This window comes from Oncorhynchus kisutch, unplaced genomic scaffold, assembly GCF_002021735.2.
Source record: "Oncorhynchus kisutch isolate 150728-3 unplaced genomic scaffold, Okis_V2 Okis01b-Okis20b_hom, whole genome shotgun sequence".
Classification (NCBI taxonomy): Eukaryota; Metazoa; Chordata; class Actinopteri; order Salmoniformes; family Salmonidae; genus Oncorhynchus; species Oncorhynchus kisutch.
Window position 1 is genome coordinate 14,575,398 of NW_022261978.1, and position 71,542 is coordinate 14,646,939.

At 47.3% G+C, this 71,542-nt stretch overlaps 3 protein-coding genes across 7 annotated transcripts; all 3 read right to left on the reverse strand.

Moving 5' to 3' along the window:
- Positions 1–434: 434 nt before the first annotated feature.
- On the reverse strand, positions 435–19,896 carry LOC116358882 (guanine nucleotide exchange protein smcr8a). Its single transcript, XM_031811158.1, has 8 exons — positions 18,937–19,896; positions 18,227–18,409; positions 16,700–16,950; positions 9,767–10,569; positions 7,416–7,910; positions 5,933–6,509; positions 3,395–3,543; positions 435–1,202 (listed from the first exon to the last, which is right to left on the reverse strand). The coding sequence occupies exons 1-8, from the start codon at positions 19,111–19,113 to the stop codon at positions 823–825; spliced, it is 3,015 nt and encodes a 1,004-aa protein (XP_031667018.1). The 5' UTR covers positions 19,114–19,896; the 3' UTR covers positions 435–822.
- Positions 19,897–20,100: 204 nt separating this feature from the next.
- On the reverse strand, positions 20,101–45,447 carry mief2 (mitochondrial elongation factor 2). 4 transcript variants are annotated; one of them, XM_031811160.1, is made up of 9 exons: positions 45,037–45,197; positions 42,350–42,622; positions 40,218–40,378; positions 38,653–38,818; positions 36,967–37,073; positions 33,070–33,246; positions 28,644–28,807; positions 25,244–25,396; positions 20,101–21,846 (listed from the first exon to the last, which is right to left on the reverse strand). In XM_031811160.1, exons 3-9 carry the CDS (start codon positions 40,353–40,355, stop codon positions 21,360–21,362), a joined length of 1,392 nt encoding a protein of 463 aa, XP_031667020.1. In that variant the 5' UTR covers positions 40,356–40,378; positions 42,350–42,622; positions 45,037–45,197; the 3' UTR covers positions 20,101–21,359. The 4 variants fall into 4 exon arrangements, with proteins under 4 accessions (XP_031667020.1, XP_031667022.1, XP_031667019.1 ...); XM_031811162.1 differs by lacking the exon at positions 42,350–42,622 and having other exon boundaries at positions 45,196–45,447; XM_031811159.1 differs by lacking the exon at positions 42,350–42,622 and having other exon boundaries at positions 45,037–45,216.
- A 4,479-nt stretch (positions 45,448–49,926) lies between these two features.
- alkbh5 (alkB homolog 5, RNA demethylase) lies at positions 49,927–56,275 on the reverse strand. 2 transcript variants are annotated; one of them, XR_004206521.1, is made up of 8 exons: positions 55,478–56,275; positions 55,023–55,193; positions 54,507–54,648; positions 54,000–54,216; positions 53,844–53,924; positions 53,624–53,746; positions 51,215–53,298; positions 49,927–51,167 (listed from the first exon to the last, which is right to left on the reverse strand). XR_004206521.1 is itself a non-coding variant. In XM_031811259.1 (7 exons), the coding sequence occupies exons 1-7, from the start codon at positions 55,691–55,693 to the stop codon at positions 53,151–53,153; spliced, it is 1,098 nt and encodes a 365-aa protein (XP_031667119.1). In that variant the 5' UTR covers positions 55,694–56,275; the 3' UTR covers positions 49,927–53,150. The 2 variants fall into 2 exon arrangements, 1 of the variants encoding a protein (XP_031667119.1); XM_031811259.1 differs by having other exon boundaries at positions 49,927–53,298.
- Positions 56,276–71,542: the final 15,267 nt, after the last annotated feature.

Here is a 71,542-nt window from a genome sequence, read left to right on the forward strand (position 1 = left end):
TGATCATTACATAACAGTCTGCATTAACACACACACACACCAATGAACATTACATAACAGTCTGCATTAACACACACACACACCAATGAAAACATTACATAACAGTCTGCATTAACACACACACACCAATGATCATTACATAACAGTTTGTGAAGGTGATCGGGGGGGGTGTTTAGGTGGTGTTGGAGGGGGGGTGTTTAGGTGGTGTTGGAGGGGGGGGTGTTTAGGGGGTGTTGGGGAGGGGGGGGTGTATAGGTGGTGTTGGAGGGGGGGGGGTGTTTAGGTGGTGTTGGAGGGGGGGGTTTAGGTGGTGTTGGGGAGGGGGGGTTTAGGTGGTGTTGGAGAGGGGGGGGGGTGTTTAGGTGGTGTTGGAGAGGGGGGGGGTGTTTAGGTGGTGTTGGAGAGGGGGGGGGTGTTTAGGTGGTGTTGGAGAGGGGGGGGGTGTTTAGGTGGTGTTGGAGAGGGGGGGTGTTTAGGTGGTGTTGGAGAGGGGGGGTGTTTAGGTGGTGTTGGAGGTATAGCTGTGTCACGTTATTGTTTACATTGATTACATTCAGCAACAGAACCATTCACATACACAGGGGCTCCTTCCCAAACAGCTCACTATTCCCTACATAGTACACTACTAGTAAGTAGTGCACTATATAGGGAACAGGGTAGTGCACTATATAGGGAACAGGGTAGCATTAGAGATGCACTCTGGATCCTTCCTTTCACAGTGTAGACAGGATACAGTATGGAAGAAATGCTTTAGTTATGCAAAGGGACAGGGCTGTATATCTATGTTGTGGTATTTCTATGTAAAGGGACAGGGCTGTATATCTATGTTGTGATATTTCTATGTAAAGGGACGGCACTGTAGGAGAAGCGGAGGGCCGGAGGACCACTTCCTGCGTGGTGCTGTTTGATGAGGTCAGACAGGAAGTGCATCACCCGGAGGTCATCCTCCCCGCTGAAACCCCGCCCACATAGGAAGTCCCTGCGACGCTGAGTCAGCGTGAAGTCATCGTCCTCCCTGGGGAGGCTGGGAAGCTGGAGGTCAGAGTGGCTGTGGCAGATGGGGGGTGCCTGACCCCCAGGTGAACTCTGAGCTCTACCCGATGTTAGAGTTGAAAGGTCAGGAGAACAGGAGAACAGGAAAGCCTTAGCGGTCAGCTCAGCGAGGCAGCTCTCCACGTGGAGAAGGTAGGTGCTGCCACGACCTGGACATAAGAAACACAAACAAACATTCAACACATTTTACACTATGATAGACATTCAAATAGTTCAGTTGAAGATGCAGGTCAAGACATAAGACAGGAATGCTGTGTTCATAACCAAGTGGAAGTAGGAATTTAAGACCCCATTGGACTGGGAGAGACGTCCACTGGAACGCCACTCCAACTGGCCAATAGTAGTGGGAATTTAAGATCCCTGGGAGAGACATCCACTGGAACGCCACTCCAACTGGCCAATAGTAGTGGGAATTAAGACCCCATTGGACTGGGAGAGACGTCCACTGGAACGCCCCTCCAACTGGCCAATAGTAGTGGGAATTAAGACCCCATTGGACTAGGAGAGACGTCCACTGGAACGCCCCTCCAACTGGCAAATAGTAGTGGGAATTAAGACCCCTGGGAGAAACGTCCACTGGAACGCCCCTCCAACTGGCCAATAGTAGTGGGAATTTAAGATCCCTGGGAGAGACATCCACTGGAACGCCCCTCCAACTGGTCAATAGTAGTGGGAATTTAAGATCCCTGGGAGAGACATCCACTGGAACGCCCCTCCAACTGGCCAATAGTAGTGGGAATTTAAGATCCCTGGGAGAGACATCCACTGGAACGCCCCTCCAACTGGTCAATAGTAGTGGGAATTTAAGATCCCTGGGAGAGACATCCACTGGAACGCCCCTCCAACTGGTCAATAGTAGTGGGAATTAAGACCCCATTGGACTGGGAGAGACGTCCACTGGAACGCCCCTCCAACTGGTCAATAGTAGTGGGAATTTAAGATCCCTGGGAGAGACAGCTCCCACATGTTGACCTCTGACATCACCTACTAAGGAAATGACCTCCAGAACAGCATTTTCAGCAGTTAAATGCAACAAAGCATTATTTATCTATTATAATATGTGTTTGAACACTATAATCTGTTTAGGAGCAGCTGTTGTTTTGGTTTATGGTTGACACGGCTTGTTGGCCATTAGCCATAGAGACCCCCCCCCCCCCTCCTGTCACAGAAGCCGCCATTGAGGTGAACTGTTGTAACTATGTACATGACAGCTGTTGTTTTGGTTTATGGTTGACACGGCTTGTTGGCCATTAGCCATAGAGACCCCCCCCCCTCCCATCACCACGACTCTACCCCCCCCCCCTCCTGTCACCACGACTCTACCCCCCCTCCTGTCACCACGACTCTACCCCCCCCCCTCCTGTCACAGAAGCCGCCATTGAGGTGAACTGTTGTAACTATGTACATGACAGCTGTTGTTTTGGATTATGGTTGACACGGCTTGTTGGCCATTAGCCATAGAGACCACCCCCCCTCCCATCACCACGACTCTACCCCCCCTCCTGTCACCACGACTCTACCCCCCCCCTCCTGTCACAGAAGCCGCCATTGAGGTGAACTGTTGTAACTATGTACATGACAGCTGTTGTTTTGGATTATGGTTGACACGGCTTGTTGGCCATTAGCCAATTTCACCCAACTGAGTTACAACTTGACAACTCGTAACTACCCATAGAGACCCCCCCCCCCTCCCATCACCACGACTCTACCCCCCCCCTCCTGTCACAGAAGCCGCCATTGAGGTGAACTGTTGTAACTATGTACATGACAGCTGTTGTTTTGGATTATGGTTGACACGGCTTGTTGGCCATTAGCCAATTTCACCCAACTGAGTTACAACTTGACAACTCGTAACTACCCATAGAGACCCCCCCCCCCCTCCCATCACCACGACTCTACCCCCCCTCCTGTCACAGAAGCCGCCATTGAGGTGAACTGTTGTAACTATGTACATGACAGCTGTTGTTTTGGATTATGGTTGACACGGCTTGTTGGCCATTAGCCAATTTCACCCAACTGAGTTACAACTTGACAACTCGTAACTACCCATAGAGACCACCCCCCTCCCATCACCACGACTCTACCCCCCCCCCCTCCTGTCACAGAAGCCGCCATTGAGGTGAACTGTTGTAACTATGTACATGACAGCTGTTGTTTTGGTTTATGGTTGACACGGCTTGTTGGCCATTAGCCAATTTCACCCAACTGAGTTACAACTTGACAACTCGTAACTACCCATAGAGACCCCCCCCTCGTGTCACAGAAGCCGCCATTGAGGTGAACTGTTGTAACTATGTACAAGACAAATCAACAACAAAAAAAGACTAATCATTTCACTAGCCTATCAGAGTGTGGGGGTTGGCCAGCCGGCCAATGAGGTGTCCGTGGTAGGCGGGGCTTCTCAGTGTACGCTGGTCCAGGTCCAGCACGGCCAGGTACCGTCCGTAACGAGCCAGAGAGTGAAGCATGCTGGGAGCTGTAGGAGACGTCCTGGGGAGAAAGATTGAAGTTATTTAGTGATGTACAGTGCCTTGCGAAAGTATTCGGCCCCCTTGAACTTTGCAATCTTTTGCCACATTTCAGGCTTCAAACATAAAGATATAAAACTGTATTTTTTGTGAAGAATCAACAACAAGTGGGACACAATCATGAAGTGGAACGACATTTATTGGATATTTCAAACTTTTTTAACAAATCAAAAACTGAAAAATTGGGCGTGCAAAATTATTCAGCCCCTTTACTTTCAGTGAAGCAAACTCTCTCCAGAAGTTCAGTGAGGATCTCTGAATGATCCAATGTTGACCTAAGTGACTAATGATGATAAATACAATCCACCTGTGTGTAATCAAGGCTCCGTATAAATGCACCTGCACTGTGATAGTCTCAGAGGTCCGTTAAAAGCGCAGAGAGCATCATGAAGAACAAGGAACACACCAGGCAGGTCCGAGATACTGTTGTGAAGAAGTTTCAAGCCGGATTTGGATACAAAAAGATTTCCCAAGCTTTAAACATCCCAAGGAGCACTGTGAAAGCGATAATTTTGAAATGGAAGGAGTATCAGACCACTGCAAATCTACCAAGACCTGGCCGTCCCTCTAAACTTTCAGCTCATACAAGGAGAAGACTGATCAGAGATGCACTGTATATGGTGTTCTAGAACTTCGACTTGTGTTCTAGAACAGCGGTTCCCAAACTTTTTATAGTTCAGTACCCCTTCAAACATTCAACCTCCAGCTGTACCCCCTAGTTCAGTACCGCTTCAAACATTCAACCTCCAGCTGTACCCCCTAGTGCCGTACCCCTTCAAACATTCAACCTAAACATTCAACAGCTGTACCCCCTAGTTCAGTACCGCTTCAAACATTCAACCTCCAGCTGTACCCCCTAGTTCAGTACCACTTCAAACATTCAACCTCCAGCTGTACCCCCTAGTGCCGTACCCCTTCAAACATTCAACCTCCAGCTGTACCCCCTAGTTCAGTACCCCTTCAAACATTCAACCTCCAGCTGTACCCACTAGTCCAGTACCCCTTCAAACATTCAACCTCCATCTGTACCCCCTAGTCCTGTACCCCTTCAAACATTCAACCTCCAGCTCTACCCCCTAGTACCGTACCCCTTCAAATCATTCAACCTCCAGCTGTACCCCCTCTAGCACCAGGGTCAGCGCACTCTCAAATGTAATTATTTGCCATCATAGTAAGCCTGCCACACACTGCTAGATAAGTGTACTGTTAAAGGCGCGTGACCAGAAAGTATGCTTCAGTTTGTTGTCCTCCTGTATCGAACACAGATCATCCAGTCTTCAATTTTATCGATTATTTACGTTAAAAAATACCTAAAGTTGTATTACAAAAGTAGTTTGAAATGTTTTGGCAAAGTTTACAGGTAACTTTTGAGATATTTTGTAGTCACATTGTGCAAGTTGGAACTGGTGTTTTTCTGGATCAAACGCGCCAAATAAATTGACATTTTGGATATATATGGATGGAATTAATCAAACAAAAGGACCATTTGTGATGTTTATGGGACATATTGGAATGCCTACAAAAGAAGCTCGTCAAAGGCATGAATCATATTTTTATTTCTGTGTTTTGTGTTGCGCCTGCAGGGTTGAAATATGCTTTTCTCTCTTTGTTTACGGAGGTGTTATCCTCAGATAATAGCATTTTTTTAAAGTAATTTAGTTGAATTTGACGCTCTGCATTTTCTCTGGCTTTTGGCCGTCCCATATATCCCAGAGAGGTTAACAAAGCCATTTTCACTGAGGTGTCCAAAACGTATTTCAAGCTGTCAGGCATTTCCTTGGCAACGAGAGCCTCTCGGTGGATGCTGCAGTGGCGTCGGGAGCACCAGCGTTACCACTCCACTATGTCTCCCTGGCTTTTTGCACCATCAGTACAGATACCAACATGAGCAGCAGCTACGTTTGGCTCCATCCAGACCGTTAGTGGAATTCCCATGAGAGAGTAACGGTTACTGTGATTGGATGTTCATTATTTGACTAGGATACCTGTATTTGACATTGTGTTGTTATTTCACTGAACACCAAATGGTTTAATTTTGGCGGTGAAACAAGGCTACTCAGGTAAGAAAAAAATAAAAAAAATAAACCAAATGTATAGCCCCGTTGGAAAATAGAAACGGATTGTTTTTAAAAATGTCAATCACATTTTTATTTGGCGTACTCCCGACGGCATTGCGCATACCCCAGTTTGGAAATACCTGATCTAGAACTTGGATAGGAGGCAGAGTAATGGGGACGTTCAACATTACAACAGACTATAAAGGCCTGATAAATCACTATTCAATATCATTTGTAGCGCAGTCAGTCACAATTTACCCATGATACATCAGGGTGTTGATGCTCTGTTTTTACCTGTGGATTCCAATGAGTCTCCAGGTGAGCAGGTCTGTCAGCTGAAGAGGCGTGGCCAAGTAAGGCTGCACAGCATCTCCATAGCGACCAGGTGAAGGCAGATAGAGCGAGAGGGCAGCGACCGTCCTCCTCACGGAAGCCTCCTCTCCACCAATCACCACCAGCGGCCGTCCACTTAGCAGGCAGAACACAGCATTCTGGGAGAAGGAATTCTGCCGCAGGAACCTGAGGGCTCCAGGACCCGCCTTCCTCCTCTGGCGCTGATGTCGTCGCGGATTACTAGCGCTGTGGTTGCCATGGAGATGTGTGGGGGGCAGAGAGGAAGATGGAGAGGTGCTGATGTTGCTCATACAGTCCGATGCCTCGTCTACACTCAGCCTGTAAGCGGTGTCGCCTAGCAACCGCCGCCCCCCTGACCCCCGACCTCTAACATCTAACCTCAAGGGGATAGAAAAGTTCACCTGGAGGTCAGGCACCACCACCCGCCTGCTGTCACGCCCAGCCTGACCTCTGACCTCGCCGTTGGCATGGTGACCCTCGTACTGCTGGGAGGAGCCCTCTACTGACACCTGGTGGACTGGAGACAGAAACTATATCAGTTACTAAGAGAGAAAACAGATAATACGTTGCAAGACACCTTGGGAAAAAAGCATCTGGGATAGTGATAAGGGGATTATATGCTTAAAAGGTAATGATTAAAGTATCCCACCCTGAAACTATTAGGGATATTGATAAGGGAATGATATGCTTAAAAAGGTAATGATTAAAGTATCCCACCCTGAAACTATTAGGGATATTGATAATGGAATTATATGCTTAAAAAGGTAATGATTAAAGTATCCCACCCTGAAACTATTAGGGATATTGATAATGGAATTATATGCTTAAAAAGGTAATGATTAAAGTATTCCACCCTGAAACTATTAGTGATTATTGGTTTATGTAGTACAATGAATGATTAATAAACGTCCAATAAGGTTCAGTAGAGACATGGGAGGGAGAGAAATGTGTGTGTGTCGAAGAAAATACAGAGAGATTCAACTGTGTTTGACCCGACCTGGCTAGAACTCTGAGAAACTTATGATAGGACAGGGAGTCCTTCTCAAGGTTCCTGTAATCTCGGGGGAATGGAACTGACAGCGCTGGGTAGTGATACCCAGTGGTGAGAACTCTGGGGAAGGATACAATTCACCGACTGTTCGTGTGTATGTATGTGTGTAGGACATCTACTGTTTGTGTGGAGGTATGTGCATTATAAAATGGATGTCTTTGTATTATGGACTTCAGAGCGCTCTCGTGAATAAACTGTACGAACCTTTAGCATAAACTGAGTCTTTGCCTAATTATTATTAAACCCAGGGTCTTACAAACCTTGGGATTGGTCAAAGCTTATTGTTAGTTATTATCATTGGGATTGAAAATTCTCTTGACAGATATGTCATTATTATTATTATTATTGAAGAGGACAAACAGACAGTCTTACCCAGAGTTCTCTGGGGCTCAGACAAGGGGGCCGGAGTGTCCCATCTCTCTGGCTTCTCCTCCTCCAATTCCCGGACTTCAATACCCAGGGTGCGGTGCAGCCGAGTGGGAGTGTCCTCTAGCTCCTCCTTTCCCTCCGTCTGGACTATATTACCCAGGATTCTTTGGTGCCGAGTTTGCTCCTCCTCCTCGTGAACTACAATACCCAGGGTGCTGTGCTGCTGAATGGGCGTGTCCTCACCTGCTGCCTCCTCCTCCTCCTCTTCCTGGATTACACTACCCATGATTCCATGCTCCTCAGGCTCCTCCTCTGTGATGGCGTTGAAGATGAGGTCGTCGGGGAAGATGGAGTCTGAGGTGCTGATGATCTCAATACTGTCCTCACTGTTCGCCCTCCGTGCCAGGGACCGCACGTCACGTCTCATCCACACCTCCGCAGGGGCACAACTCCGCACCACATCACAGCCTTCACCCTGACCCAACCCACCAGACAACTCTATAGGAGGAGAGGAGAGAGTCTAATACACAGCCCTGACTCCTGACCCACCACACAACTCTATAGGAGGAGAGGAGAGAGTCTAATACACAACCCTGACCCCTGACCCACCAGACAACTCTATAGGTGGATAGGAGTCTAATACACAGCCCTGACCCACCAGACAACTCTATAGGAGGATAGGAGTCTAATACACAGCCCTGACGCACCAGACAACTCTATAGGAGGAGAGGAGTCTAATACACACAACACCCCATAATGACGTCACAACACCCCATAACACCCCATAACGACGTCACAACACCCCATAATGACATCACAACACCCCATAATGACAAAACGAAAACAGGTTTAGACATTTTTGCTAATGTATAAAAAAAAAAACAGAAATACATTATTTACATAAATTTTCAGAACCTTTGCTATGAGACTCGAAATTGAGCTCAGATGCATCCTGTTTCCATTGATCTGCCATCGATTAAGATGTTTCTACAACTTGATTAGAGTCCACCTGTGGTAAATTCAATTGATTGGACATGATTTAGAAAGGCACACACCTGTCTGTATAAGGTCTCACAATTGACAGTCCATGTCAGAGAAAAAAACCAAGCTATGAAGTCGAAGGAATTGTCCGTAGAGCTCAGAGACAGGAATGTGTCGAGGCACAGATCTGGGGAAGGGTACCAAAACATTTCTGCAGTATTGAAGGTCCCCAAGAACGCAGTGGCCTCCATCATTCTTGAATGGAAGAAGTTTGGAACCACCAAGACTCTTCCTAGAGCTGGCCGCCCGGCCAAACTGAGCAAACAGGAGAAGGAGCTTGGTCAGGGAGGTGACCAAGAACCCGATGGTCACTCTGACAGAGCTCCAGAGTTCCTCTGTGGAGATGGGAGAACCTTCCAGAAGGACAACCATCTCTGCAGCACTCGACCAATCAGGCCTTTATGGTAGAGTGGCCAGACGGAAGCCACTCCTCAGTAAAAGGCACCTGAGAGCCCACTTAGAGTTAGCCAAAAACCACCTAAATGACTCTCAGACCATGAGAAACAAGATTCTCTGTTCTGATGAAACCAAGATTGAACTATTCGGCCTGAATGCCAAGCGTTACATTTGGAGGAAACCTGGCACCATCCCTAGAGTGAAGCATGGTGTTGGTGGCAGCATTATGCTTTGGGGATGTTTTTCAGCGGCAGGGACTGGGAGACTAGTCAGGATCGAGTCAAAGATGAGCGGAGCAAAGTACAGAGACATCCTTGATGAAAACCTGCTCAGGACCTCAGGGTCACCTTCCAACAGGACAACGACCCTAAGCACATAGCCAAGACAACGCAGGAGTGGCTTCAGGACAAGTCTCTGAATGTCCTTGAGTGGCCCAGCCAGAGCCCGGACTTGAACCCGATCGAACATCTCTGGAGAGACCTGAAAATAGCTGTGCAGTGATGCTCCCCATCCAACCTGACAGAGCTTGAGAGGATCTGCAGAGAAGAATGGGAGAAACTCTCCAAATACAGGTGTGTCAAGCTTGTAGCGTCATACCCAAGAAGACTTGAGGCTTTAATCACTGCCAAAGGTGCTTCAACAAAGTACTAAGTAAAGGGTCTGAATACTTAAGTAAATGTGATCAGTTTTTTTATAAAAAAATAAAAAAATTGTGCATTTGCAAACATTTCTAAAAACCTGTTTTTGCTCTGTCATTATGGGGTATTGTGATGTCATTATGGGGTATTGTGATGTCATTATGGGGTATTGTGTGTAGATTGAGGGGGGAAAAAACGATTGACTCCATTTCAGAATAAGGCTGTAACACAACGTGTTAAAAGTCAAAGGGGTCTGAACAGATTCTGAATTCACTGTACCTCTGAGTTCCATGTGGGTTAGTCCCTGTGTTCTATAGGAGCGCTCCGTCCCCAGAACCTCAATGCTGTCTCCACTGCTCACACTGCCTGGTCTCGTCTCCGCGGTTACTCCTTCTCCCTCAGGATCAAGTGTCGGCTCCGCCCCTCCACTTCCTGTCTCCAGTTTGATTGACACCTCCTCCACACAGGAGAAGAACGACTCCAGGCTCTGTGGTCCCGCCCCCACCACAGGATGTGACATCACACCGCTTCCTCCCTCTAGCCCCGCCCCCTCCTCCTCCAGGTCCTCCTCCTCCTCCTGGTCCCAGAGCTGGAACAGGAACTGTGTGTGTGAAAGCGTCCTGGAGAGCCTGTGTGTGATGCGACGGTTGTGTAGAACACTCTGGTCTCCACGGAGACGGCGTTCTGCGTTGCCCAGCTGTTCTAGCGTCAGAGACAGGAAGTAGCAGTCGCTCAGCTCCTCCAACGGCTTCAGACGGCGGTCGAACCGCCTCGCTGACCAGCCCCCGCCCCCTAGCGATGCCCCGGAAACCAGCTGGGGGGTGTATGAGGGGGAGGGGGGATCAGGAGTCAAGGGGAGGGTCTCTGGGATCAGGGAGGGGTCGTAGGGCAGAAAGCCTGGGTCTTTTAACTTCCTGTTGGGATAGGAAGTGACCTGGTGGAGGAGCGATCTGTGGTCCAGGATGGAACGATCCACGCTAGCAAGCTCGTTGGCCGTCTTCTGCAGCTCCGCCTCCTCCCTGATCTCCGCACTCTCATTGGATATCCTTTGAAGCGCTGCTTGAAGGATGGATCGTGTGTACCTGTCAACAGAGAGAAGGATTTAAAAACGCTCACACAAACAAACTCTGTGGATCGTGTGTCCCTGTTGTCATGACGTTGGCCTGGGGGATAGGTTTCTGACAGTCATAAATACCTCTTCCCCCATTTTTCCTCTCTCTACCCTACTGATGTTACATTTCAAAACCCCTTGGTTAACATTGAGATTCTGGGAACACCAGAAGGTGGGGGTAAATGAACTATATTCTGGTAATCCGACCAATTGAACATATGCGGTGGTACTTAATGAAGATGATGTCAGTTCGGTTGTCATCTGAGACATTCACATCAATGATAAGATGACACAAACTCTACAGTGGAAAGTCTACACATCAGAGTTATCAGATTCACATGGAATTGTTGTTCAATTTAAATGTTTGAATATTAAATTATTCATGATGGGATGAAATGTGATTTTAGCTTCTAAAATGTGACATTTGGGTTTTCATAAGGTAGGGCTCTGCTCAATCAGTGGCCTGCCCCTGTGAAGGGACATGGGCTATAAAACCTTTCAAACACGCCCTCCTCTCCCTTCCTATATAAGCCCTTGACGACAATATAACCTCCTGTTCCGAGGATGTAGGACGACGGTCCGATGTCAGAATGGTTCAGATAATAACTACAGAACAAAGCCAACATCAGCATGAGCTTTGGTTGCGAATGGTATGAACTTTGAACTCTTATTCACGACAGAAGTGATACCTCCTAGCCGTTGAGTTAGCGACCGCAGCTGCAAACGAGGGTTAGGAAGGAACAGACAGACTATCCCATCTACCACACAACGACGTTACTACAACATATCCAATTGACCACCAGAGACATTCTTCAAAGAACAAAGGACTCGGTTTGGCAACACGGTCTTCCATCTACCACCAACCTACTGAAGCGCAGCTCAGAGTAAATATTTATTGCATTTTCCTTTTCCAAATGGGCGGTAATTTAGAATGCATAAGATACTGTATTTATGATAGCGCAGCTTCACCCTTTGTTCCTCAGTCTTCCCGCTCTTTCACTCAAACCCGCCCCTTTTCCGTTGTGTAACAAAGGGGACATTTTTCTTTATGACGTAATTTGTAATCAAGTTAAGATTGTATTATGTGTATGTGTGATTAGTTAGGTACTTAGTAAATAAATAATTAAAACCAATTTTGTATTGCTGATTCGACTTGTTAGCCAGGGTTCATGCAGATAAAATAATTTACAACTTTCAGATGAAACTGAATTAAGATGACGATTGATATTGACTGCTATGGATGTAAAATGAGTGAGTGGCGGCAGTGTAGCGCGTTGGACTAGGAACCGGAAGGTTGCAAGTTCAAACCCCCGAGCTGACAAGGTACAAATCTGTCGTTCTGCCCCTGAACAGGCAGTTAACCCACTGTTCCTAGGCCGTCATTGAAAATAAGAATTTGTTCTTAACTGACTTGCCTAGTTAAATAAAGGTAAAATAAATAAATATTACTCGGTCTTTAAGAGTTTATTCAGAAGATAACAGCTCTATAAATATTACTCGGTCTTTAAGAGTTTATTCGGAAGATAACAGCTCTATAAATATTACTCGGTCTTTAAGAGTTTATTCAGAAGATAACAGCTCTATAAATATTACTCGGTCTTTAAGAGTTTATTCAGAAGATAACAGCTCTATAAATATTACTCGGTCTTTAAGAGTTTATTCAGAAGATAACAGCTCTATAAATATTACTCGGTCTTTAAGAGTTTATTCAGAAGATAACAGCTCTATAAATATTACTCGGTCTTTAAGAGTTTATTCAGAAGATAACAGCTCTATAAATATTACTCGGTCTTTAAGAGTTTATTCAGAAGATAACAGCTCTATAAATATTACTCGGTCTTTAAGAGTTTATTCAGAAGATAACAGCTCTATAAATATTACTCGGTCTTTAAGAGTTTATTCAGAAGATAACAGCTCTATAAATATTACTCGGTCTTTAAGAGTTTATTCAGAAGATAACAGCTCTATAAATATTACTCGGTCTTTAAGAGTTTATTCGGAAGATAACAGCTCTATAAATATTACTCGGTCTTTAAGAGTTTATTCGGAAGATAACAGCTCTATAAATATTACTCGGTCTTTAAGAGTTTATTCAGAAGATAACAGCTCTATAAATATTACTCGGTCTTTAAGAGTTTATTCAGAAGATAACAGCTCTATAAATATTACTCGGTCTTTAAGAGTTTATTCAGAAGATAACAGCTCTATAAATATTACTCGGTCTTTAAGAGTTTATTCAGAAGATAACAGCTCTATAAATATTACTCGGTCTTTAAGAGTTTATTCAGAAGATAACAGCTCTATAAATATTACTCGGTCTTTAAGAGTTTATTCAGAAGATAACAGCTCTATAAATATTACTCGGTCTTTAAGAGTTTATTCAGAAGATAACAGCTCTATAAATATTACTCGGTCTTTAAGAGTTTATTCAGAAGATAACAGCTCTATAAATATTACTCGGTCTTTAAGAGTTTATTCAGAAGATAACAGCTCTATAAATATTACTCGGTCTTTAAGAGTTTATTTGGAAGATAACAGCTCTATAAATATTACTCGGTCTTTAAGAGTTTATTTGGAAGATAACAGCTCTATAAATATTACTCGGTCTTTAAGAGTTTATTTGGAAGATAACAGCTCTATAAATATTACTCGGTCTTTAAGAGTTTATTCGGAAGATAACAGCTCTATAAATATTACTCGGTCTTTAAGAGTTTATTCGGAAGATAACAGCTCTATAAATATTACTCGGTCTTTAAGAGTTTATTCAGAAGATAACAGCTCTATAAATATTACTCGGTCTTTAAGAGTTTATTCAGAAGATAACAGCTCTATAAATATTACTCGGTCTTTAAGAGTTTATTCAGAAGATAACAGCTCTATAAATATTACTCGGTCTTTAAGAGTTTATTCAGAAGATAACAGCTCTATAAATATTACTCGGTCTTTAAGAGTTTATTCAGAAGATAACAGCTCTATAAATATTACTCGGTCTTTAAGAGTTTATTCAGAAGATAACAGCTCTATAAATATTACTCGGTCTTTAAGAGTTTATTCAGAAGATAACAGCTCTATAAATATTACTCGGTCTTTAAGAGTTTATTCAGAAGATAACAGCTCTATAAATATTACTCGGTCTTTAAGAGTTTATTCAGAAGATAACAGCTCTATAAATATTACTCGGTCTTTAAGAGTTTATTCAGAAGATAACAGCTCTATAAATATTACTCGGTCTTTAAGAGTTTATTCAGAAGATAACAGCTCTATAAATATTACTCGGTCTTTAAGAGTTTATTCAGAAGATAACAGCTCTATAAATATTATTTAGTGGTGCCCGACTCTAGTTAATTACATTTACATGATTAGCTCAATCAGGTAATATTAATTACAGAGAAATGATTTTATAGAATAGCCATGTCACTTAATCTGGCATAGCCAAAGACACGACACTGTCAACAAAGAGAAGGATTTAAAAAAGCTCACAAACAAATTCTGTGTCAGTGCTTGAAGGTGTGTGTGTGTGTGTGTGCCAGTGCTTGAAGGTGTGTGTGTGTGTGTGTGTGTCAGTGCTTGAAGGTGTGTGTGTGTGTGTGTCAGTGCTTGAAGGTGTGTGTGTGTGTGTGTCAGTGCTTGAAGGTGTGTGTGTGTGTGTGTCAGTGCTTGAAGGTGTGTGTGTGTGTGTGTCAGTGCTTGAAGGTGTGTGTGTGTGTGTGTCAGTGCTTGAAGGTGTGCGTGTGTGTGTCAGTGCTTGAAGATGTGTGTGTGTGTGCGTGTGTCAGTGCTTGAAGGTGTGTGTGTGTGTGTGTGTCAGTGCTTGAATGTGTGTGTGTGTGTCAGTGCTTGAAGGTGTGTGTGTGTGTGTGTGTGTGTGTCAGTGCTTGAAGGTGTGTGTGTGTGTGTGTCAGTGCTTGAAGGTGTGTGTGTGTGTGTGTCAGTGCTTGAAGGTGTGTGTGTGTGTGTGTCAGTGCTTGAAGGTGTGTGTGTGTGTCAGTGCTTGAAGGTGTGTGTGTGTGTGTGTCAGTGCTTGAAGGTGTGTGTGTGTGTGTGTCAGTGCTTGAAGGTGTGTGTGTGTGTGTGTCAGTGCTTGAAGGTGTGTGTGTGTGTGTGTGTCAGTGCTTGAAGGTGTGCGTGTGTGTGTCAGTGCTTGAAGATGTGTGTGTGTGTGTGTGCGTGTGTCAGTGCTTGAAGGTGTGTGTGTGTGTGTGTCAGTGCTTGAAGGGGTGTGTGTGTCAGTGCTTGAAGGTGTGTGTGTGTGTGTGTGTGTCAGTGCTTGAAGGTGAGTGTGTGTGTGTGTGTGTGTGTGTGTGTGTGTGTGTGTGTGTGTGTGTGCCAGTGCTTGAAGGTGTGTGTGTGTGTGTGTGTGTGCCAGTGCTTGAAGATGTGTGTGTGTGTGTGTGTGTCAGTGCTTGAAGGTGTGTGTGTGTGTGTGTGTGTGTCAGTGCTTGAAGGTGTGTGTGTGTCAGTGCTTGAAGGTGTGTGTGTGTGTGTGTGTCAGTGCTTGAAGGTGTGTGTGTGTGTGTGTGTCAGTGCTTGAAGGTGTGTGTGTGTGTGTGTGTCAGTGCTTGAAGGTGTGTGTGTGTGTGTGTGTGTGTCAGTGCTTGAAGGTGTGCGTGTGTGTGTCAGTGCTTGAAGATGTGTGTGTGTGTGCGTGTGTCAGTGCTTGAAGGTGTGTGTGTGTGTGTGTCAGTGCTTGAATGTGTGTGTGTGTGTCAGTGCTTGAAGGTGTGTGTGTGTGTGTGTGTGTCAGTGCTTGAAGGTGTGTGTGTGTGTGTGTCAGTGCTTGAAGGTGTGTGTGTGTGTGTGTCAGTGCTTGAAGGTGTGTGTGTGTGTGTGTCAGTGCTTGAAGGTGTGTGTGTGTGTGTGTGTCAGTGCTTGAAGGTGTGTGTGTGTGTGTGTCAGTGCTTGAAGGTGTGTGTGTGTGTGTGTCAGTGCTTGAAGGTGTGTGTGTGTGTGTGTGTCAGTGCTTGAAGGTGTGTTTGTGTGTGTCAGTGCTTGAAGATGTGTGTGTGTGTGTGTGCGTGTGTCAGTGCTTGAAGGTGTGTGTGTGTGTGTGTCAGTGCTTGAAGGGGTGTGTGTGTCAGTGCTTGAAGGTGTGTGTGTGTGTGTGTGTGTCAGTGCTTGAAGGTGAGTGTGTGTGTGTGTGTGTGTGTGTGTGTGTGTGTGCCAGTGCTTGAAGGTGTGTGTGTGTGTGTGTGTCAGTGCTTGAAGATGTGTGTGTGTGTGTGTGTGTGTGTGTCAGTGCTTGAAGGTGTGTGTGTGTGTGTGTGTGTGTGTCAGTGCTTGAAGGTGTGTGTGTGTCAGTGCTTGAAGGTGTGTGTGTGTGTGTGTGTCAGTGCTTGAAGGTGTGTGTGTGTGTGTGTGTCAGTGCTTGAAGGTGTGTGTGTGTGTGTGTGTGTCAGTGCTTGAAGGTGTGTGTGTGTGTGTGTCAGTGCTTGAAGGTGTGTGTGTGTGTGTGTCAGTGCTTGAAGGGTGTGTGTGTGTGTGTGTGTGTCAGTGCTTGAAGGTGTGTGTGTGTGTGTCAGTGCTTGAAGGTGTGTGTGTGTGTGTGTCAGTGCTTGAAGGTGTGTGTGTGTGTGTGTGTCAGTGCTTGAAGGTGTGTGTGTGTGTGTGTCAGTGCTTGAAGGTGTGTGTGTGTGTGTGTGTGTGTGTCAGTGCTTGAAGGTGTGTGTGTGTGTGTGTGTGTGTGTCAGTGCTTGAAGGTGTGTGTGTGTGTGTGTGTTGTCAGTGCTTGAAGGTGTGTGTGTGTGTGTGTCAGTGCTTGAAGGTGTGTGTGTGTGTGTCAGTGCTTGAAGGTGTGTGTGTGTGTGTCAGTGCTTGAAGGTGTGTGTGTGTGTGTCAGTGCTTGAAGGTGTGTGTGTGTGTGTCAGTGCTTGAAGGTGTGTGTGTGTGTGTCAGTGCTTGAAGGTGTGTGTGTGTGTGTCAGTGCTTGAAGGTGTGTGTGTGTGTGTCAGTGCTTGAAGGTGTGTGTGTGTGTGTCAGTGCTTGAAGGTGTGTGTGTGTGTGTGTGTGTGTGTGTGTGTGTGTGTGTGTGTGTCAGTGCTTGAAGGTGTGTGTGTGTGTGTCAGTGCTTGAAGGTGTGTGTGTGTGTGTCTCTGTCCTCTTACTCCAGGTCATGAAGCTTCCTCTGCAGCTCGCAGGCAAAGGCCCGTCGGTTTCCGGTCTTCAGGCACTCGGAGGCGCGGGAGAAGCGGAGCGACAGCTCCTGGAACTGCAGCATGATCTTCCTCTCGTCGGCAGAGACGTAGGCCATGCAGAACGGGCGGACGAAGCCTCGGGCCTCCAGGTCATAGAGCGTCAGGTGGTGAACGTAGGCAAACGCCCCCTCCTTAGAGTCACCCAGAACCACCCTGGAGTCCTGGAGGAAGGACACAACCACCCCCTCCTTAGAGTTACCCAGAACCACCCTGGAGGAAGGACACAACCACCCCCTCCTTAGAGTCACCCAGAACCACCCGCGAGTCCTGGAGGGAGAACAACCATCTCCTCAGAGAACAGTCTAACACAACCCCCTGAAACACACTGACTGACAGAGGACTGAGACTAGTCTAACACAACCCCCTGAAACACACTGACTGACAGAGGACTGAGACTAGTCTAACACAACCCCCTGACACACACTGACTGACAGAGGACTGAGACTAGTCTAACACAACCCCCTGAAACACACTGACTGACAGAGGACTGAGACTAGTCTAACACAACCCCCTGACACACACTGACTGACAGAGGACTGAGACTAGTCTAACACAACCCCCTGAAACACACTGACTGACAGAGGACTGAGACTAGTCTAACACAACCCCCTGACACACACTGACTGACAGAGGACTGAGACTAGTCTAACACAACCCCCTGAAACACACTGACTGACAGAGGACTGAGACTAGTCTAACACAACCCCCTGACACACACTGACTGACAGAGGACTGAGACTAGTCTAACACAACCCCCTGACACACACTGACTGACAGAGGACTGAGACTAGTCTAACACAACCCCCTGAAACACACTGACAGACAGAGGACTGAGACTAGTCTAACACAACCCCCTGACACACACTGACTGACAGAGGACTGAGACTAGTCTAACACAACCCCCTGACACACACTGACTGACAGAGGACTGAGACTAGTCTAACACAACCCCCTGAAACACACTGACTGACAGAGGACTGAGACTAGTCTAACACAACCCCCTGACACACACTGACTGACAGAGGACTGAGACTAGTCTAACACAACCCCCTGACACACACTGACTGACAGAGGACTGAGACTAGTCTAACACAACCCCCTGACACACACTGACTGACAGAGGACTGAGACTAGTCTAACACAACCCCCTGAAACACACTGACTGACAGAGGACTGAGACTAGTCTAACACAACCCCCTGAAACACACTGACTGACAGAGGACTGAGACTGGGATTCGAACCGGCAAACAGTCTGGTTGTTAGGGGGTTGGGTGCCTTGCTCAAGGGCACAACGGCAGCCGATGGCATCTGGGATGATGCTAACAACACTAGGGTTGCCGGCTCACTCCACACCAGATTTTTCTCCGTCTGAGCTGGGATTCGAACCGGCAAACCGTCTGGTTGCTGGGCCCCTTCTCTAAACACCAGGCTACCTACCTCTGAGAAGGCCAGACGGGGGAGGGTCTGGAGGGAAGGACTAGCTGTCTGGTGGTGTGGCTGAGGACCAGGGGCTGCGGCTTGGTAGTCGACAGACATGATGCGTAGAGAGAAATGGTTCAGGTCGAAGGAACCGATCACTCTGGGGTCATCAGGGATGGTCCGGACCGGTAGGGGACCCACCTGGACAGGAGGACAGAATATATACAGTCTCAGTATAATAAACACACCACCCCCTCCATCTGGACAGGAGGACAGAATATATACACTCTCAGTATAATAAACACACCAGCCCCTCCACCTGGACAGGAGGCCAGAATATATACACTCTCAGTATAATAAACACACCACCCCCTCCACCTGGACAGGAGGCCAGAATATATACACTCTCAGTATAATAAACACACCACCCCCTCCACCTGGACAGGAGGACAGAATATATACACTCTCAGTATGCTACTCTCTGTTTATCATATATGCATAGTCACTTTAACTATACATTCATGTACATACTACCTCAATTGGCCCGACAAACCAGTGCTCCCACACATTGGCTAACCGGGCTATCTGCATTGTGTCCACCCACCAACCCCTCTTTTATTCAGCCAAAACCTTTTTTTCACTATTGGTTTTACACCTGTTGTATTCCGTGCAAGTGACAAATAAACAATGATTTGAAAACACACACACCACCCCCTCCCAGGTCCTACCTGTTCTGAGAACTCAGCCACCAGTATGAAGTCCCTGTTGAAATGGGCAGGGGAGGTCCAGGGGTGAGAGAGGGGAAGGAGAGGGAGGGAGAACTCCTCTGGCAGGACCTGGACGTCTGGGTACCCCCCCAAATCCCCTTCACTGGTGAAGGCCAGCACATCAGGAGATCCAATCATGATGTCATAAAAATCAATCCCAGGTGTCTCTGTGTGTTGATCCTAGAGAGCCAGTGTGTATGTTGGTCCCTGTTAACTTTCCCGGTGGAGTCCGTTTTGGCACCGGAGAGCTGTCACTCACTAAACGGGTAACTGGTATTAAAAAGTCTTGCTGTTGTGTTGTTGAAACTTAACTAATCGAAGTACAACTTAAAAGCGAAACAAACATGTTTAACTTTCACTTCTAATTCATGTATTTAGATCGGTGGACGTCGGTAAATAACATTATCCTAAACATTTCACACGGAAAGTTCAACGTCAGAGCGAGGTGTTAACTTACCGACGTAACGGTAGTCGCTTTACGTCAACAACAGCTGTCCTGAAGCAGCGACAAAACACGTAAACACAAAGTAGCCCACGACAGGAGCGTTAAATTAACCGGGAGAAACAGGTCCGTCTGCGGGAAGTAACACCGAGTCACATGGTCAACTTTTGGCCCGGTTCCTCTTTTCGCCTCCGTAGAGTAATGAACTTAACTCTACCGGGGACTCGCAGCTCCGGTGGAGAGAAACGAAGTGTGTATCACGTCTTCAGACAGCGGGTCCAACTCCAGACATATTTAGCCATGTGACAGCTGCCGGTCGTGAGCGGGGAGGAGCCGTTCCTTCTTTACCGGGGTGATGAATCCGTCCCGAGACAACTCGAGGAGACTTGTGAAAGAGCTGAATCACCGCCTCCGGTGTCCGGTACAGTTGTGGGAATTCAGTCCTCAGCGGGGACAGATCATTTAGGTATACAATAATGGGATTGATTTGTGGAAAAAGCAGCTATTTACTGATGCAAGCTTGGATTTGTAGTTCAATCATGACCCGATGGACTACAATTACAACTTGAAATAAAATGAAACATGAAAAGCGTTCTTCTTAAAAAAAAAAATGTCCACAATGTTGGATTTAACTTGACACAATTATATCACCTAAACATGTAAATAATGAGGATATTATCATCAGTAGTTCAGCAGAAAACATTTATTTAAGTCACTCTTCAGCAAACGCAAAACACAGACAACATGATGAAAAGAAAAGGTGAGCACTTCATTCAGTAGAAGGTGCATATAATGACGTCATTAAACAGGTTTAAAAATCGGATTTTAAGAAGAGAAATTGGCGGAGGGATTTTAGACATAATTATCACTTTGTGGCTGTGGTAACTGGTGCTAACTTTGTTATCTTGTGTCGTCCAGTCGGCCCATAGAGAATGATCCAGGCCTTTCAATGACCCCCCCCCCCCCCAAAAAATGCAGTTTTAGAATGGGTAGCACTCATTGAGGGCTTCCACCATTTTAAAGTAGTCAACTAGGGTGGGGGATTCCTATGGGTTGTAGCCTCAATGGCGCAGGCCATTCTGAAACAGCCTTTTGGACAGAGCTGTAGTAGATCTAGATATATAGTCCATTGAGGGCTTCCACCATTTTAAAGTAGTAAACTAGGGTGGGGGATTCCTATGGGTTGTAGCCTCAATGGCGCAGGCCATTCTGAAACAGCCTTTTGGACAGAGCTGTAGTAGATCTAGATATATAGTCCATTGAGGGCTCCACCATTTTAAAGTAGTCAACTAGGGTGGGGGATTCCTATGGGTTGTAGCCTCAATGGCGCAGGCCATTCTGAAACAGCCTTTTGGCCAGAGATGTACTAGATCTAGATATATAGTCCATTGAGCGCTTCCACCATTTTAAAGTAGTCAACTACTTTACTGAAACAGCCTTTTGGCCAGAGATGTACTAGATCTAGATACATAGTCCGCAGCAGGAGAAAAACAAGTCTCCGTCACTAAAGGCTGCGTTTAACACAGGTAACCTGATTCTGCCCCCAAATGATCAGAATTGGGTGTCTGTAAAACGCAGCCCTAGTCTTCTTTTTCATTTCTTCCTTCCCTCATCTACTTCCCCTAAGGCACAGTCCATCATCATCATGTCACCAGAGTCTCTGTGCTGCTCAGTCAGAGCCCCCCATCAACTCATCCGCACCATAGTACTCATACACAATATATAAATTATCTCTGTTTAGTCAGTCAGCCCCCACAGGTGTATGTGAAGGAGATGCACGACTGCCTGAACAACAATCTCCCGTCCACGTCTCAGTGGAGCGGTAATATGGCACAACTGATCTATAGACGTCAGGGTGGTGTCTCGTGTCTCTTATATCTAATACATGTCTTCTTCCTCTCTGATATATACACCAGGTTAGAGTATATATATATATATATATCTATATCAGCAGAATGTCTGGTTCAGAGACGGCGCAGTACAACATAAAGCCCATCTCATCGACCTCTTCCTCCGTCACTCCGTTCAACATATTAACACTGGGCTTGAAGTAGCTAGGTAACACCCCCTGCTCCAGATAGCCTATCAGCTCCCACACACACTGCTGGAACCGCCCACTCAGACAACCCTCCGACCAATCCACGTCCGTGTCGCTGAGGTGGAGGATGAGGTTGGCCAGCGGTGCGGCGGTGAGGGGTCGCAGGGCGGGACAGTGTCGACAGACGGCTTTGAGGGTTTTGAGGAGGGCGCGTCGGACCCCCTGGTCAGCGGAGTCAAGCTGGGTCAGGCGCTGGGTCTCCCAGGGGTAGAGGGAGAGGTGCCAGGCACTATCCCAGGGCTGGGTTAACTCTACCTGGGCAGTCAGGACCACGTCTGCCTCCCTCAGCACCGGCACTACGGAGATGAAGAGAGTATCACCTCGCTCTGGTCTGGACACACAGAGAGACATATCAGTCATGTATTAACCCTGACCTTTAACCCCTAACTAACAGTGACATATCAGTTATATATTAACCCTGACCTTTAACCCCTAACTAACACAGTGACATATCAGTTATATATTAACCCTGACCTTTAACCCCTAACTAACACAGTGACATATCAGTTATATATTAACCCTGACCTTTAACCCCTAACTAACACAGTGACATATCAGTTATATATTAACCCTGACCTTTAACCCCTAACTAACACAGTGACATATCAGTCATATATTAACCCTGACCTTTAACCCCTAACTAACACAGTGATACGTCAGTTATATATTAACCCTGACCTTTAACCCCTAACTAACACAGTGACATATCAGTTATATATTAACCCTGACCTTTAACCCCTAACTAACACAGTGACATATCAGTTATATATTAACCCTGACTTTTAACCCCTGACCCTAACTAACACAGTGACATATCAGTCATATATTAACCCTGACCTTTAACCCCTGACTAACACAGTGATACGTCAGTTATATATTAACCCTGACTTTTAACCCCTAACTAACACAGTGACATATCAGTTATATATTAACCCTGACCTTTAACCCCTGACTAACAGTGACATATCAGTTATATATTAACCCTGACCTTTAACCCCTAACTAACACAGTGACATATCAGTCATATATTAACCCTGACCTTTAACCCCTGACTAACAGTGACATATCAGTTATATATTAACCCTGACCTTTAACCCCTAACTAACAGTGACATATCAGTTATATATTAACCCTGACCTTTAACCCCTAACTAACACAGTGACATATCAGTCATATATTAACCCTGACCTTTAACCCCTGACTAACAGTGACATATCAGTTATATATTAACCCTGACCTTTAACCCCTAACTAACACAGTGACATATTAGTTATATATTAACCCTGACCTTTAACCCCTAACTAACACAGTGACATATCAGTTATATATTAACCTTGACCTTTAACCCCTAACTAACACAGTGACATATCAGTCATGTATTAACCCTGTCTGGTGAGGGATCATGGAGATGAACAGGGGGTTACCATGCTCAGGACTGGAGAGAGACAGAGATACACATTAACCCTGACCTTTAACCCTCAGGTCTGGAGAGAGACAGAGATACACATTAACCCTGACCTTTAACCCTCAGGTCTGGAGAGAGACAGAGATACACATTAACCCTGACCTTTAACCCTCAGGTCTGGAGAGAGACAGAGATACACATTAACCCTGACCTTTAACCCTCAGGTCTGGAGAGAGACAGAGATACACATTAACCCTGACCTTTAACCCTCAGGTCTGGAGAGAGACAGAGATACACATTAACCCTGACCTTTAACCCTCAGGTCTGGAGAGAGACAGAGATACACATTAACCCTGACCTTTAACCCTCAGGTCTGGAGAGAGACAGAGATACACATTAACCCTGACCTTTAACCCTCAGGTCTGGAGAGAGACAGAGATACACATTAACCCTGACCTTTAACCCTCAGGTCTGGAGAGAGACAGAGATACACATTAACCCTGACCTTTAACCCTCAGGTCTGGAGAGAGACAGAGATACACATTAACCCTGACCTTTAACCCTCAGGTCTGGAGAGAGACAGAGATACACATTAACCCTGACCTTTAACCCTCAGGTCTGGAGAGAGACAGAGATACACATTAACCCTGACCTTTAACCCTCAGGTCTGGAGAGAGACAGAGATACACATTAACCCTGACCTTTAACCCTCAGGTCTGGAGAGAGACAGAGATACACATTAACCCTGACCTTTAACCCTCAGGTCTGGAGAGAGACAGAGATACACATTAACCCTGACCTTTAACCCTCAGGTCTGGAGAGAGACAGAGATACACATTAACCCTGACCTTTAACCCTCAGGTCTGGAGAGAGACAGAGATACACATTAACCCTGACCTTTAACCCTCAGGTCTGGAGAGAGACAGAGATACACATTAACCCTGACCTTTAACCCTATGGTAAAGTGGTTCTCACATCGAACAACATGTTCAGTCCCCTCCTTGTCTGAAGGACAAGTGGATAAACAGGTTCATGTGAAGCCCTGTATGTTTTTCTTCATAAGTCTCATGGAATGTAGATCTACATTGAACACATTGGCTGCTACTGTAGGCTGAATAATGCAACAGCTATTTCCGTGTTAAAATATTATGGGATGCATGTTTTTTTCATGGTAGGCTACTCTAGTAGGCCTAGATTATGATCAAATAACCACAGTAGCCTACTTGTCCACTTAAAACTGTAACTGAAAGCAGGTACAGCCTCAGTGTTCACAGTAAAACTGTAACTTAGTGGGTACAGCCTCAGTGTTCACAGTAAAACTGTAACTTAGTGGGTACAGCCTCAGTGTTCACAGTAAAACTGTAACTTAGTGGGTACAGCCTCAGTGTTCACAGTAAAACTGTAACTTAGTGGGTACAGCCTCAGTGTTCACAGTAAAACTGTAACTTAGTGGGTACAGCCTCAGTGTTCACAGTAAAACTGTAACTTAGTGGGTACAGCCTCAGTGTTCACAGTAAAACTGTAACTTAGTGGGTACAGCCTCAGTGTTCACAGTAAAACTGTAACTTAGTGGGTACAGCCTCAGTGTTCACAGTAAAACTGTACAGCCTCAGTGTTCACAGTAAAACTGTAACTTAGTGGGTACAGCCTCAGTGTTCACAGTAAAACTGTAACTTAGTGGGTACAGCCTCAGTGTTCACAGTAAAACTGTAACTGAAAGCAGGTACAGCCTCAGTGTTCACAGTAAAACTGTAACTGAAAGCAGGTACAGCCTCAGTGTTCACAGTAAAACTGTAACTGAAAGCAGGTACAGCCTCAGTGTTCACAGTAAAACTGTAACTTAGTGGGTACAGCCTCAGTGTTCACAGTAAAACTGTAACTTAGTGGGTACAGCCTCAGTGTTCACAGTAAAACTGTAACTTAGTGGGTACAGCCTCAGTGTTCACAGTAAAACTGTAACTTAGTGGGTACAGCCTCAGTGTTCACAGTAAAACTGTAACTGAAAGCAGGTACAGCCTCAGTGTTCACAGTAAAACTGTAACTTAGTGGGTACAGCCTCAGTGTTCACAGTAAAACTGTAACTTAGTGGGTACAGCCTCAGTGTTCACAGTAAAACTGTAACTTAGTGGGTACAGCCTCAGTGTTCACAGTAAAACTGCTACTGACTGCTGATAACTTGTTTAATGAGGAAACATGTGACTATGAGATATGTGGCCTGTCCCACCTAGATATCTCTGACTGACTGTTAGTCTCTCTGGATAAGATCGTCTGCTGACTAAAATATATATCTGTGTGCGTGTGTGTGTGTGTGTGTGTGAGATACCGTATCTCTAGTTTCAGTTCATCTCCCCCGAGGACAGGCCTGACCAGACAGTCCAGAGTGGAGGAGAGAGACGGCCAGTTCATGGTTTCCATCACAGCCTTACTGAGCATGCTCACCAGCGCCCGGCAGGACAGATACCCTCCTACTAGGAACCTAGGAGAGGAAAGGAGAGACAGAGGAGAGGAGAAGAGACAGACAATTAATAGCTGGGCCAGAAATCTAGAGATCCCTCAAAATTTAAATCTGGACCTCCAAGCCAGTTCCACTGCTTTTTTCCCCCATCGTTCCCAGGGACACGAGGTCTAGACAGTATGGATAATGATCAGGCAGAACAGATTTAAATCCCCCTAGACAGTATGGATAATGATCAGGGAGAACAGATTTAAATACCCCTAGACAGTATGGATAATGATCAGGCAGAACAGGTTTAAATACCCCTAGACAGTATGGATAATGATCAGGCAGAACAGGTTTAAATACCCCTAGACAGTATGGATAATGATCAGGGAGAACAGAACAGATTTAAATACCCCTAGACAGTATGGATAATGATCAGGGAGAACAGAACAGATTTAAATACCCCTAGACAGTATGGATAATGATCAGGCAGAACAGGTTTAAATACCCCTAGACAGTATGGGTAATGATCAGGTAGAACAGATTTAAATACCCCTAGACAGTATGGATAATGATCAGGCAGAACAGGTTTAAATACCCCTAGACAGTATGGATAATGATCAGGCAGAACAGGTTTAAATACCCCTAGACAGTATGGATAATGATCAGGCAGAACAGGTTTAAATACCCCTAGACAGTATGGATAATGATCAGGCAGAACAGATTTAAATACCCCTAGACAGTATGGATAATGATCAGGCAGGACAGATTTAAATACCCCTAGACAGTATGGATAATGATCAGGCAGAACAGATTTAAATACCCCTAGACAGTATGGATAATGATCAGGCAGAACAGGTTTAAATACCCCTAGACAGTATGGATAATGATCAGGCAGAACAGGTTTAAATACCCCTAGACAGTATGGATAATGATCAGGGAGAACAGATTTAAATACCCCTAGACAGTATGGATAATGATCAGGCAGAACAGGTTTAAATACCCCTAGACAGTATGGATAATGATCAGGTAGAACAGAACAGATTTAAATACCCCTAGACAGTATGGATAATGATCAGGCAGAACAGGTTTAAATACCCCTAGACAGTATGGATAATGATCAGGCAGAACAGATTTAAATACCCCTAGACAGTATGGATAATGATCAGGCAGAACAGATTTAAATACCCCTAGACAGTATGGATAATGATCAGGCAGAACAGAACAGATTTAAATACCCCTAGACAGTATGGATAATGATCAGGCAGAACAGGTTTAAATACCCCTAGACAGTATGGATAATGATCAGGCAGAACAGGTTTAAATACCCCTAGACAGTATGGATAATGATCAGGCAGAACAGGTTTAAATACCCCTAGACAGTATGGATAATGATCAGGTAGAACAGAACAGATTTAAATACCCCTAGACAGTATGGATAATGATCAGGCAGAACAGGTTTAAATACCCCTAGACAGTATGGGTAATGATCAGGCAGAACAGATTTAAATACCCCTAGACAGTATGGATAATGATCAGGGAGAACAGAACAGATTTAAATACCCCTAGACAGTATGGATAATGATCAGGCAGAACAGGTTTAAATACCCCTAGACAGTATGGATAATGATCAGGCAGAACAGATTTAAATACCCCTAGACAGTATGGATAATGATCAGGCAGAACAGATTTAAATACCCCTAGACAGTATGGATAATGATCAGGCAGAACAGGTTTAAATACCCCTAGACAGTATGGATAATGATCAGGCAGAACAGATTTAAATACCCCTAGACAGTATGGATAATGATCAGGGAGAACAGAACAGATTTAAATACCCCTAGACAGTATGGATAATGATCAGGCAGAACAGGTTTAAATACCCCTAGACAGTATGGATAATGATCAGGCAGAACAGATTTAAATACCCCTAGACAGTATGGATAATGATCAGGCAGAACAGATTTAAATACCCCTAGACAGTATGGATAATGATCAGGTAGAACAGATTTAAATATCCCTAGACAGTATGGATAATGATCAGGTAGAACAGGTTTAAATACCCCTAGACAGTATGGATAATGATCAGGCAGAACAGATTTAAATACCCCTAGACAGTATGGATAATGATCAGGCAGAACAGGTTTAAATACCCCTAGACAGTATGGATAATGATCAGGTAGAACAGAACAGGTTTAAATACCCCTAGACAGTATGGATAATGATCAGGCAGAACAGGTTTAAATACCCCTAGACAGTATGGGTAATGATCAGGTAGAACAGGTTTAAATACCCCTAGACAGTATGGATAATGATCAGGCAGAACAGAACAGGTTTAAATACCCCTAGACAGTATGGATAATGATCAGGCAGAACAGGTTTAAATACCCCTAGACAGTATGGATAATGATCAGGCAGAACAGATTTAAATACCCCTAGACAGTATGGATAATGACCAGGCAGAACAGATTTAAATACCCCTGGTCTAGACAGTATGGATAATGACCAGGCAGGACAGGTTTAAATACCCCTAGACAGTGTGGATAATGACCAGGCAGAACAGGTTTAAATACCCCTAGACAGTGTGGATAATGACCAGGCAGAACAGGTTTAAATACCCCTAGACAGTGTGGATAATGATCAGGCAGGACAGATTTAAATACCCCTAGACAGTATGGATAATGATCAGGCAGAACAGATTTAAATACCCCTAGACAGTATGGATAATGATCAGGGAGAACAGAACAGGTTTAAATACCCCTAGACAGTATGGATAATGATCAGGCAGGACAGATTTAAATACCCCTAGACAGTATGGATAATGATCAGGCAGGACAGATTTAAATACCCCTAGACAGTATGGATAATGATCAGGCAGAACAGGTTTAAATACCCCTAGACAGTATGGATAATGATCAGGCAGAACAGGTTTAAATACCCCTAGACAGTATGGATAATGATCAGGCAGAACAGGTTTAAATACCCCTAGACAGTATGGATAATGATCAGGCAGAACAGGTTTAAATACCCCTAGACAGTATGGATAATGATCAGGGAGAACAGATTTAAATACCCCTAGACAGTATGGATAATGATCAGGTAGAACAGAACAGATTTAAATACCCCTAGACAGTATGGATAATGATCAGGCAGGACAGATTTAAATACCCCTAGACAGTATGGATAATGATCAGGCAGAACAGGTTTAAATACCCCTAGACAGTATGGATAATGACCAGGCAGACATATTTAAATCCCCCTAGACAGTATGTAAAGGGTGTACCGGTCCCAGTAGCTGCGTCCTCTAGGGAAGTACTCCAGGTTGACCCGCCGGACCATCCAGTGTAGAGGGTGTGTTAGGAGAGTCTCCTCCCCAGGGATCAGTCTCCACAGACTGGGTTCTAGCTGGAGGGGAACCAGCAGGCACGCATGGTCCGCTCTCACCACCTAGACAGACACATGACCAGCTTCATCACCACCAGAACAACTAGCTTCATCACCACCTAGACAGACACAACATGACTAGCTTTATCACCACCTAGACAGACAACAGGACTAGCTTCATCACCACCTAGACAGACACAACATGACTAGCTTTATCACCACCTAGACAGACAACATGACCAGCTTCATCACCACCAGAACAACTAGCTTCATCACCACCTAGACAGACACATGACCAGCTTCATCACCACCATGACAACTAGCTTCATCACCACCTAGACAGACACATGACCAGCTTCATCACCACCATGACAACTAGCTTCATCACCACCTAGACAGACAACATGACTAGCTTCATCACCACCTAGACAGACAACATGACTAGCTTTATCACCACCTAGACAGACACATGACCAGCTTCATCACCACCAGAACAACTAGCTTCAACACCACCTAGACAGACACATGACCAGCTTCATCACCACCTAGACAGACAACATGACCAGTTCATCACCACCAGAACTACTAGCTTCATCACCACCTAGACAGACAACATGACCAGCTTCATCACCACCTAGACAGACAACAGGACTAGCTTTATCACCACCTAGACAGACACAATATGACCAGCTTCAACACCACCTAGACAGACACATGACCAGCTTCATCACCACCTAGACAGACAACATGACCAGCTTCATCACCACCTAGACAGACACAACCAGCTTCATCACCACCTAGACAGACACAACACGACCAGCTTCATCACCACCTAGACAGACACAACACGACCAGCTTCATCACCACCTAGACAGACAATATGACCAGCTTCATCACCACCTAGACAGACAATATGACCAGCTTCATCACCACCTAGACAGACAATATGACCAGCTTCATCACCACCAGAACTACTAGCTTCATCACCACCTAGACAGACACAACATGACTAGCTTTATCACCACCTAGACAGACAACATGACCAGCTTCATCACCACCAGAACAACTAGCTTCATGACCACCTAGACAGACACAACACGACCAGCTTCATCACCACCAGAACAACTAGCTTCATGACCACCTAGACAGCTTCATCACCACCATGACAGACAACATGACCAGCTTCATCACCACCAGAACAACTAGCTTCATGACCACCTAGACAGACACAACACGACCAGCTTCATCACCACCAGAACAACTAGCTTCATGACCACCTAGACAGACACAACATGATTAGCTTTATCACCACCATGACAGACAACATGACTAGCTTCATCACCACCTAGACAGACACAACACGACCAGCTTCATCACCACCTAGACAGACAACACGACCAGCTTCATCACCACCTAGACAGACACAACACGAGCAGCTTCATCACCACCTAGACAGACAACACGACCAGCTTCATCACCACCAGAACAACTAGCTTCATGACCACCTAGACAGACACAACATGATTAGCTTCATCACCACCATGACAGACAACATGACCAGCTTCATCACCACCTAGACAGACACAACACGACCAGCTTCATCACCACCTAGACAGACAATATGACCAGCTTCATCACCACCTAGACAGACAATACGACAAGCTTTATCACCACCATGACAGACAATATGACCAGCTTCATCACCACCTAGACAGACAATATGACCAGCTTCATCACCACCTAGACAGACAATATGACCAGCTTCATCACCACCTAGACAGACAATATGACCAGCTTCATCACCACCTAGACAGACAATATGACCAGCTTCATCACCACCTAGACAGACAATATGAACAGCTTCATCACCACCTAGACAGACAATATGACCAGCTTCATCACCACCTAGACAGACAATATGACCAGCTTCATCACCACCAACAAGAGGCAAAATATTACATTACTCCTGTAATAATAGTAGTAGTAATGTAGTAATATTGATACTGTAGATCTCCTGTAATATTGATACTGTAGATCTCCTGTGATATTGATACTGTAGATCTCCTGTAATATTGATACTGTAGATCTCCTGTAATATTGATACTGTAGATCTCCTGTAATATTGATACTGTAGATCTCCTGTAATATTGATACTGTAGATCTCCTGTAATATCGATATTGTAGATCTCCTGTAATATTGATACTGTAGATCTCCTGTAATGTCAATACTGTAGATCTCCTGTAATATTGATACTGTAGATATCATGTAATATTGATACTGTAGATCTCCTGTAATATTGATACTGTAGATCTCTTGTAATATTGATACTGTAGATCTCCTGTAATATTGATACTGTAGATCTCCTGTAATATTGACACTGTAGATCTCCTGTAATATTGACACTGTAGATCTCCTGTAATATTGATACTGTAGATCTCCTGTAATAGATACTGTAGATCTCCTGTAATATTGATACAGTAGATCTCCTGTAATATCGATACTGTAGATCTCCTGTAATACTGATACTGTAGATCTCCTGTAATATTGATATTGTGATATACTGTAGATCTCCTGTAATGTCAATACTGTAGATCTCCTGTAATATTGATACTGTAGATCTCCTGTAATATTGATACTGTAGATCTCCTGTAATATTGATACTGTAGATCTCCTGTAATATTGATACTGCAGATCTCCTGTAATATTGATACTGTAGATCTCCTGTAATATTGATACTGTAGATCTCCTGTAATATTGATACTGTAGATCTCCTGTAATATTGATACTGTAGATCTCCTGTAATATTGATACTGTAGATCTCCTGTAATATTGATACTGCAGATCTCCTGTAATATTGATACTGTAGATCTCCTGTAATATTGATACTGTAGATCTCCTGTAATATTGATACTGTAGATCTCCTGTAATATTGATACTGTAGATCTCCTGTAATATTGATACTGTAGATCTCCTGTAATATTGATACTGCAGATCTCCTGTAATATTGATACTGTAGATCTCCTGTGATATTGATACTGTAGATCTCCTGTGATATTGATACTGTAGATCTCCTGTAATATTGATACTGTAGATCTCCTGTAATATTGATACTGTAGATCTCCTGTAATATTGATACTGTAGATCTCCTGTAATATTGATACTGTAGATCTCCTGTAATATCGATATTGTAGATCTCCTGTAATATTGATACTGTAGATCTCCTGTAATGTCAATACTGTAGATCTCCTGTAATATTGATACTGTAGATATCATGTAATATTGATACTGTAGATCTCCTGTAATATTGATACTGTAGATCTCTTGTAATATTGATACTGTAGATCTCCTGTAATATTGATACTGTAGATCTCCTGTAATATTGACACTGTAGATCTCCTGTAATATTGACACTGTAGATCTCCTGTAATATTGATACTGTAGATCTCCTGTAATAGATACTGTAGATCTCCTGTAATATTGATACAGTAGATCTCCTGTAATATCGATACTGTAGATCTCCTGTAATACTGATACTGTAGATCTCCTGTAATATTGATATTGTGATATACTGTAGATCTCCTGTAATGTCAATACTGTAGATCTCCTGTAATATTGATACTGTAGATCTCCTGTAATATTGATACTGTAGATCTCCTGTAATATTGATACTGTAGATCTCCTGTAATATTGATACTGTAGATCTCCTGTAATATTGATACTGCAGATCTCCTGTAATATTGATACTGTAGATCTCCTGTAATATTGATACTGTAGATCTCCTGTAATATTGATACTGTAGATCTCCTGTAATATTGATACTGTAGATCTCCTGTAATATTGATACTGTAGATCTCCTGTAATATTGATACTGCAGATCTCCTGTAATATTGATACTGTAGATCTCCTGTAATATTGATACTGTAGATATCCTGTGATATTGATACTGTAGATCTCCTGTGATATTGATATTGCACATTTCGTTGTGAATTCACTGAATCGTTCAACCCAGATGTCGGCCATTTAGAAAGACACTCTTATTCAGAAAGACTTACTTAGTCCATTCAACATGAACAATTATTGTGTGTGTGTGTGTGTGTGATTCTGTGCGTGTGATTCGGTGCGTGTGATTCGGTGCGTGTGATTCAGTGCGTGTGATTCGGTGCGTGTGATTCGGTGCGTGTGATTCGGTGCGTGTGATTCGGTGCGTGTGATTCGGTGCGTGTGATTCGGTACGTGTGATTCAGTGCGTGTGATTCAGTGCGTGTGATTCAGTGCGTGTGATTCAGTGCGTGTGATTCAGTGCGTGTGATTCAGTGCCTGGTACCTGTAGGTCGTCGAGTAGGGACCCTCCCAGTGACATCTCTCCCAGAGGCATGTCAGGGTTTGTGCTGTGCAGGAATCCTTGTACCTCTATACAGATATCTAGAGCTAGACTCTCAGCTCTGTGGACGACCTCTGGGACTAAAGCTGCTCTGGTTGAATAATACTGCTGGAGACGGTCCTACAGAGAGAGAGAGAGAGAGAGAGAGAGAGAGGTTAGAGGTCAGATATCTAGAGCTAGACTCTCAGCTCTGTGGATGACCTCTGGGACTAAAGCTGCTGTGGTTGAATAATACTGCTGGAGACGGTCCTACAGAGAGAGAGAGAGAGAGAGAGAGAGAGAGAGAGAGGTTAGAGGTCAGATATCTAGAGCTAGACTCTCAGCTCTGTGGATGACCTCTGGGACTAAAGCTGCTGTGGTTGAATAATACTGCTGGAGACGGTCCTACAGAGAGAGAGAGAGAGAGAGAGAGAGAGGTTAGAGGTCAGATATCTAGAGCTAGACTCTCAGCTCTGTGGACGACCTCTGGTCAACAGGGCTGCTGAATCAAGCGCACCAGCCGCCAACAGGGCTGCTGAATCATGTGCACCTGCCGCCAACAGACTAATTAAATAATAGGAGCCTAGGGCCTCATGTTTTCTCCAGAAATGTTTGGTGATCCACTAGGAATGCCTTGAAGATGGCCCAGTGGATGAAATGTTTGGTGATCCACTAGGAATGCCTTGTAGATGGGCCAGTGGATTAAATGTTTGGTGATCTACTAGGAATGGACCAGTGGATGAAAACCGACAGGAGAGATGTTCCTACCAGACTACAGACCAACATCTGGATAGATACTTAACATACCACATCATAACATACCAGCTAACCACATAACATACAACATAACATACCAGCAAACCACATCATAACATACCAGCTAACCACATCATAACATACCAGCTAACCACATCATAACATACCAGCTAACGACATCATAACATACCAGCTAACCACATCATAACATACAGCATAACATACCAGCTAACCACATCATAACATACAGCATAACATACCAGCTAACCACATCATAACATACCAGCTAACCACATCATAACATACCAGCTAACCACATCATAACATACAGCATAACATACCAGCTAACCACATCATAACATACCAGCTAACCACAGCATAACATACCAGCTAACCACATCATAACATACCAGCTAACCACATCATAACATACAGCATAACATACCAGCTAACCACATCATAACATACAGCATAACATACCAGCTAACCACATCATAACATACAGCATAACATACCAGCTAACCACATCATAACATACCAGCTAACCACATCATAACATACCAGCTAACCACATCATAACATACAGCATAACATACCAACTAACCACATCATAACATACCAGCTAACCACATCATAACATACAGCATAACATACCAGCTAACCACATCATAACATACCAGCTAACCACATCATAACATACCAGCTAACCACATCATAACATACAGCATAACATACCAGCTAACCACATCATAACATACCAGCTAACCACATCATAACATACAACATAACATACCAACTAACCACATCATAACATACCAGCTAACCACATCATAACATACCAGCTAACCACATCATAACCTACCAGCTATCCACATCATAACATACCAGCTAACCACATCATAACATACCAGCTAACCACATCATAACATACCAGCTAACCACATAATAACATACAGCATAACATATCAACTAACCACATCATAACATACCAGCTAACCACATCATAACATACCAGCTAACCACATCATAACATACCAGCTAAACACATCATAACCTACCAGCTAACCACATCAAAACATACAGCATAACATACCAGCTAACCACATCATAACATACCAGCTAACCACATCATAACATACAGCATAACCTACCAGCTAACCACATCAAAACATACAGCATAACATACCAGCTAACCACATCATAACATACCAGCTAACCACATCATAACATACCAGCTAACCACATCATAACATACCAGCTAACCACATCATAACATACAGCATAACATACCAGCTAACCACATCATAACATACCAGCTAACCACATCATAACATACAACATAACATACCAACTAACCACATCATAACATACCAACTAACCACATCATAACATACCAGCTAACCACATCATAACATACCAGCTAACCACATCATAACCTACCAGCTATCCACATCATAACATACCAGCTAACCACATCATAACATACCAGCTAACCACATCATAACATACCAGCTAACCACATCATAACATACAGCATAACATATCAACTAACCACATCATAACATACCAGCTAACCACATCATAACATACCAGCTAACCACATCATAACATACCAGCTAAACACATCATAACATACAGCATAACCTACCAGCTAACCACATCAAAACATACAGCATAACATACCAGCTAACCACATCATAACATACCAGCTAACCACATCATAACATACAGCATAACCTACCAGCTAACCACATCAAAACATACAGCATAACATACCAGCTAACCACATCATAACATACCAGCTAACCACATCATAACCTACCAGCTAACCACATCATAACCTACCAGCTAACCACATCATAACATACCAGCTAACCACATCATAACATACCAGCTAACCACATCATAACATACAGCATAACATACCAGCTAACCACATCATAACATACCAGCTAACCACATCATAACATACAGCATAACATACCAGCTAACCACATCATAACATACCAGCTAACCACATCATAACATACCAGCTAACCACATCATAACATACAGCATAACATACCAGCTAACCACATCATAACATACAGCATAACATACCTGCTAACCACATCATAACATACCAGCTAACCACATCATAACATACAGCATAACATACCAGCTAACCACATCATAACATACCAGCTAACCACATCATAACATACCAGCTAACCACATCATAACATACCAGCTAACCACATCATAACATACCAGCTAACCACATCCTAACATACTAGCTAACCACATCTTAACATACCAGCTAACCACATCATAACATACCAGCTAACCACATCATAACATACCAGCTAACCACATCTTAACATACCAGCTAACCACATCATAACATACCAGCTAACCACATCATAACATACCAGCTAACCACATCATAACATACCAGCTAACCACATCATAACATACCAGCTAACCACATCCTAACATACTAGCTAACCACATCTTAACATACCAGCTAACCACATCATAACATACCAGCTAACCACATCATAACATACCAGCTAACCACATCTTAACATACCAGCTAACCACATCATAACATACCAGCTAACCACATCATAACATACCAGCTAACCACATCATAACATACCAGCTAACCACATCATAACATACCAGCTAACCACATCTTAACATACACGGCATTCGGAAAGAATTCAGACCCCTTGACTTTTTCCACATTTTGTTACGTTACAGCCTTACTCTAAAATGAATTCAATTGTTTTCCCTCATCAATCTACACACAATACCCCATAACGACAAAGAAAAACAGTTCAGGAATTCTTACTAATATATTCAAAATAAAAAACAGAAATACCTTATATACCTTAACATCTTTTATTTAATAACTTTTAGAATAAGGCTGTAATGTAACATGTGGGAAAATGGTTTTCGTAGGGTTGTCCCTAGCAGGAATCGAACCCACGATCCTTGACGTTGCAAGTACCACGCTCTACCAATTGGGCCACACAATCAGATCACACACAGTCATGTTGATGCAATGCAGTCAGCCAGGAACACCAACGTAAACTCCTGGCTAGAGGTCAAGGGTCATACCTGCAGGGTGAGAGACAGCTGTAGGCTCTTGGGTCTCTGGGGCTCTGCTGCGTTGACAGGCTTCTCATTCAGACTAGACTTCTGCTGCTGGGGCTGGCACAGGTCAGCTAGAAAGAGAGGAGAGAGAGGATGGGGTGAGAAAGAAGAGAGGAGAGAGAGGGTGGGGTGAGAAAGAGGGAGAGGAGAGAGAGGGTGGGGTGAGAAAGAGAGAGGGTGGGGTGAGAAAGAGAGAGAGGAGAGAGAGGGTGGGGTGAGAAAGAGAGAGAGGAGAGAGAGGGTGGGGTGAGAAAGAAGAGAGGAGAGAGAGGGTGGGGTGAGAGAGAGAGGAGAGAGAGGGTGGGGTGAGAAAGAGAGGAGAGAGGGTGGGGTGAGAAAGAAGAGAGAGGAGACAGAGGATGGGGTGAGAAAGAAGAGAGGAGAGGATGGGGTGAGAAAGAAGAGAGAGGAGACAGAGGGTGGGGTGAGAAAGAAGAGGGAGGAGAGAGAGGGTGGGGTGAGAAAGAAGAGAGAGGGTGGGGTGAGAAAGAAGAGAGAGGAGAGAGAGGGTGGGGTGAGAGAGGAGAGAGAAGGTGGGGTGAGAAAGAAGAGAGAGGAGAGAGAAGGTGGGGTGAGAAAGAGAGAGAGGAGAGAGAGGGTGGGGTGAGAAAGAGAGAGAGGAGAGAGAGGGTGGGGTGAGAAAGAGAGGAGAGAGAGGGTGGGGTAAGAAAGAGAGAGGAGAGAGAGGATGGGGTGAGAAATAAGAGAGAGGAGAGAGAGGGTGGGGTGAGAAATAAGAGAGAGGAGAGAGAGGATGGGGTGGGGTGAGAAAGAGGAGAGAGGAGAGAGAGAGTGGGGTGAGAAAGAGAGAGGAGAGAGAGGGTGGGGTGAGAAAGAGAGGAGAGAGTGAAAGGAGGAAGAGATAGGAAAGAGAATGGCGGAGTGGTGTGGTGTGATAATCAGTGTCCTGTACCTTTCTGGATCATTAGTGGTGTAGTGTGGTAATCAGTGTCCTGTACCTTTCTGGATCATTAGTGGTGTAGTGTGGTGATCAGTGTCCTGTACCTTTCTGGATCATTAGTGGTGTAGTGTGGTAATCAGTGTCATGTACCTTTCTGGATCAGTAGTGGTGTGGTGATCAGTGTCCTGTACCTTTCTGGATCATTAGTGGTGTGGTAATCAGTGTCCTGTACCTATCTGGATCATTAGTGGTGTAGTGTGGTAATCAGTGTCCTGTACCTTTCTGGATCAGTAGTGGTGTGGTGATCAGTGTCCTGTACCTTTCTGGATCATTAGTGGTGTGGTAATCAGTGTCCTGTACCTTTCTGGATCAGTAGTAGTGTAGTGTGGTGATCAGTGTCCTGTACCTTTCTGGATCAGTAGTGGTGTGGTGATCAGTGTCCTGTACCTTTCTGGATCATTTGTGGTGTGGTAATCAGTGTCCTGTACCTTTCTGGATCATTAGTGGTGTAGTGAGGTAATCAGTGTCCTGTACCTTTCTGGATCAGTAGTGGTGTGGTGATCAGTGTCCTGTACCTTTCTGGATCATTAGTGGTGTGGTAATCAGTGTCCTGTACCTTTCAGGATCATTAGTGGTGTGGTAATCAGTGTCCTGTACCTTTCTGGATCAGTAGTAGTGTAGTGTGGTGATCAGTGTCCTGTACCTTTCAGGATCATTAGTGGTGTAGTGTGGTGATCAGTGTCCTGTACCTTTCTGTGGTTTGGTTGCCTTGGCGACATGTTTCATGACCACACTCTCCAGCCCCTTCCTTATGGACTTGGGGGAGGCGGAGACTAAGCCAAGCTCCTCCCAGCTCTCTGACATCTTCTGTTCCACCTTCTCGTCCTCCGCTGCTCGGCCCGCGCGTTCTATCAACTACAGACACACACACATTATAAACCTGCACGTTGTATCAACTACAGACACATTATAAACCTGCACGTTGTATCAACTACAGACACATTATAAACCTGCACGTTCTATCAACTACAGACACATTATAAACCTGCACGTTGTATCAACTACAGACACATTATAAACCTGCACGTTGTATCAACTACAGACACATTATAAACCTGAACTTCCATCGTTCAGACACACACATATGCGCTCTCTCACACACACACACAGGCCCTGTTTGAGCGCATAAAATCTGTGATGCATTGTGGGTAAATTGCGACTGACTTAACTTCTTGGATATAGGGGGCGCTCTTTTAATTTATGGATAAAAAAACTTTTGTCACGAAAAGATGCTCGACTATGCATATAATTGGCAGCTTTGGAAAGAAAACACTCTGACGTTTCCAAAACTGCAAAGATATTATCTGTGAGTGCCACAGAACTCATGCTACAGGCGAAACCAAGATGAAACTTCAACCAGGAAATGGGCAGAATTTTCGAAGCTCTGTTTTCTATTGTCTCCTTATATGGCTGTGAATGCACCGGGAATGAGCCTGCCCTTCCTATCGTTTCTCCAAGGTGTCTGCAGCATTGTGACGTATTTGTAGGCATATCATTGGAAGATTGGCCATAAGAGACTACATTTTCCAGGGGTCCGCCCGGTGTCCTTTGTCCGGTGCGTAATCTACAAGCTGCACGCAGTCATCCAGTGATTTAGAGGAGAGAGAAGGCTTTCAACGAACGATATATCATGAAGAGATATGTGAAAAACACCTTGAGGATTGATTCTAAACAACGTTTACCATGTTTCAGTCGATATTATGGAGTTAATTTGGAAAAAGGTTCGGCATTTGAAGACTGAATTTTCGTTTTTTTTGGTAGCCAAACGTGACGCACCAAACGGAGCAATTTCTCCTAAACAAATCATCTTTCAGGAAAAACGGAGCATTTGCTATCTAACTGATAGTCTCCTCATTGAAAACATCTGAAGTTCTTCAAAGGTAATGATTTTATTTGAATGATTTTCTGGTTTTTGTGAAAATGTTGTCTGCTGATGCTAACGCTAAATGCTAAGCTAGCCGCGCTAGCTGTTACACAAATGCTTGAGAAGCATATTTTGAAAATCTGAGATGACAGTGTTGTTAACAAAAGGCTAAGCTTGAGAGCTAGCATATTAATTTCATTTCCTTTGCGATTTTCATGAATAGTTAACGTTGCGTTATGGTAATGAGCTTGATTGAGGCTGTATTCACGATCCCGGATCCGGGATGGCTCGAAGCAAGAAGTTAAATACCTACAAAACGGTAATGAGTAATTATGATGCTAGTTGATCTTTTCAGTCAGATGAAAGTCACACTCTCTCTCTCTCTCTCACCCTCTTGACAGCCAACGTAGCGATGCCCAGCACCGCGGCCCCTCCCACTCCCAGGACCAATCGGGCATTAGCCAGCAGGAAGTTTATCACCACGGCGATGCCCTCCTCGCCCCGGCTCCTCCCCCACCGGAAGTCCATCACTTCCTGTCCCGCAGAGTCACCTGATAGAAACAAGAAACAGAGAGAGATGACTTTCTGTTTCTGTCGAGGGATATATATGTATAGGCAGGGGCGTAACTTTCACTGGGGACATGCCCCCCCACCACCCCACTTTCTGAAATGCCATTTTTGTCCCCCTCCAGTTTTATCATTGGAATGTGATACAAAACGAGGCTTTAGGACCATGCAGACGCCTCTGAGCAGTCGGGTTTGGAGTGTTTATCATTGGAATGTGATACAAAACGAGGCTTTAGGACCATGCAGACGCCTCTGAGCAGTAGGGTTTGGAGTGTTTATCATTGGAATGTGATACAAAACGAGGCTTTAGGACCATGCAGACGCCTCTGAGCAGTCGGGTTTGGAGTGTTTATCATTGGAATGTGATACAAAACGAGGCTTTAGGACCATGCAGACGCCTCTGAGCAGTCGGGTTTGGAGTGTTTATCATTGGAATGTGATACAAAACGAGGCTTTAGGACCATGCAGACGCCTCTGAGCAGTCGGGTTTGGAGTGTTTATCATTGGAATGTGATACAAAACGAGGCTTTAGGACCATGCAGACGCCTCTGAGCAGTCGGGTTTGGAGTGTTTATCATTGGAATGTGATACAAAACGAGGCTTTAGGACCATGCAGACGCCTCTGAGCAGTCGGGTTTGGAGTGTTTATCATTGGAATGTGATACAAAACGAGGCTTTAGGACCATGCGGACGCCTCTGAGCAGTCGGGTTTGGAGTGTTTATCATTGGAATGTGATACAAAACGAGGCTTTAGGACCATGCGGACGCCTCTGAGCAGTCGGGTTTGGAGTGTTTATCATTGGAATGTGATACAAAACGAGGCTTTAGGACCATGCGGACGCCTCTGAGCAGTCGGGTTTGGAGTGTTTATCATTGGAATGTGATACAAAACGAGGCTTTAGGACCATGCAGACGCCTCTGAGCAGTAGGGTTTGGAGTGTTTATCATTGGAATGTGATACAAAACGAGGCTTTAGGACCATGCAGACGCCTCTGAGCAGTCGGGTTTGGAGTGTTTATCATTGGAATGTGATACAAAACGAGGCTTTAGGACCATGCAGACGCCTCTGAGCAGTCGGGTTTGGAGTGTTTATCATTGGAATGTGATACAAAACGAGGCTTTAGGACCATGCAGACGCCTCTGAGCAGTCAGGTTTGGAGTGTTTATCATTGGAATGTGATACAAAACGAGGCTTTAGGACCATGCGGACGCCTCTGAGCAGTCGGGTTTGGAGTGTTTATCATTGGAATGTGATAGAAAACGAGGCTTTAGGACCATGCGGACGCCTCTGAGCAGTCGGGTTTGGAGTGTTTATCATTGGAATGTGATAGAAAACGAGGCTTTAGGACCATGCGGACGCCTCTGAGCAGTCGGGTTTGGAGTGTTTATCATTGGAATGTGATACAAAACGAGGCTTTAGGACCATGCAGACGCCTCTGAGCAGTCGGGTTTGGAGTGTTTATCATTGGAATGTGATACAAAACGAGGCTTTAGGACCATGCAGACGCCTCTGAGCAGTCGGGTTTGGAGTGTTTATCATTGGAATGTGATAGAAAACGAGGCTTTAGGACCATGCGGACGCCTCTGAGCAGTCGGGTTTGGAGTGTTTATCATTGGAATGTGATAGAAAACGAGGCTTTAGGACCATGCGGACGCCTCTGAGCAGTCGGGTTTGGAGTGTTTATCATTGGAATGTGATACAAAACGAGGCTTTAGGACCATGCGGACGCCTCTGAGCAGTCGGGTTTGGACTGGAATTTAAAATATACACAGTACCAGTCAAAAGTTTAGACACCCTACTCATTCAAGGGTTTTTCTTTATTTTTACTATTTTCTACATTGTAGAATAATAGTGAAGACATCAAAACTATGAAAAAAACACATGGAATCATGTAGTAAAAAAAATAATGTTTTAAACAAATCAAAATGTATGTTAGATTCTTCAAAGTAGCCACCCTTTGCCTTGATGAGAGCTTTGCACACTCTTGGAATTCTCTCAACCAGCTTAATGGGGAATGCTTTTACAACAGTCTTGAAGGAGTTCCCACATATGCTGAGAATTTGTTGGCTGTTTTTCCTTCATCCTGCGGTCCAACTCATCCCAAACCATCTCAATTGGGTTGAGGTCGGGTGATTGTGGAGGCCAGGTCATCTGATGCAGCACTCCATCACCCTCCTTCTTGGTCAAATAGCCCTTATACAGCCTGGAGGTGTGTTGGGTCATTGTCCTGTTGAAAAACAAATTATAGTCCCACTAAGCACAAACCATGATTTTTGCCTTCATTATTATTCTACAATGTCCAAACTTTTGACTGGTACTGTATACGACTGGTTCAGTCTCCAGAACCTAGACCTTTCAGTCAACACCAGAGATAGGAGGTGACAGGTCTAGGTCCTAGAGACTGAACCAGTCAACACCAGAGATAGGAGGTGACAGGTCTAGGTCCTAGAGACTGAACCAGTCCTGTCAGTCAACACCAGAGATAGGAGGTGACAGGTCTAGGTCCTAGAGACTGAACCAGTCCTATCAGTCAACACCAGAGACAGGTGGTGACAGGTCTAGGTCCTAGAGACTGAACCAGTCCTGTCAGTCAACACCAGAGATAGGAGGTGACAGGTCTAGGTCCTAGAGACTGAACCAGTCAACACCAGAGATAGGAGGTGACAGGTCTAGGTCCTAGAGACTGAACCAATCAACACCAGAGATAGGAGGTGACAGGTCTAGGTCCTAGAGACTGAACCAGTCAACACCAGAGATATGAGGTGACAGGTCTAGGTCCCGGAGACTGAACCAGTCCTATCAGTCAACACCAGAGATAGGAGGTGACAGGTCTAGGTCCTAGAGACTGAACCAGTCAACACCAGAGATAGGAGGTGACAGATCTAGGTCCTAGAGACTGAACCAGTCAACACCAGAGATAGGAGGTGACAGGTCTAGGTCCTAGAGACTGAACCAGACCTATCAGTCAACACCAGAGATGGGAGATGACAGGTCTAGGTCCTAGAGACAGAACCAGTCCTGTCAGTCAACACCAGAGATAGGAGGTGACAGGTCTAGGTCCTAGAGACTGAACCAGTCCTATCAGTCAACACCAGAGATAGGAGGTGACAGGTCTAGGTCCTAGAGACTGAACCAGTCCTATCTCTGGTGTTGACTGACAGGCCTGTGTCACACTTTCCTTTCCCAGCTCTACGTGACCATTTTCTGTTGGTGTCATATTTATCTCCTGCTGCACCTGGCAGACAGAAATAGTCTCAGCAGATCACTCTGACAGAAAGCAGAGTCAGATCATAGGACGTCCCCTTGGCTACCCTGGCACTGGACAGAGCCCAAGACTTCATCCCAAATGGCACCCTATTCTCTATGGGCCCTGGCCAAAAGTAGTGCACTGTATAGGGAAAAGGGTGCTATGGGCCCTGGCCAAAAGTAGTGCACTATATAGGGAAAAGGGTGTTATGGGCCCTGGCCAAAAGTAGTGCACTATATAGGGAAAAGGGTGCTATGGGCCCTGGCCAAAAGTAGTGCACTATATAGAGAAAAGGGTGCTAGGGCCCTGGCCAAAAGTAGTGCACTATATAGAGAAAAGGGTGCTAGGGCCCTGGCCAAAAGTAGTGCACTATATAGGGAAATGGGTGTCATTTGGGATTCAGACCAGTCTATTTAAAGACTGAGATGAGCTCCATTTGTGCAGGTCACATTATATTCCAGCTACTGTATATTCCTGGACCTGCTCAGATATAACAACCACCAACCAACTACCAGGGACCAGAAGCTTAAAGTCCAAACTCTCTACATATGTATCTGCCATGGACCATATTGACTTATTCTCCCTGTGTCAGTATGTGCAACCCGAGACACGTTGTCCAATTCCAAATTCCAGGCATCAGCTGAGAAGGGAGCTATTCATTCACCAAATGTTGACCCTTTTCTAGTACAATAACACACATCAACATAACGGGGTCAATATATCTAACTCGCTGTAGCCATATCCATTGACAAGGTTAAGAGGACGTGTGTGATAGCTAGCTAGTATATGTTCAGCCTGAGATAGTAGTTACAAAGCTAATACAGGTGAACCGTCTCTGTTTATCTCCCCTTCGCCCAGTGTATAATTGCAGCTGGTCTGGTTAGGTGGGATGGGCGCCGTACAGTTTGTTTTGAAACTAGCTAGGTTAGCTGGTTAGCAGTAAATCAACTATTCGTAAAAACCCTGTAATGTTAATGTGAAAAGACAGCGGCCCGGATCTCACCGCACATCAACATGGGCGGGACAAAACTGTTGTTTTGCATCCGAACAAGACAAACTAGTTAGCCATGTAGCTAGTTAAGTTAGCCACATTACGTTAGCAGGTTAAGTTAGCCACATTACGTTAGCTAGTTAAGTTAGCCACATTACGTTAGCTAGTTAAGTTAGCCACATTACGTTAGCTAGTTAAGTTAGCCACATTAAGTTAGCCAGCTAAGTTAGCCACATTACGTTAGCTGGCTAAGTTAGCCACATTACGTTAGCTGGCTAAGTTAGCCACATTACGTTAGCTGGCTAAGTTAGCCACATTACGTTAGCCAGCTAAGTTAGCCACATTACGTTAGCTAGCTACAGCTGTTGTTATCATTTAGCTTAGCTGTTCGGGGACAACTCACCAATCTACAACTTCTGCTATATTGTATTCAAACTCCAATCCATTTTGTTAAAATAAAAATATAAATTCACCGTTATTTAGCCGACTAGTCGACCATATCTTGTCTTTTGATTATCTGTCACCATGAAAAGAACCCTACGTCATACATAGTTACCGTTACCTAGGGTCGGATCCCCCCGCAGACGTTACATGCATCACGTCATCGAATGGCATATAATGTTCTTAGATAAAAAATGTAAAATATATTAAAACATATTTAATAAATATATATATATAATGTTCTTAGATTTCAAAATAAATAAATATATATATAATGTTCTTAGATGACACGTAAAATATCTGTCAAGGCGTTGTAAGATCTGGCAGGCGGGACAAAAAAGCTGTTAGAACTGTAAGTGTATGTATGTCCCTTAAGGTCCTTGTGTAGTTGTAATGTGATATTGTACCCCCTAGCCCCGCCCCCAGTCCCGCCCCCAGCCCCGCCCCTAGCTCGATTGTCCATTGTTTGTAATCTATGTATGCTTGTGTTCCCTCATGTGCTTTATGTATTGATTTGTTGTTAATAAAAAAATAATTAAAAAATGTAAAAAATCTGGCAGGCGGAAGAAACGCCTGGGCAGAGGAACACGCCCATTACATTGTCCAAAAATTGACAACCAGGCGGACCAATGGCAGGAGACGTTGTGTTCTGACGTTGGCGTTTGGGGTCTTTGCAGCTGAAGAGGTGGGAGTTGTATTTATTTATATTTTACCCAAAAACACGCATACATGTATTGTGTGTAAAACATAATTTAGTCGGAACTGGGACATTTCCGACCTGCTAACTGGTTGTAGTTATACATTTGCCTGCGTTCAACCATTTAGCAAGTTGGACATTTCAGAGTTTCCTAGTATCTACTAGTACGTGAACGCAGTATTACCTTTTCAATTTGCGGAGAACATTAATTCGACCTGGTCTTGATCATTAATTACCGTATAATCCCGCGTTTTTCATCTTATTTTTGTTGTTGTTGTGTTTATAATGGATCCCCATTAGTTCCTGTCAAGGCAGCAGCTACTGTTCCTGGGGTTTATTATGGATCCCCATTAGTTCCTGCCAAGGCAGCAGCTACTCTTCCTGGGGTTTATTATGGATCCCCATTAGTTCCTAACAAGGCAGCAGCTACTCTTCCTGGGGTTTATTATGGATCCCCATTAGTTCCTGCCAAGGCAGCAGCTACTGTTCCTGGGGTTTATTATGGATCCCCATTAGTTCTAGCCAAGGCAGCAGCTACTCTTCCTGGGGTTTATTGTGGATCCCCATTAGTTCCTAACAAGGCAGCAGGTACTCTTCCTGGGGTTTATTATGGATCCCCATTAGCACTGTAGCACTGTGGAATAGAGTTCCATGTAGTCATGGCTCTATGTAGCACTGTGCGCCTCCCATGGTCTGTTCTGGACTTGGGGGACTGTGAAGAAACCTCTGGTGGCATGTCTTGTGGGGTATGAATGGGTGTCTGAGCTGTGTGCCAGTAGTTTAAACAGACCTCTGGTGGCATGTCTTGTGGGGTATGAATGGGTGTCTGAGCTGTGTGCCAGTAGTTTAAACAGACCTCTGGTGGCATGTCTTGTGGGGTATGAATGGGTGTCTGAGCTGTGTGCCAGTAGTTTAAACAGACCTCTGGTGGCATGTCTTGTGGGGTATGTATGGGTGTCTGAGCTGTGTGCCAGTAGTTTAAACAGACCTCTGGTGGCATGTCTTGTGGGGTATGAATGGGTGTCTGAGCTGTGTGCCAGTAGTTTAAACAGACCTCTGGTGGCATGTCTTGTGGGGTATGAATGGGTGTCTGAGCTGTGTGCCAGTAGTTTAAACAGACCTCTGGTGGCATGTCTTGTGGGGTATGAATGGGTGTCTGAGCTGTGTGCCAGTAGTTTAAACAGACCTCTGGTGGCATGTCTTGTGTCTTAAACAGAGAGCTCGGTGCATTCAGCATGTCAATATCTCTTACAAAAACAAGTAGTGATGAAGTCAACCTCTAATCTACTTTGAGCCAAGAGAGATTGACATGCATGTCATTTATGTTCGCTCTCCATGTACATTTAAGGGCCAAGTCCTCTTTGTGGCACCAGAGTACACAGTAGATCAGTAAATCATTACTGTCCATATTAGTGTGTTTTGTGATGACTGAGCCATCTGACTCATTGAATGATGGAGCAGAGTTGACCCTTTTTGTCCTGCACACCGGGGCCTGTCGCTCTCGGGGCCTGTCACTCTCGGGGCCTGTCACTCGAGGGACCTGTCTCACTCTCTGGGACCTGTCACTCTCTGGGACCTGTCTCACTCTCTGGGACTGTCACTCTCGGGGCCTGTCTCACTCTCTGGGACCTGTCTCACTCTCTGGGACCTGTCTCACTCTCTGGGACCGTCACTCTCTGGACCTAGACCTGTCTAGTTGAGCCTGTCCAATTCTCCCAGGAGTAGAACTTTACAACCACTAACTCTGGTCCTGTCCCACTCTCCCAGGAGGAGTAGAACTTTACAACCACTAACTCTGGTCCTGTCCCACTCTCCCAGGAGTAGAACTTTACAACCACTAACTCTGGTCCTGTCCCACTCTCCCAGGAGGAGTAGAACTTTACAACCACTAACTCTGGTCCTGTCCCACTCTGGTCCTGTCCCACTCTCCCAGGAGGAGTAGAACTTTACAACCACTAACTCTGGTCCTGTCCCTCTGGTCCAGTCCACCTCTCCCAGGAGTAGAACTTTACAACCACTAACTCTGGTCCTGTCCCACTCTGGTCCTGTCCCTCTGGTCCAGTCCACCTCTCCCAGGAGTAGAACTTTACAACCACTAACTCTGGTCCTGTCCCACTCTGGTCCTGTCCCACTCTCCCAGGAGTAGAACTTTACAACCACTAACTCTGGTCCTGTCCCACTCTCCCAGGAGGAGTAGAACTTTACAACCACTAACTCTGGTCCTGTCCCACTCTGGTCCTGTCCCTCTGGTCCAGTCCACCTCTCCCAGGAGTAGAACTTTACAACCACTAACTCTGGTCCTGTCCCACTCTGGTCCTGTCCCTCTGGTCCAGTCCACCTCTCCCAGGAGTAGAACTTTACAACCACTAACTCTGGTCCTGTCCCACTCTGGTCCTGTCCCTCTGGTCCAGTCCACCTCTCCCAGGAGTAGAACTTTACAACCACTAACTCTGGTCCTGTCCCACTCTGGTCCTGTCCCTCTGGTCCAGTCCACCTCTCCCAGGAGTAGAACTTTACAACCACTAACTCTGGTCCTGTCCCACTCTGGTCCTGTCCCTCTGGTCCAGTCCACCTCTCCCAGGAGTAGAACTTTACAACCACTAACTCTGGTCCTGTCCCACTCTGGTCCTGTCCCTCTGGTCCAGTCCACCTCTCCCAGGAGTAGAACTTTACAACCACTAACTCTGGTCCTGTCCCACTCTGGTCCTGTCCCTCTGGTCCTGTCCCTCTGGTCCAGTCCACCTCTCCCAGGAGTAGAACTTTACAACCACTAACTCTGGTCCTGTCCCACTCTGGTCCTGTCCCTCTGGTCCAGTCCACCTCTCCCAGGAGTAGAACTTTACAACCACTAACTCTGGTCCTGTCCCACTCTGGTCCTGTCCCTCTGGTCCAGTCCACCTCTCCCAGGAGTAGAACTTTACAACCACTAACTCTGGTCCTGTCCCACTCTGGTCCTGTCCCTCTGGTCCAGTCCACCTCTCCCAGGAGTAGAACTTTACAACCACTAACTCTGGTCCTGTCCCACTCTGGTCCTGTCCCTCTGGTCCTGTCCCTCTGGTCCAGTCCACCTCTCCCAGGAGTAGAACTTTACAACCACTAACTCTGGTCCTGTCCCACTCTGGTCCTGTCCCTCTGGTCCAGTCCACCTCTCCCAGGAGTAGAACTTTACAACCACTAACTCTGGTCCTGTCCCACTCTGGTCCTGTCCCTCTGGTCCAGTCCACCTCTCCCAGGAGTAGAACTTTACAACCACTAACTCTGGTCCTGTCCCACTCTGGTCCTGTCCCTCTGGTCCAGTCCACCTCTCCCAGGAGTAGAACTTTACAACCACTAACTCTGGTCCTGTCCCACTCTGGTCCTGTCCCTCTGGTCCAGTCCACCTCTCCCAGGAGTAGAACTTTACAACCACTAACTCTGGTCCTGTCCCACTCTGGTCCTGTCCCTCTGGTCCAGTCCACCTCTCCCAGGAGTAGAACTTTACAACCACTAACTCTGGTCCTGTCCCACTCTGGTCCTGTCCCTCTGGTCCAGTCCACCTCTCCCAGGAGTAGAACTTTACAACCACTAACTCTGGTCCTGTCCCACTCTGGTCCTGTCCCTCTGGTCCAGTCCACCTCTCCCAGGAGTAGAACTTTACAACCACTAACTCTGGTCCTGTCCCACTCTGGTCCTGTCCCTCTGGTCCAGTCCACCTCTCCCAGGAGTAGAACTTTACAACCACTAACTCTGGTCCTGTCCCTCTGGTCCTGTCCCTCTGGTCCAGTCCACCTCTCCCAGGAGTAGAACTTTACAACCACTCAGTCCAATAAGAAGAGAAACAGTTTAGGAAGATATTATTTTAAAACGGAAGCATTTTTGTGGAACAGTTCTTTTTTTACAGTTTAAACTAAAACCTAAACAGATCATTACTATTATGTATCAGTCCACAGTTCTTTATACATAAACCCTGTCAGTCAAACAGCAGGTTTACAACAGGGCTTCACTGAACAAACCCCCTAGTTCCTGTAGTGAACTAGGTTTGACCAGGACCCATTGCTGCCCCCCCCCCCGGTCTAGCAAAGTGCACAGCACAGGGAACAGTGTACCAATAGGACATGTTATACAGTCCATGGTTCCTCTGTGTAACAGGCAGTAAACCAGCCAGTCAGTCGGCTCTTCCGTTCATAAAGGTCTTTAAACTGTACATCTTATTACAAACCATGTTACATACATGTCATCATCATCATCATCATCATCATCATCATCATCATGGCATCTCAACAGACACTAAGAGGCCCACTCCCGAACGGCTCCCTGTTCCCTATTATAGTGCACTACTTTACCCACTATGTTTTAGGTGTTTGTTGTGTAATTTGTTAAATATTAGGTTCTGATGAGGTGGCTGACCCTCTGGCCAGTAGTAGTGTTACCTAGGGAACAGGATGGTGGCTGACCCTCTGGCCAGTAGTAGTGTTACCTAGGGAACAGGATGGTGGCTGACCCTCTGGCCAGTAGTAGTGTTACCTAGGGAACAGGATGGTGGCTGACCCTCTGGCCAGTAGTAGTGTTACCTAGGGAACAGGATGGTGGCTGACCCTCTGGCCAGTAGTAGTGTTACCTAGGGAACAGGATGGTGGCTGACCCTCTGGCCAGTAGTAGTGTTACCTAGGGAACAGGATGGTGGCTGACCCTCTGGCCAGTAGTAGTGTTACCTAGGGAACAGGATGGTGGCTGACCCTCTGGCCAGTAGTAGTGTTACCTAGGGAACAGGATGGTGGCTGACCCTCTGGCCAGTAGTAGTGTTACCTAGGGAACAGGATGGTGGCTGACCCTCTGGCCAGTAGTAGTGTTACCTAGGGAACAGGATGGTGGCTGACCCTCTGGCCAGTAGTAGTGTTACCTAGGGAACAGGATGGTGGCTGACCCTCTGGCCAGTAGTAGTGTTACCTAGGGAACAGGATGGTGGCTGACCCTCTGGCCAGTAGTAGTGTTACCTAGGGAACAGGATGGTGGCTGACCCTCTGGCCAGTAGTAGTGTTACCTAGGGAACAGGATGGTGGCTGACCCTCTGGCCAGTAGTAGTGTTACCTAGGGAACAGGATGGTGGCTGACCCTCTGGCCAGTAGTAGTGTTACCTAGGGAACAGGATGGTGGCTGACCCTCTGGCCAGTAGTAGTGTTACCTAGGGAACAGGATGGTGGCTGACCCTCTGGCCAGTAGTAGTGTTACCTAGGGAACAGGATGGTGGCTGACCCTCTGGCCAGTAGTAGTGTTACCTAGGGAACAGGATGGTGGCTGACCCTCTGGCCAGTAGTAGTGTTACCTAGGGAACAGGATGGTGGCTGACCCTCTGGCCAGTAGTAGTGTTACCTAGGGAACAGGATGGTGGCTGACCCTCTGGCCAGTAGTAGTGTTACCTAGGGAACAGGATGGTGGCTGACCCTCTGGCCAGTAGTAGTGTTACCTAGGGAACAGGATGCCGTTTGAGCTGAACAATAAAAAGGGATATAGCATAGATATATGTTTTCTAGAATATGCAACAGAAAGTTTGATTGGCCGGTCGGACCGGTGAAGGGGGTTGACATGGTTACCACGCTTACAGCGGGACATAACGTGTGGAAAAACGTTCAGGTAGAAATATGCTATGTAGAAGAAACACGCCTCTCTGACAGACGTAGAATAAGGAACCGTGGTCGGCTCTATCCGTGACATTTCTAGCCGCTCACGTTTCAAAACGTTTCACAACGTTCGGCGACTGAACGTGGCCCCTGGTCAGGTGTTCAGCTGTAACCACGGTTACACCCTTTAGTTAAATCCTGTGTGTTTAATGATGTCAGATGCTCAAATTAAAGTTCTGGAGGGAGGAGGGGGGTTTGAAAAACGTACTGCCGTGACTCCTCTCCACCCCTCTGAAACATTTCATTAAGTCTACGGGCCAAATCAGCACCTGAGAATTGGTGATTTGTCTAATTGATCAGCACAGCGGAAATAAAAGCTGCTCGCGAATCCAACAGTCTGTGGACAGACAGCTACTGATGCCATTTATGTTAGGTGCATCTGTCCACAAGAGAACGAGCCCCCCGCCCCCTACCCCGTCAGCCAAACTAACAATAAAATAACTAACAATCAACCAATGGGGAAAGTCAAGGTAAAGATGAAGTAAAAGAGGTGACTGTAACAACAGGTCCTGTAGTAAACAACGTAACATGCAGGACGGGGGGGAGGGGTTTAGAGAAACTAGATGTAGCTCTGGTCCAAGGCGTTACTACTGTAGGTGTCCCCCCCCCCAGGCAGACGGAGAGGGGGGCTTAGAGAAACTAGATGTAGCTCTGGTCCAAGGCGTTACTACTGTAGGTGTCCCCCCCCCCCCCCCCCCCCCAGGCAGACGGAGGGGAGGGGCTTAGAGAAACTAGAGGAAGACGTAGCTCTGGTCCAAGGCGTTACTACTGTAGGTGTCATCGTCCCCCCAGATACTACCTCCCTATAATGGTTCAGGGTGACAGGGTAGATCACTGATCCAGGAACAGATACTACCTCCCTATAATGGTTCAAATTGACAGGGTAGCTCACTGACCCAGGAACAGATACTACCTCCCTATAATGGTTCAGGGTGACAGGGTAGATCACTGACCCAGGAACAGATACTACCTCCCTATAATGGTTCAGGGTGACAGGGTAGATCACTGACCCAGGAACAGATACTAACGGACAAACCCTATGGGGAAAGATCTGGCCAGCTTGTAGACCTAAAAACCTGGAAATGACTTTCCTCTGGTTCGTTCAGCCATTCCTACTGGTTCGTTCAGCCATTCCTACTGGTTCGTTCAGCCATTCCTACTGGTTCGTTCAGCCATTCCTACTGGTTCGTTCAGCCATTCCTACTGGTTCGTTCAGCCATTCCTACTGGTTCGTTCAGCCATTCCTACTGGTTCGTTCAGCCATTCCTACTGGGGAAATGAACGGAGGGGGTTTGGGGATAAACGCTGAAAAATTACAATTAGCAGATGCCGATCATCTCATAGAACTAAACGTCATCAGACCTTATTTTATATCCCCAACACAAACGCCTTTCATCTCCCCCATAGGGTCTCTGTCCAATGAACCACGGAGGAGTTAGTTCCTACAGAAACACTGTTTACTAGGACATGGGGAGGGGAGGGGGGGGGGCAGCGTAGCAACAGGGGGGGTTGGCAGCGTAGCAACAACAGAACTTCCCACAGTCTTACTGTAACCCCGCCTCCTGTTCTCAGGCCAGTCTCTGATTGGCTGACAGCCTCGTGGCGTGTTCCATTCATCCGAGCATGCAGGGGGGGTTTAACAGACTGACGATCCAACGCCCTCACTCACACACACACACACTCTCTCTCTCTCTCTCTCTCTGAGCCCATCCAGTCCGGTGTTCAGTGACGCCGCATCTTGACCTTGCGTGACACATCGCCGTCTTGGCTCCGCCTCCAGTAGTTCTCGGAGCTGTTGCTACGGCGATGAAGGCGGGACGAAGAGGAGGAGTGACGATTCTCCTCCTTATCCATCTCCAGAACCCTCGGTCTGACAGAGAGAGAAGAAGAGTTAGGGGGGAGGGGCTCTAGTCCTGTATCTCAGGTAGGAGGAGTTAGGGGAGGGGCTCTAGTCCTGTATCTCAGGTAGGAGGAGTTAGGGGAGGGGCTCTAGTCCTGTATCTTAGGTAGAAGGAGTTAGGGGAGGGGCTCTAGTCCTGTGTCTCAGGTAGGAGGGGTTAGGGGAGGGGCTCTAGTCCTGTATCTCAGGTAGGAGGAGTTAGGGGAGGGGCTCTGGTCCTGTATCTCAGGTAGGAGGAGTTAGGTGAGGGGCTCTGGTCCGGTGTGTGAGTGTATGTCTCCCAGTGTGTGAGTACCTGTGTGCAGCGTCTGGGTCAGCTCTGCGGTGAGAGCGTTTGGCCTTCAGAGGGGCGTGTCTCTCAGGGGGGGAGGGGTTAGGGGAGGGGCTCTGGTCTACACGGGGAGCATCTGGTCTCGTCCTGCGCACGCACACACACACAGAGAGAGAGAGTTAGTGCAATAGCCTGACGCCACAGTCAACCTGCTAACGCTTGGTTGTCATGGTGACAGACATACTTCCTGAGGATGATGACGGCTCGTCTCTCCTTGATGTCCTGGGGGCGGATACAGTGGGTGATGTCATCAGCCGCGTAGCCACTGAGAGGAGAGAGAACACTATGACATCACACCTCTCCCTCTCACACTCTCTCTCTCTCCACCTCCCTCGCCTACCTGAGGACAGTAACACTTCCTCTCCTGACAGGAAGCTCCAGGACGGGCTCAGACACTCTGATTGGTTTAAACTGGAAGCGGCAGCCGAAGCAGAGGGCCGAGTCTGAGAAGAAGGACACGGATACGATTGGCCGGGCGAAGATGTGGAGCGGGTCGACATGTGACACGATGCAGCCGCCTGGTTGGTAGTCGTTGATCACCGCTGAGTTCACAAAACCTACAGGACAACAACAACATCAACAACAGGCTTTTCCTGGAGACAGGAAGTGGGCTGGATCACGTTAAGGTCAAATCTGAGACAGGAAGTGGGCTGGAGCACGTTAAGGTCAATTCTGAGACAGGAAGTGGGCTGGAGCACATTAAGGTCAAATCTGAGACAGGAAGTGGGCTGGAGCACATTAAGGTAAAATCTGAGACAGGAAGTGGGCTGGAGCACGTTAAGGTAAAATCTGAGACAGGAAGTGGGCTGGGGTAACGAGCAGGATGTTAGAGGTTAAAAGTTATTACCTTCAGGTACGACCCCGCTGGCGACCAGTTTAGTGATGACGAGGTCGTGAACCCAGGTCGGGATGTCGTCCACCTCTCCTTTAGGGTACAATCTCTCCTGACCAGGTCCTCTCTTCTCTAGCTGGGCCCCGTATGTATAGCCCTGGAAGACGAGGTGAGAGAGAGGAAGAGAGGGGTTTAGAGACAACGAGAGGGAGTGAGGGGTTTAGAGACAGAGAGGAAGAGAGGGGTTTAGAGACAGAGAGGAAGAGAGGGGTTTAGAGACAGAGAGGAAGAGAGGGGTTTAGAGACAGAGAGGAAGAGAGGGGTTTAGAGACAACGAGGAAGAGAGGGGTTTAGAGACAACGAGAGGGAGGAAGAGAGGGGTTTAGAGACAGAGAGGAAGAGAGGGGTTTAGAGACAGAGAGGAAGAGAGGGGTTTAGAGACAACGAGAGGGAGGAAGAGAGGGGTTTAGAGACAGAGAGGAAGAGAGGGGTTTAGAGACCGAGAGAGGAACAACAGGTGCTTGACCTCACCTCTCCAAAGAAATATTTGTTCCGTAGTGGTGCCCGATCTACGGTGTGTTCCCGGTAAAGCCCCGCATCTCCGTTAGCAACCACCTCATTTATCTTGCCCTCAATGACATCACAGTCCTCTTTAGAGAAGACCTCTACCTGAACAATGCCACTCTGGACACGCCTCGCCTCCTGGAGGGAGAGAGATGGAGGGAGAGAGAGATGAAGGGAGAGAGAGATGGAGGGAGAGAGAGATGGAGGGAGAGAGAGATGGAGGGAGAGAGAGATGAAGGGAGAGAGAGATGAAGGGAGAGAGAGATGAAGGGAGAGAGAGATGGAGGGAGAGAGAGATGGAGGGAGAGAGAGATGGAGGGAGAGAGAAAGAGGGGGGAAAAGACAGAAATATTGATTCATACTTTAAATTGGATTAATCTCAGAGAAGTTCAGTGTCAACAGCAGGTCCAGGGTCATCATACCTGCTCACGGGATTCCACAGGCTCGACCTCATCCTCGGAGGAATCTCGGTGCTTCCGCTTCCGGCCGTTCCCGTTACTACTACCTCCGTCGGTAACTTTAACTTTCCTATTTTTGTAACTGTTGTCCTTATCGGTAACTCTGTTTTTGTAATTGTCCCGGTGAGGAGTCATGGACTTCAGCTTTTCCCGCAGGTCGGAGAAACCACTGGCTGACATGTTTTATTTTATATGTAATGAACAATATAAAATGTAGGAGTTGGTTATATTATAGTTATTTCACTTCCATAATTGTCCGTCTGTAGACGCGGGGACCGGGAGGCTCCCGGTGACCGTCCTCACCGTAGTTATGTTGTGATGTGGCTAACAACTTAGCTCACTTAAAACGGGTTGTTTTCCAAACAAGAAAAGTCGACGATTCAAGTAGTAAATGTATACTATTTTTACGATTTAAATGACACGGAATGAATCTGCGTCTATTAGTTTAGTCGTTGCGTTATTCCTGTCCTGTTATTTGACTATTTTCATGTGAATACAGGCTAGATAGTTAGCATGGCTAACTGGTTAGCAACCCGTTCAGCAACAGTCGGAAGTACTAAAACGGTATTTCAAGTGACGAGGCAAAATCGGTAAAAAAAATAAAATAATTATGTTCTAACGGTCTTGTCTTGTCCATATGATTTTTAACGGAAGCTTTTTATTTTATTTTGAAATCGCTATTATATAAGTAAAACTCGTTAAAAAACAAAACAACACCTCTAGTTATGAGCACCACGCATTTCTCATTCCTCTGACCCGGGGGTTGAACCAACTACAGACTCGGGGACTTTCTTCTTGGCGGATCGCATCCAACTGTTAGGTGTGTGTTTATACACCGCCACCTACCGGACTGGAGTGAGAGGGCAGTTCACCGACGTGGTCGGTCTTTTAGTTTATTTATTTTTATTTCACCTTTATTTAACCAGAACAAGTTCTCATTTACAACTGTGACCCTGACCACGATAAAGCAAAGCAGTTCGACACAAAACAACAACACAGAGTTACACATGGAGTCAAACAAAACAAACAGTCAATAATACAGTAGAAAAATAAGTCTATATACGATGTGAGCAAGTGAGGCGAGATAAGGGAGGTGAAGACAAAAAATATCTACATTCAATTATCTTCATTAGTCTTGTTCCTCTAAGAAATTAATTAAATAGAGCCCCTTGACATCACCGTCTACACTCATTTTTAAAAATCCACTTACCCCATTCTCACACACTTTGAGCCCTATCTGCTCGTTTCACCATGCCAACGGTCTGATAGGACGGGACCCCCCCCCCAACACACTAACTCTTCTGAAGTCAACATTTCATATACCCCATAATACATCTCTGCAGTTGCCACCACAGCATCTATTTCTTCCTGTTGTTTTTACATTCCGTTTATGTGGTACAGTTTTATAACCATTGTTATGAATGCTAAGAAGCCAACCTTTACTGAAGTATAAATCAAGTGTTGGCCGATCCCTAATGCGCTGGAACGAATTTTACTACTCACAGGGATCCTCTTAGGATCCCCTTCGCCCTGTGACCCATCCTCCTCGACTTTCTTCACTGCCTCAGCTTACAACACCTGCACGACTCTGACTCTGGCCATTTTAACCTGCCTGTCTGACACCGGAGACTTTCTGATCCCCAGCAACATCACCCCCTCTACAGTTAACACACACAACATTATCCACCTTCAGATCCCCAGCAACATCACCCCCTCTACAGTTAACACACACACCATTATCCACCTTCAGATACCCAGCAACATCACCCCCTCTACAGTTAACACACACAACATTATCCACCTTCAGATACCCAGCAACATCACCCCCTCTACAGTTAACACACACAACATTATCCATCTTCAGATACCCAGCAACATCACCCCCTCTACAGTTAACACACACAACATTATCCACCTTCTGATCCCCATCGAGGAGAGGAGTAAACTCATCCATTCACCTATTAACAAGTTGACTCTCTCTCTGACAGGTAAACTCATCCATTCACCAATTAACAAGTTGACTCTCTAACAGGTAAACTCCATTCACCAAATTACAATCATGGTGAATCAAGCAATCATCCCCAATGGTGATTTACCATGCTCTGGTCCCTTTACCATGCTCTGGTCCCTCTGGTCCCTTTACCATGCTCTGGTCCCTCTGGTCCCTTTACCATGCTCTGGTCCCTTTACCATGCTCTGGTCCCTTTACCATGCTCTGGTCCCTTTACCATGCTCTGGTCCCTCTGGTCCCTTTACCATGCTCTGGTCCCTTTACCATGCTCTGGTCCCTTTACCATGCTCTGGTCCCTTTACCATGCTCTGGTCCCTCTGGTCCCTTTACCATGCTCTGGTCCCTTTACCATGCTCTGGTCCCTCTGGTCCCTTTACCATGCTCTGGTCCCTTTACCATGCTCTGGTCCCTTTACCATGCTCTGGTCCCTTTACCATGCTCTGGTCCCTTTACCATGCTCTGGTCCCTTTTCCATGCTCTGGTCCCTTTACCATGCTCTGGTCCTCTCTGGTCCATTTACCATGCTCTGGTCCCTTTACCATGCTCTGGTCCCTTTACCATGTTCTGGTCCCTTTACCATGCCCTGGTCCCTCTGGTCCCTTTACCATGCTCTGGTCCCTCTGGTCCCTTTACCATGCTCTGGTCCCTTTACCATGCTCTGGTCCCTTTACCATGCTCCGTTCCCTCTGGTCCCTTTACCATACTCTGGTCCCTCTGGCCCCTTTACCATGCTCTGGTCCCTTTACCATGCTCTGGTGCCTCCGGTCCCTTTACCATGCTCTGGTCCCTTTACCATGCTCTTGTCCCTTTACCATGCTCTGGTACCTTTACCATGCTCTGGTCTCTCTGGTCCCTTTACCATGCTCTGGTCCCTTTTCCATGCTCTGGTCCCTCTGGTCCCTTTACCATGCTCTGGTCCCTTTACCATGCTCTGGTCCCTCCGGTCCCTTTACCATGCTCTGGCCCCTTTACCATCCTCTGGTCCCTTTACCATGCTCTGGTCCCTTTACCATGCTCTGGTCCCTTTACCATGCTCTGGTCCCTTTACCATGCTCTGGTCCCTTTACCATGCTCTTGTCCCTTTACCATGCTCTGGTCCCTTTACCATGCTCTGGTCCCTTTACCATGCTCTGGTCCCTCTGGTCCCTTTACCATGCTCTGGTCCCTTTACCATGCCTCTGGTCCCTTTACCATGCTCTGGTCCCTTTACCATGCTCTGGTCCCTTTACCATGTTCTGGTCCCTTTACCATGCTCTGGTCCCTCTGGTCCCTTTACCATGCTCTGGTCCCTTTACCATGCTCTGGCCCCTTTACCATGCTCTGGTCCCTTTACCATGCTCTGGTCCCTTTACCATGCTCTGGTCCTTTACCATGCTCTGGTCCCTTCACCATGCTCTGGTCCCTTTACCATGCTCTGGTCCCTCTGGTCCCTTTACCATGCTCTGGTCCCTTTACCATGCTCTGGTCCCTTTACCATGCTCTGGTCCCTTTACCATGCTCTGGTCCCTCTGGTCCCTTTACCATGCTCTGGTCCTTTACCATGCTCTGGTCCTCTGGTCCCTTTACTATGCTCTGGTCCCTTTACCATGCTCTGGTCCCTCTGGTCCCTTTACCATGCTCTGGTCCCTTTACCATGCTCTGGTCCCTTTACCATGCTCTGGTCCCTTTACCATGCTCTGGTCCCTTTACCATGCTCTGGTCCCTTTTCCATGCTCTGGTCCCTTTACCATGCTCTGGTCCCTCTGGTCCCTTTACCATGCTCTGGTCCCTTTACCATGCTCTGGTCCCTTTACCATGTTCTGGTCCTTTACCATGCCCTGGTCCCTCTGGTCCCTTTACCATGCTCTGGTCCCTCTGGTCCCTTTACCATGCTCTGGTCCCTTTACCATGCTCTGGTCCCTTTACCATGCTCCGTTCCCTCTGGTCCCTTTACCATGCTCTGGTCCCTCTGGCCCCTTTTCCATGCTCTGGTCCCTTTACCATGCTCTGGTGCTCCGGTCCATTTACCATGCTCTGGCCCCTTTACCATGCTCTTGTCCCTTTACCATGCTCTGGTCCCTCCGGTCCCTTTACCATGCTCTGGCCCCTTTACCATGCTCTGGTCCTTTTTACCATGCTCTGGTCCCTCTGGTCCCTTTACCATGCTCTGGTCCCTCTGGCCCCTTTACCATGCTCTGGTCCCTCTGGTCCCCTTTACCATGCTCTGGTCCCTTTACCATGCTCTGGTCCCTCTGGTCCCTTTACCATGCTGTGGTCCCTTTACCATGCTCTTGTCCCTTTACCATGCTCTGGTACCTTTACCATGCTCTGGTCTCTCTGGTCCCTTTACCATGCTCTGGTCCCTCTGGTCCCTTTACCATGCTCTGGTCCCTTTACCATGCTCTGGTCCCTCCGGTCCCTTTACCATGCTCTGGCCCCTTTACCATCCTCTGGTCCCTTTACCATGCTCTGGTCCCTTTACCATGCTCTGGTCCCTTTACCATGCTCTGGTCCCTTTACCATGCTCTGGTCCCTTTACCATGCTCTTGTCCCTTTACCATGCTCTGGTCCTTTACCATGCTCTGGTCCCTCTGGTCCCTCTGGTCCCTTTACCATCTCTGGTCCCTTTACCATGCTCTGGTCCCTTTACCATGCTCTGGTCCCTCTGGTCCCTTTACATGCTCTGGTCCCTTTACCATGCTCTGGTCCCTTTACCATGCTCTGGTCCCTTTACCATGCTCTGGTCCTTTACCATGTTCTGGTCCCTTTACATGCTCTGGTCCCTCTGGTCCCTTTACCATGCTCTGGTCCCTTTACCATGCTCTGGCCCCTTTACCATGCTCTGGTCCCTTTACCAGCTCTGGTCCTTTACCATGCTCTGGTCCCTTCACCATGCTCTGGTCCCTTTACCATGCTCTGGTCCCTCTGGTCCCCTTTACCATGCTCTGGTCCCTTTACCATGCTCGGTCCCTTTACCATGCTCTGGTCCCTTTACCATGCTCTGGTCCCTCTGGTCCCTTTACCATGCCTCTGGTCCCCTGGTACCTTTACCATGCTCTGGTCCCTTTACCATGCTCTGGTCCTTTACCATGCCTCTGGTCCCTTTACCATGATCTGGTCCCTTTACCATGATCTGGTCCCTTTACCATTGCTTTGGTCCCTTTACCATGCTCTGGTCCCTTTACCATGCTCTGGTCCCTTTACCATGCTCTGGTCCCTTTACCATGCTCTGGTCCCCTGGTCCCTTTACCATGCTCTGGTCCCTCTGGTCCCTTTACCATGCTCTGGTCCCTTTACCATGCTCTGGTCCCTTTACCATGCTCTGGTCCCTTTACCATGCTCTTGTCCCTTTACCATGCTCTGGTCCCTTTACCATGCTCTGGTCCCTCTGGTCCCTTTACCATGCTCTGGTCCCTTTACCATGCTCTGGTCCCTCTGGTCCCTTTACCATGCTCTGGTCCCTTTATCATGCTCTGGTCCCTTTACCATGCTCTGGTCCCTTTACCATGCTCTGGTCCCTTTACCATGCTCTGGTCCCTTTACCATGCTCTGGTCCCTTTACCATGTTCTGGTCCCTTTACCATGCCCTGGTCCCTTTACCATGCTCTGGTCCCTTTACCATGCTCTGGTCCCTTTACCATGCTCTGGTCCCTCTGGTCCCTTTACCATGCTCTGGTCCCTCTGGTCCCTTTACCATGCTCTGGTCCCTCTGGTCCCTTTACCATGCTCTGGTCCCTCTGGTCCCTTTACCATGCTCTGGTCCCTTTACCATGCTCTGGTCCCTTTACCATGCTCTGGTCCCTCTGGTCCCTTTACCATGCTCTGGTCCCTCTGGTACCTTTACCATGCTCTGGTCCCTTTACCATGCTCTGGTCCCTTTACCATGCTCTGGTCCCTCTGGTCCCTTTACCATGCTCTGGTCCCTCTGGTACCTTTACCATGCTCTGGTCCCTTTACCATGCTCTGGTCCCTTTACCATGCTCTGGTGCCTTTACCATGATCTGGTCCCTTTACCATGCTCTGGTCCCTTTACCATGCTCTGGTCCCTTTACCATGCTCTGGTCCCTTTACCATGCTCTGGTCCCTTTACCATGCTCTGGTCCCTCTGGTCCCTTTACCATGCTCTGGTCCCTTTACCATGCTCTGGTCCCTTTACCATGCTCTGGCCCCTTTACCATGCTCTGGTCCCTTTACCATGCTCTGGTCCCTTTACCATGCTCCGTTCCCTCTGGTCCCTTTACCATGCTCAGTTCCCTCTGGTCCCTTTACCATGCTCTGGTCCCTCTGGCCCCTTTACCATGCTCTGGTCCCTTTACCATGCTCTGGTGCCTCCGGTCCCTTTACCATGCTCTGGCCCCTTTACCATGCTCTGGTCCCTTTACCATGCTCTGGTCCCTCCGGTCCCTTTACCATGCTCTGGCCCCTTTACCATGCTCTGGTCCTTTTACCATGCTCTGGTCCCTCTGGTCCCTTTACCATGCTCTGGTCCCTTTACCATGCTCTGGTCCCTTTACCATGCTCTGGTCCCTTTACCATGCTCTGGTCCCTTTACCATGCTCCATACCCGCTGGTCCCTTGACCATGCTCTGGTCCCTCTGGCCCCTTTACCATGCTCTGGTCCCTCTGGTCCCTTTACCATGCTCTGGTCCCTTTACCATGCTCTGGTCCCTTTACCATGCTCTGGTCCCTTTACCATGCTCTGGTACCTTTACCATGCTCTGGTCTCTCTGGTCCCTTTACCATGCTCTGGTCCCTTTTCCATGCTCTGGTCCCTCTGGTCCCTTTACCATGCTCTGGTCCCTTTACCATGCTCTGGTCCCTCCGGTCCCTTTACCATGCTCTGGCCCCTTTACCATGCTCTGGTCCCTCTGGTCCCTTTACCATGCTCTGGTCCCTTTACCATGCTCTGGTCCCTTTACCATGCTCTGGTCCCTTTACCATGCTCTGGTCCCTTTACCATGCTCTGGTCCCTTTACCATGCTCTGGTCCCTCTGGTCCCTTTACCATGCTCTGGTCCCTTTACCATGCTCTGGTCCCTTTACCATGTTCTGGTCCCTTTACCATGCCCTGGTCCCTTTACCATGCTCTGGTCCCTTTACCATGCTCTGGCCCTTTACCATGCTCTGGTCCCTTTACCATGCTCTGGTCCCTTTACCATGCTCTGGTCCCTTTACCATGCTCTGGTCCCTTTACCATGCTCTGGTCCCTTTACCATGCTCTGGTCCCTTTACCAAGCTCTGGTCCCTCTGGTCCCTTTACCATGCTCTGGTCCCTCTGGTCCCTTTACCATGCTCTGGTCCCTTTACCATGCTCTGGTCCCTTTACCATGCTCTGGTCCCTCTGGTCCCTTTACCATGCTCTGGTCCCTTTACCATGCTCTGGTCCCTTTACCATGCTCTGGTCCCTTTACCATGCTCTGGTCCCTCTGGTCCCTTTACCATGCTCTGGTCCCTCTTGTCCCTTTACCATGCTCTGGTCCCTTTACCATGCTCTGGTCCCTTTACCATGCTCTGGTCCCTTTACCATGATCTGGTCCCTTTACCATGCTCTGGTCCCTTTACCATGCTCTGGTCCCTTTACCATGCTCTGGTCCCTTTACCATGCTCTGGTCCCTTTACCATGTTCTGGTCCCTTTACCATGCTCTGGTCCCTTTACCATGCTCTGGTCCCTCTGGTCCCTTTACCATGCTCTGGTCCCTTTACCATGCTCTGGTCCCTCTGGTCCCTTTACCATGCTCTGGTCCCTTTACCATGCTCTGGTCCCTTTACCATGCTCTGGTCCCTTTACCATGCTCTGGTCCCTCTGGTCCCTTTACCATGCTCTGGTCCCTCTGGTCCCTTTACCATGCTCTGGTCCCTTTACCATGCTCTGGTCCCTTTACCATGCTCTGGTCCCTCTGGTCCCTTTACCATGCTCTGGTCCCTTTACCATGCTCTGGTCCCTCTGGTCCCTTTACCATGCTCTGGTCCCTTTACCATGCTCTGGTCCCTTTACCATGCTCTGGTCCCTTTACCATGCTCTGGTCCCTTTACCATGTCTGGTCCCTTTACCATGCTCTGGTCCCTTTACCATGCTCTGGTCCCTTTACCATGCTCTGGTCCCTTTACCATGCTCTGGTCCCTTTACCATGCTCTGGTCCCTTTACCATGCTCTGGTCCCTCTGGTCCCTTTACCATGCTCTGGTCCCTTTACCATGCTCTGGTCCCTTTACCATGCTCTGGTCCCTTTACCATGCTCTGGTCCCTTTACCATGCTCTGGTCCCTTTACCATGCTCTGGTCCCTTTACCATGCTCTGGTCCCTTTACCATGCTCTGGTCCCTTTACCATGCTCTGGTCCCTTTACCATGCTCTGGTCCCTTTACCATGCTCTGGTCCCTTTACCATGCTCTGGTCCCTCTGGTCCCTTTACCATGCTCTGGTCCCTTTACCATGCTCTGGCCCCTTTACCATGCTCTGGTCCCTTTACCATGCTCTGGTCCCCTTTACCATGCTCTGGTCCCTTTACCATGCTCTGGTCCCTCTGGTCCCTTTACCATGCTCTGGTCCCTTTACCATGCTCTGGTCCCTTTACCATGCTCTGGTCCCTTTACCATGCTCTGGCCCCTTTACCATGCTCTGGTCCCTTTACCATGCTCTGGTCCCTTTACCATGCTCTGGCCCTTTACCATGCTCTGGTCCCTTTACCATGCTCTGGTCCCTCTGGTCCCTTTACCATGCTCTGGTCCCTCTGGTCCCTTTACCATGCTCTGGTCCCTCTGGTCCCTTTACCATGCTCTGGTCCCTCTGGTCCCTTTACCATGCTCTGGTCCCTTTACCATGCTCTGGTCCCTTTACCATGCTCTGGTCCCTCTGGTCCCTTTACCATGCTCTGGTCCCTTTACCATGCTCTGGTCCCTTTACCATGCTCTGGTCCCTCTGGTCCCTTTACCATGCTCTGGTCCCTCTGGTACCTTTACCATGCTCTGGTCCCTTTACCATGCTCTGGTCCCTCTGGTCCCTTTACCATGCTCTGGTCCCTCTGGTCCCTTTACCATGCTCTGGTCCCTTTACCATGCTCTGGTCCCTTTACCATGCTCTGGTCCCTCTGGTCCCTTTACCATGCTCTGGTCCCTTTACCATGCTCTGGTCCCTCTGGTCCCTTTACCATGCTCTGGTCCCTCTGGTCCCTTTACCATGCTCTGGTCCCTCTGGTCCCTTTACCATGCTCTGGTCCCTCTGGTCCCTTTACCATGCTCTGGTCCCTTTACCATGGTCTGGTCCCTTTACCATGCTCTGGTCCCTCTGGTCCCTTTACCATGCTCTGGTCCCTCTGGTACCTTTACCATGCTCTGGTCCCTTTACCATGCTCTGGTCCCTTTACCATGCTCTGGTCCCTCTGGTCCCTTTACCATGCTCTGGTCCCTCTGGTACCTTTACCATGCTCTGGTCCCTTTACCATGCTCTGGTCCCTTTACCATGCTCTGGTCCCTTTACCATGCTCTGGTCCCTTTACCATGCTCTGGTCCCTTTACCATGCTCTGGTCCCTTTACCATGCTCTGGTCCCTTTACCATGCTCTGGTCCCTCTGGTCCCTTTACCATGCTCTGGTCCCTTTACCATGCTCTGGTCCCTCTGGTCCCTTTACCATGCTCTGGTCCCTTTACCATGCTCTGGTCCCTTTACCATGCTCTGGTCCCTCTGGTCCCTTTACCATGCTCTGGTCCCTTTACCATGCTCTGGTCCCTTTACCATGCTCTGGTCCCTTTACCATTCTCTTGTCCCTTTACCATGCTCTGGTAACTTTACCATGCTCTGGTCTCTCTGGTCCCTTTACCATGCTCTGGTCCCTTTTCCATGCTCTGGTCCCTCTGGTCCCTTTACCATGCTCTGGTCCCTCCAGTCCCTTTACCATGCTCTGGTCCCTCTGGTCCCTTTACCATGCTCTGGTCCCTTTACCATGCTCTGGTCCCTTTACCATGCTCTGGTCCCTTTACCATGCTCTGGTCCCTTTACCATGCTCTGGTCCCTTTACCATGCTCTGGTCCCTTTACCATGCTCTGGTCCCTCTGGTCCCTTTACCATGCTCTGGTCCCTTTACCATGCTCTGGTCCCTTTACCATGCTCTGGTCCCTTTACCATGCTCTGGTCCCTTTACCATGCTCTGGTCCCTTTACCATGCTCTGGCCCCTTTACCATGCCCTGGTCCATTTACCATGCTCTGGTCCCTTTACCATGCTCTGGCCCCTTTACCATGCTCTGGTCCCTGTACCATGCTCTGGTCCCTTTACCATGCTCGGGTCCCTTTACCATGCTCTGGTCCCTTTACCATGCCCTGGTCCCTTTACCATGCTCTGGTCCCTTTACCATGCTCTGGCCCCTTTACCATGCTCTGGTCCCTTTACCATGCTCTGGTCCCTTTACCATGCTCTGGTCCCTTTACCATGCTCTGGTCCCTTTACCATGCTCTGGTCCCTTTACCATGCTCTGGTCCCTCTGGTCCCTTTACCATGCTCTGGTCCCTCTGGTCCCTTTACCATGCTCTGGTCCCTTTACCATGCTCTGGTCCCTTTACCATGCTCTGGTCCCTTTACCATGCTCTGGTCCCTTTACCATGCTCTGGTCCCTTTACCATGCTCTGGTCCCTCTGGTCCCTTTACCATGCTCTGGTCCCTCTGGTCCCTTTACCATGCTCTGGTCCCTTTACCATGCTCTTGTCCCTTTACCATGCTCTGGTACCTTTACCATGCTCTGGTCTCTCTGGTCCCTTTACCATGCTCTGGTCCCTTTTCCATGCTCTGGTCCCTCTGGTCCCTTTACCATGCTCTGGTCCCTTTACCATGCTCTGGTCCCTTTACCATGCTCTGGTCCCTCTGGTCCCTTTACCATGCTCTGGTCCCTCTGGTCCCTTTACCATGCTCTGGTCCCTTTACCATGCTCTGGTCCCTTTACCATGCTCTGGTCCCTTTACCATGCTCTGGTCCCTTTACCATGCTCTGGTCCCTTTACCATGCTCTGGTCCCTTTACCATGCTCTGGTCCCTTTACCATGCTCTGGTCCCTTTACCATGTTCTGGTCCCTTTACCATGCTCTGGTCCCTTTACCATGCTCTGGTCCCTCTGGTCCCTTTTCCATGCTCTGGTCCCTTTACCATGCTCTGGTCCCTTTACCATGCTCTGGTCCCTCTGGTCCCTTTACCATGCTCTGGTCCCTTTACCATGCTCTGGTCCCTTTACCATGCTCTGGTCCCTCTGGTCCCTTTACCATGCTCTGGTCCCTTTACCATGCTCTGGTCCCTCTGGTCCCTTTACCATGCTCTGGTCCCTTTACCATGCTCTGGTCCCTTTACCATGCTCTGGTCCCTTTACCATGCTCTGGTCCCTCTGGTCCCTTTACCATGCTCTGGTCCCTTTACCATGCTCTGGTCCCTTTACCATGCTCTGGTCCCTTTACCATGCTCTGGTCCCTTTACCATGCTCTGGTCCCTTTACCATGCTCTGGTCCCTCTGGTCCCTTTACCATGCTCTGGTCCCTCTGGTCCCTTTACCATGCTCTGGTCCCTTTACCATGCTCTGGTCCCTTTACCATGCTCTGGTCCCTTTACCATGCTCTGGTCCCTTTACCATGCTCTGGTCCCTCTGGTCCCTTTACCATGCTCTGGTCCCTTTACCATGCTCTGGTCCCTCTGGTCCCTTTACCATGCTCTGGTCCCTTTACCATGCTCTGGTCCCTTTACCATGCTCTGGTACCTTTACCATGCTCTGGTCCCTCTGGTCCCTTTACCATGCTCTGGTCCCTTTACCATGCTCTGGTCCCTTTACCATGCTCTGGTCCCTTTACCATGCTCTTGTCCCTTTACCATGCTCTGGTCCCTTTACCATGCTCTGGTCCCTCTGGTCCCTTTACCATGCTCTGGTCCCTTTACCATGCTCTGGTCCCTTTACCATGCTCTGGTCCCTTTACCATGCTCTGGTCCCTTTACCATGCTCTGGTCCCTTTACCATGCTCTGGTCCCTTTACCATGCTCTGGTCCCTTTACCATGCTCTGGTCCCTTTACCATGCTCTGGTCCCTTTACCATGCTCTGGTCCCTTTACCATGCTCTGGTCCCTCTGGTCCCTTTACCATGCTCTGGTCCCTTTACCATGCTCTGGTCCCTCTGGTCCCTTTACCATGCTCTGGTCCCTTTACCATGCTCTGGTCCCTTTACCATGCTCTGGTCCCTCTGGTCCCTTTACCATGCTCTGGTCCCTTTACCATGCTCTGGTCCCTTTACCATGCTCTGGTCCCTTTACCATGCTCTGGTCCCTTTACCATGCTCTGGTCCCTTTACCATGCTCTGGTCCCTTTACCATGCTCTGGTCCCTTTACCATGCTCTGGTCCCTTTACCATGCTCTGGTCCCTTTACCATGCTCTGGTCCCTTTACCATGCTCTGGTCCCTCTGGTCCCTTTACCATGCTCTGGTCCCTTTACCATGCTCTGGTCCCTTTACCATGCTCTGGTCCCTTTACCATGCTCTGGTCCCTTTACCATGCTCTGGTCCCTTTACCATGCTCTGGTCCCTTTACCATGCCTGGTCCCTTTACCATGCTCTGGTCCCTTTACCATGCTCTGGTCCCTTTACCATGCTCTGGTCCCTTTACCATGCTCTGGTCCCTTTACCATGCTCTGGTCCCTCTGGTCCCTTTACCATGCTCTGGTCCCTTTACCATGCTCTGGTCCCTTTACCATGCTCTGGTCCCTTTACCATGCTCTGGTCCCTTTACCATGCTCTGGTCCCTTTACCATGCTCTGGTCCCTCTGGTCCCTTTACCATGCTCTGGTCCCTTTACCATGCTCTGGTCCCTTTACCATGCTCTGGTCCCTTTACCATGCTCTGGCCCCTTTACCATGCTCTGGTCCCTTTACCATGCTCTGGTCCCTTTACCATGCTCTGGCCCCTTTACCATGCTCTGGTCCCTTTACCATGCTCTGGTCCCTCTGGTCCCTTTACCATGCTCTGGTCCCTCTGGTCCCTTTACCATGCTCTGGTCCCTCTGGTCCCTTTACCATGCTCTGGTCCCTCTGGTCCCTTTACCATGCTCTGGTCCCTTTACCATGCTCTGGTCCCTCTGGTCCCTTTACCATGCTCTGGTCCCTCTGGTCCCTTTACCATGCTCTGGTCCCTTTACCATGCTCTGGTCCCTTTACCATGCTCTGGTCCCTTTACCATGCTCTGGTCCCTCTGGTCCCTTTACCATGCTCTGGTCCCTTTACCATGCTCTGGTCCCTTTACCATGCTCTGGTCCCTTTACCATGCTCTGGTCCCTTTACCATGCTCTGGTCCCTTTACCATGCTCTGGTCCCTCTGGTCCCTTTACCATGCTCTGGTCCCTTTACCATGCTCTGGTCCCTTTACCATGCTCTGGTCCCTTTACCATGCTCTGGCCCCTTTACCATGCTCTGGTCCCTTTACCATGCTCTGGTCCCTTTACCATGCTCTGGTCCCTTTACCATGCTCTGGTCCCTTTACCATGCTCTGGTCCCTCTGGTCCCTTTACCATGCTCTGGTCCCTCTGGTCCCTTTACCATGCTCTGGTCCCTCTGGTCCCTTTACCATGCTCTGGTCCCTCTGGTCCCTTTACCATGCTCTGGTCCCTTTACCATGCTCTGGTCCCTTTACCATGCTCTGGTCCCTCTGGTCCCTTTACCATGCTCTGGTCCCTTTACCATGCTCTGGTCCCTTTACCATGCTCTGGTCCCTCTGGTCCCTTTACCATGCTCTGGTCCCTCTGGTCCCTTTACCATGCTCTGGTCCCTTTACCATGCTCTGGTCCCTCTGGTCCCTTTACCATGCTCTGGTCCCTCTGGTCCCTTTACCATGCTCTGGTCCCTTTACCATGCTCTGGTCCCTTTACCATGCTCTGGTCCCTCTGGTCCCTTTACCATGCTCTGGTCCCTTTACCATGCTCTGGTCCCTCTGGTCCCTTTACCATGCTCTGGTCCCTCTGGTCCCTTTACCATGCTCTGGTCCCTCTGGTCCCTTTACCATGCTCTGGTCCCTCTGGTCCCTTTACCATGCTCTGGTCCCTCTGGTCCCTTTACCATGCTCTGGTCCCTTTACCATGCTCTGGTCCCTTTACCATGCTCTGGTCCCTTTACCATGCTCTGGTCCCTCTGGTCCCTTTACCATGCTCTGGTCCCTCTGGTACCTTTACCATGCTCTGGTCCCTTTACCATGCTCTGGTCCCTTTACCATGCTCTGGTCCCTCTGGTCCCTTTACCATGCTCTGGTCCCTTTACCATGCTCTGGTCCCTTTACCATGCTCTGGTCCCTTTACCATGCTCTGCTCCCTTTACCATGCTCTGTTCCCTTTACCATGCTCTGGTCCCTTTACCATGCTCTGGTCCCTTTACCATGCTCTGGTCCCTCTGGTCCCTTTACCATGCTCTGGTCCCTTTACCATGCTCTGGTCCCTCTGGTCCCTTTACCATGCTCTGGTCCCTTTACCATGCTCTGGTCCCTTTACCATGCTCTGGTCACTTTACCATGCTCTGGTCCCTCTGGTCCCTTTACCATGCTCTGGTCCCTTTTCCATGCTCTGGTCCCTCTGGTCCCTTTACCATGCTCTGGTCCCTCCAGTCCCTTTACCATGCTCTGGTCCCTCTGGTCCCTTTACCATGCTCTGGTCCCTTTACCATGCTCTGGTCCCTTTACCATGCTCTGGTCCCTTTACCATGCTCTGGTCCCTTTACCATGCTCTGGTCCCTTTACCATGCTCTGGTCCCTTTACCATGCTCTGGTCCCTCTGGTCCCTTTACCATGCTCTGGTCCCTTTACCATGCTCTGGTCCCTTTACCATGCTCTGGTCCCTTTACCATGCTCTGGTCCCTCTGGTCCCTTTACCATGCTCTGGTCCCTCTGGTCCCTTTACCATGCTCTGGTCCCTTTACCATGCTCTGGTCCCTTTACCATGCTCTGGTCCCTTTACCATGCTCTGGTCCCTTTACCATGCTCTGGTCCCTTTACCATGCTCTGGTCCCTCTGGTCCCTTTACCATGCTCTGGTCCCTCTGGTCCCTTTACCATGCTCTGGTCCCTTTACCATGCTCTGGTCCCTTTACCATGCTCTGGTCCCTTTACCATGCTCTGGTCCCTCTGGTCCCTTTACCATGCTCTGGTCCCTTTACCATGCTCTGGTCCCTCTGGTCCCTTTACCATGCTCTGGTCCCTTTACCATGCTCTGGTCCCTTTACCATGCTCTGGTCCCTTTACCATGCTCTGGTCCCTCTGGTCCCTTTACCATGCTCTGGTCCCTCTGGTCCCTTTACCATGCTCTGGTCCCTTTACCATGCTCTGGTCCCTTTACCATGATCTGGTCCCTTTACCATGCTCTGGTCCCTTTACCATGCTCTGGTCCCTTTACCATGCTCTGGTCCCTTTACCATGCTCTGGTCCCTTTACCATGCTCTGGTCCCTTTACCATGCTCTGGTCCCTTTACCATGCTCTGGTCCCTTTACCATGCTCTGGTCCCTCTGGTCCCTTTACCATGCTCTGGTCCCTTTACCATGCTCTGGTCCCTTTACCATGCTCTGGTCCCTCTGGTCCCTTTACCATGCTCTGGTCCCTTTACCATGCTCTGGTCCCTTTACCATGCTCTGGTCCCTCTGGTCCCTTTACCATGCTCTGGTCCCTTTACCATGCTCTGGTCCCTCTGGTCCCTTTACCATGCTCTGGTCCCTTTACCATGCTCTGGTCCCTTTACCATGCTCTGGTCCCTCTGGTCCCTTTACCATGCTCTGGTCCCTTTACCATGCTCTGGTCCCTTTACCATGCTCTGGTCCCTTTACCATGCTCTGGTCCCTTTACCATGCTCTGGTCCCTTTACCATGCTCTGGTCCCTTTACCATGCTCTGGTCCCTTTACCATGCTCTGGTCCCTTTACCATGCTCTGGTCCCTCTGGTCCCTTTACCATGCTCTGGTCCCTCTGGTCCCTTTACCATGCTCTGGTCCCTTTACCATGCTCTGGTCCCTTTACCATGCTCTGGTCCCTTTACCATGCTCTGGTCCCTTTACCAT

Coding starts and splice junctions, on each gene's coding strand:
- alkbh5 (XM_031811259.1), bottom strand. CDS start 55,693: ATGTCAGCCAGTGGTTTCTCCGACCTGCGGGAAAAGCTGAAGTCCATG. Junction 55,194..55,477: donor CTGTGGAATCCCGTGAGCAG/GTATGATGACCC, acceptor CTCTCCCTCCAG/GAGGCGAGGCGTGTCCAGAG. Junction 53,299..53,623: donor GACCCAGACGCTGCACACAG/GTACTCACACAC, acceptor TCTCTCTGTCAG/ACCGAGGGTTCTGGAGATGG.
- LOC116358882 (XM_031811158.1), bottom strand. CDS start 19,113: ATGATTGGATCTCCTGATGTGCTGGCCTTCACCAGTGAAGGGGATTTG. Junction 18,410..18,936: donor TGGCTGAGTTCTCAGAACAG/GTAGGACCTGGG, acceptor CCTCCTGTCCAG/GTGGGTCCCCTACCGGTCCG. Junction 7,911..9,766: donor AACCCACATGGAACTCAGAG/GTACAGTGAATT, acceptor CTCCTCCTATAG/AGTTGTCTGGTGGGTTGGGT.
- mief2 (XM_031811162.1), bottom strand. CDS start 40,355: ATGGACTTCCGGTGGGGGAGGAGCCGGGGCGAGGAGGGCATCGCCGTG. Junction 28,808..33,069: donor CCCTACTCGACGACCTACAG/GTACCAGGCACT, acceptor GTGTCTGTCTAG/GTGGTGAGAGCGGACCATGC. Junction 25,397..28,643: donor GGACGCAGCTACTGGGACCG/GTACACCCTTTA, acceptor TTCCTCTCCTAG/GTTCCTAGTAGGAGGGTATC.